We start from the raw sequence: 72,089 nt of genomic DNA on the forward strand, positions 1-72,089 counted from the left end.
TGAACTCAAATTATTTAATGGAGGGGGATACGAACATACTTCAGACAAAAAGTTTGAATATTTATGTGTTTGTGTTTAGCTACGAAAACACTAAAATCCGGTCTGGCCTTTGCTTTACTTTGTGATTAGAGCTGTACATGGCTGTTGAAAAATTAGTTTTTTATGGCATAAACTATAAAGATGATTACCTAATTAAATATTCTAATTTAATGAATAGTTTGACAGTTAATTGTGGTTAATGTATGGATCTTATTGTCAATTGATTTGATCCAGCCATTTGGATTTTGATCCGACGCTGTAATCAAGCTATGCTACTGCTACTGCTGCTGCTGATACCTAATAGCGAGTTTCGTCTCCTTGAAAACGGCGAAATTGACACATTATTATGATTGGGCCCAATGCGTATCCCCACAGGTGCAGTGCGGTAATTTGTCTTTATTATTATAATTAAGTAAAGTTATATCATAATAATATATTAACTGTTGTTCACGGATTATCGAATGTAACGATTTGGTAAAAATTATATGCATATACCTTGTATACAAATATAAGTTTTGGTATTAGGTATCGCTAATTGTGGGCAGCAATAGACCTGATATACACATTGAATTGACACTTGCCGCTCAGGTTGTCGGGCTGCTTATTCTTTGTATGTCTCCTTTAAAAATTAATCGCATCGCCTCGCCACGTCACAGTGTAAATGTTATGCCAGAAGCCCAGAACCAACCTTAAGAAAGTTGATCATAGCAGGCCATGATAGATTTGCTAATAAACATATTCCCTTTCCTTGCGAGTGTACAGTGGTATTAAACCTTTTATATTAAACAACAACCAAAGAGTCCATTTAACATTTTTGTTCTAATATTTTAGTTCGCCATCCAAGTAAAATGTGTTCCTCATTTCTGTCGAAACAACGTACGGTTTTGGCAGAAGTTACATAATTCTTTGTTATATCTTTTCTTTTACATAATATTGTGTGTGCTATGTGTATCGAGGTTCTTGTGTCGGTCTGGGTGTCTCGCGTAGCCCGGGAGCCGCGTCCCCGCGGGAGGCATTACCAGCGCCAGATCGATGCCTTAACTCAACAACCTTACGGCACTACTGAGCATTGTTCTCTTCACCTTTAAACTATATGTGCCTTTTAGCCAACTGAGCCAGGGTTACGTAGTATTTATTTATCTGTGGGAAATGTATGTGGTTATTATTTGGCACGCTTAAGAGCCAAGGCAGAACCTTCATCTTTTAAACAAAGACCAATTCGTTAGATTAAACTAAGTTGAGTAACACTAAATGGCATGTTAATAACGTGTTACTAAAAACAAAAATGCTAATTTGTTATAGTAATAAAACTGTAAGGAATCGCGTAGCACCTGCGTAGAGCCTGCGTAGCACTGATACGCCATTTTTCAGTTGGCATGTTTTTCTTTTCTTTTTTTAATTTGTAAATAGCACATTGTTGATTGTTTGATAAATGATATATTTTTTTATATACCATTAAGCATTATATTGTATTGATTAAAACGATGTTTTTATTTATATAGCTTTCTGCTATTTAATGTTCGAGATGCCTAATAATAAATGTTACCTCTTCTAAGCAAAGGGGTGTATGATCCGTGATGGACTATGCTGCCTGCATTTATAAATGCAACGCGCTAGTTGGCCGTAGGTCGGCAGTTTAGGCCATGATTTATGGGCGCATTTGATTAAAATTTCAAAACTCCTCTCTCGCTAGTGGGTGAGTTAGGACGGCCATTGCCAGCCTCGACCGCGAAGCGCCGACCGCGGCTGGTCACTGATAAAACGCTGATATTAGCGGCGGTCGCAGGCCGCAGCGCGGCGAACCGGTGCGAGGCGGTATATCACGCGTTAGGGTTGATTCACACAAAATCGCTACCAGCAATATGCCTGCCAGAGTATGAACGCTACGCAGTCAGTATCTAGATAACGGCAACTGTGTCGCTTTTTTGGGTTCCGTAGCCAAATGGCAAAAAACGGAACCCTTATAGATTCGTCATGTCTGTCTGTCTGTCTGTCCGTCCGTATGTCACAGCCATTTTCCTCCGAAACTATAAGAGCTATACTATTGAAAATTGGTAAGTAGATGTAGTCTTCATGCGGTTTACACATTAAGATTTTGATACAAAAATGGAAAAAATATTAAAAATTTTAGAGGTCCCCATAGGTACAACTGAAACAAAGAAAAAATTTTTCATCTAACCTATACGTGTAAGGTATCTATAGATAGGTCTTCAAAAATCATATTGAGGTTTCTAATGTCATTTTTTTCTAACTTGGATAGTTTGCGAGAGAGACTCTTCCAAAGTGGTAAAATGTGTGTCCCCCCCCCCCCCCCCCCCCTCTAACTTCTAAAGTACGGGCATGATAAGTCTAAAAATAATATATGATGTACATTACTATAAAAACTACCAACGAAAATTGGTTTGAACGAGATCTAGTATTTTTTTTTATACGTCGTAAATGGTAAACCTTAAATTAATTTTCATTAAATCAACTGAAATATAAAAATAAATCAAAAACCTTTTAATTTCATTAAAATAAACCTTATTACTGCTGCGGAACCCTTCATGGGCGAGTCCAACTCGCACTTGGCCGCTTTTTTTTTAATATTCCAAACTATCAAAAAAAGCTCATTTATTTTGTATCCTTGTAATTTATATTTGAATGAGACCTAGCAGATGGACTATTTGGTTGGATCAGTTTTCGAGGTCCACGCTCTCAGATCCGATCGTTGGCTTTTCGATCCTTGCCAGTGTGCACGGGCCTTAAGGCCGGCGCGGTTGACGCGCTCGTTAATATTTCCACCCAAGCCTCTTAATTCATTGATGAACCCGATTTACGTCCGCGGGGAAGGATTTAGGCTCACCTGTACAACACGCTCAGTCACAATAAATCCTACAGTGCGTTGTAATCCTATTGTACATTTTAGCGCCCACCTTAATTTCTTTACTTAAATAAAACGTTCTCCTATGGGACGAATTACTTTAAGTAGCTATAGATGACGCCCGCATCTCCGTTGCGCCAAAATTCATTTATTGCACGGGGACCGAACATTTTATCGGGATTATAAAGTGTTATGCCCTTTTCTGGGACTCAATTATCTCCAAACCAAATTTCAACAAAATCGGTTTAGCGGTTTGGGCATGCAGAGGTAACAGACATACTGACACACAAATTTATAATATTAACGTATGGATATGGATTTGAAAAATAAAGTCTTAAAAAAGTGCCAGTACTGACGTACCTAAGTACTTAAAAGTTTAAAATACTTAAAATCAGTTTGCTTAAATATTATATTCCGTTTAGAAGGTATGCGATGCCACAGAGTGTCTGTGTGTGTGTCTGTGACATAATTTCTCTTCGAATAAGAAAATAAAGTCAAAGTTCTGAAAATGTCGGTAACAAGGCAGAAATAAATAAGGTTATTGTCAATTTAGGTAGGGTATGTTATTCGAATATTCGAATACTCGTTTTATTCGAATATTCGACGATTTTATTATTCGAATATTCGACAAATTATTTTTCGAATAATTCGAATAGTAAAAATATTTTTTATTTTTGTTTAAAATGCTATCAAACATAAAATTAACATCGAATAAGTACTTATATATAAATACTTATATATATATAAACTTATATATAAATATGTTTTTGGTCTAACTAATGAGTATACGTCCATTCATCGTCGCCGCTGACCATGTTTTAGACGTTACTTTACGTAAAGACATGCAAATGACGATATAAACTCCTTTCAGTCATGAATTTCAGTATCGTCAGTAATGGTCAATCAACAATCTGTATCCATTGACTCCTTTCAAGCTTTCTCAATTTTCTTGTATATTGTGATAACTATATATCGCGGACTTTCCCCACCTATACCTATCAATCCCCAAGTGGCACCCGGCTGTCGCATAACAATTGAAAGTCTATTTCAAATTCAAATTCATTTATTTTTGTGTCTGCGATTCCCACGATCGAGGTATTACGCCAGAATACTATATAATAGGGTGTATATAAAACAAACTTGTTTTTTTAAGATGGTGATAGACGTACCTAAGTGCAATATTGAGAGTTTGAAAATATGTAGTTAAAATACAAAAGATCATTTTTTATACGCCCTTCTGGCTTGAAGCTCACGATATATGATGATATCTATAATTCGACAAGTTGATAAAAATTTGCTTTTCAATAGCTTTACCGCAACAGTCATCGACTGATAATTGAGACAGTTAGTAGGTACAGTATCAAAAAATGTCGATGGCTCCTTAATATCATGTTATTGGCGTTATCAAACTTCAAGTTACTAAATATTGTTTCACCCTCCCCAGCTTCGTTGTAATTTTTTTCTTTGTTGTGGTGTTTGTTTTCTAGTGGCCCTTTTTTATAACTTTGAGCCACATTGACACAGGTGAAGCCGACTAGGTGAACTAGGTGAACGTGGATCGAAAATATCAAATTATTATTATTATAGATATCATAACGTCGAATATCATACTATTATTTAATCTCAACTGCTGCCTAACAAGACTAAGCATAATCAGATGAGAAAAGTAAAAGGTGCTACGATAAAAACGGTTTACACTTTACAGCCTTTCTTTTATTTCCCAGCTGTAACCTTAAAATATACATTTTTAAAGTGTTTAACAATAAAAATTAACTATGTTATTTACAAAGATTTATGTTGATAAAAGTAAAAATAAGAATTGCTTACTTCATAGTATTAACAAAATAGGTTGTACATGGATGTACGAAGCTTTTTGTTACATTTATTCAGAGTTTTCAGCATTTTTCATAATTTTTGAATTATTCGAATAATATTCGAATTATTCGAAAACTTTTGTAAAATATTCGAATTATTCGAATAGTAAATTTGTCGAATAATAACATTCCCTAAATTTAGGTAAAAAATTGATAATATTTTTTAAAAATAAACTATAATATCATAATAATTATTATTATTGAATTATTATACATGTTTGTGGAATCGGGCAAACTTAAAAAAAAAGTGAAGCCGACCAAAAGAAGTCTACGGGATGCCTTGGTAGACCAAGTGAACTTGAATTATTTTAGTACTTAGGTAATTAAGTAACTATTTCAGCTAGAATCGGTCCTTTCATGAGACTGATCCTCATATTGTTGGTAATAAAGATTATAGCTGGTTCTGTCAGGGATAAAATAATTCTAAGCGGACTAAATAGTCTTTGAGTCTTACTGCTAAAGCAGCATATCAAATGGTGTTAGTGATCAAAAAGTAAATTTCAAATACATAACTACCTAAAATATCGGGACTTAAATGCAAGTAGTAGACTGAAAGTTCAAGAAGTAAACTGAAAATCTCTATCGCCAGGGGCGAGAACGAGGGGTGTTATAAGTTTAAGGTGTATTGTATGTCTGTCTTTTTGTGTTTGTCTGTCCGTGGCATCGTAACATTTAAAGGGATAGACCAATTTTGATAGGTGTGTATACAATGTGTAACAAAAATAAGTGATAATACTTTAGGGTGTGTACGTGTTCCTTGTATAGAGTTCACTGTGAAAGTAGCAGCGCTGAAAGACGATTTTTTTTCACTTTTGTATGGGCAAGGGCCCGAGCTTCACGAGTTTCCCCATACAAAAGTGAAAAAAATGTTGGTCTTTCAGCGCTGCTACTTGCACAGTGAACTCTCTACAAGGAACACGTACACACCCTAAAGTATTATCATTTATTTTTGTTACACCTTGTATATGTATAATAGTGATTACTTTATTCACTTTGTTTGTTGTCTCAGGTGCTGAAAATTATAAGTAAAATTACAGAATATTATTGTAGTCATCTACAAACCTATCTTATGATGACAGTTATTAATATCTGAGGTCGTAAGTCTCGTCTAGGAAAAAACACGACGTAGTACCTATGTGTTACTAAAACATTTTAGAATGATTTCATTTAACATAGCTCCATAATAAGTTACTTGTTTGATAACACCGCTTAGTTACTAGAAGGTACGTTATAAGACTTACGTTTCAACGATCTCGGTTTGGCTTGTTTTCTCCTAGACATGATCATTCATATTCCGGTACTACAACCTCTTCACTTGCACACACTTGAAAGTTTTCAATGTCGCGGCCGGAGAAAGTTTATTATCTCGGTACGTCACACAGCCGGGCGACTCACCCCTCGCTCGAGCACTGGCGCCCAACAAGTGGCCATAACATTTGCAGCCCGCCGCGCAAACTCACAAGATGCTCATTTCAATTCCTGCATTTTTCTAAGTAGTCTCCTAGTAGCGTTAGCCTTTTTTGCAGTTGGTGATTTGGTTTTGAACCTGTGAAAAAGAGGCAACGGCAAGCGGTAACTTCCGCACGAGGATAGGAGTATTTGTGATAACATTTTGTGGACAATTATAAGATTGGAAGCAACATTGGAAGTTACAAAACCCCTAAAGTAATTAAACCATAACTTTCCAGGCTATTTCGGCAAGAATAATAATTCATAATTCGGTAACCGGTTACGACTTACCTCCTATTTTCCCCCATTTGATACAGCAGAATGAATGAGTTACGCTTCAAATCTACTCTTTTCCTTGTAAGTTGTAGACCAAAAAATGGAGCTAAGGGCGTTTGTGCACTACACGGAATTTTATCAACCGGCGCGGCGCGGCATCTCGATTTCCTACCTTATTTATATGGCAAACGTGAAAGTTATGAACGCCGGACGGTAAAATTCCGTGTAGTGCACAAATGCCCTTAGGGATTGCAGCCAACCTAGTGAAGCTAGGTAGAGCCTACAAAAATTTAATTACATCGAGCCTTGTATAGTTAAATTAAATAAAACTATATTAAATTAATTAAAAGACGGTGTCCGGTGAATCCTCAATATAATATTTTATGTAGCAGTAGGCATCATCAGCATTATGACATCAGCAGCACACACAGCAGCTTATTACATCGACAACAATAAATAAAATACAAAAAAATATTGCAGAGTGCATTTTCCGATTTTCCGACAGTTACAACTCCATCTGTATTGGAAATTGTAAAACTCGCAGCAATTCACATGGCAGTTGACAGATTTACGATGGATCTACGTCTTGTGGTTGACAGCTGTCAGCCTGTCAATAATCAGGTGACTGTGACAGATCTATCAGCAGGTTTCTGTGTTTTGTGTAAAACTTTATTATTTTTCCTGTAAATGTAATAAAATCTATAGAAGATAATGTGAAATTGAAACAAACAAGAGATCAAAATAATGTTGTGAATAGTTGGAAGATACAATTTTTTTTAAAATGGCAGAAAATCTACCTTTCGAGGTGAGATACAAAATATTTTGTTACGCTTCCGTATCGATTTTCTTTGTTTGCATAAAAATTATCTTTTTATTAGTTCACGTGATCGATTACTACCAAAAAATATCTTCATTACTGACAATTCTTGATGTTTATGCTACAGTACAATTACATATTTGGAGATAAACAATGATTACATTATCAGCGACTTTGCCTCTTATTATTCAAATTTTAAATGGCTAGGCCCTTATAGTAACTTACCTTGCCTGCTACCGGTTAAATGCTAAGGACTTCCTACTATCATAATTTTCTTAGCCTTCAAAAGTCATTTCAAGTTTATGTTTTAACTTTTAATACATTCCATTATAATGTCTCTTAGCCGACCATTATAGGCAGTATTCTTTAACACCTCCATCGTGGGTATCACAGACAATAGATTTTCAAATGTTATGCGGCAGCCGGCTGCCGCTTGGGGATTGATGGCTTAAATATTAATAATTTGTTGTACCGGGCCCAAAATAAATAACATCAGTTTTGCTTCTACTATTGTTAGTAAAACTTTTCATTACATAATATATTATTATGTAGATATTAACTATTGGATGGATTTTCTCATATTTTTATCTTATTAGATAACATCTTATATTGATTGTAATTTTTCTTTTAAAATTTATATGATTTTTATAAAGCTTATCATTATGAACAGGTGAATAATTACCACTTTATATTTCAATTTAAACTTCCTTTATGCATAGTATAGTACAGCAATTTACTTTGTTACTGAAGTTATGATTAGAAAACAATTATTTACAGGTGCTTGTATACATTTTTAAATATCTGCCAAGAGCTGACAGGAAGGCTGCGGGGGAAACATGTCGGACCTGGAACATGGTCGCCAATGACCACTGCTACGTAAAAGGCAAGCTGGCCGTGATCAATAAAATAGAATTATGCGATAACACAACATCACTTGAAATATTTGAAAACTCATCTATGACAATCAACAATTACATGTTTTGTGATGTTGAAATATCCAGCAAAGTGAACAGCTTCTGGAAGAAAATGGGTGCGCATGTTAAATGTCTCAGCTTGAGAAACTGCGACATACACGAAAAAGAGTTCATGTACCTTCTAGACAAGTGTGAAAATCTAGAGGTCCTCCATATTCAAGGGTGCAAGGAACTGTTCATGTCTGGATGTCTGTTGGAAGGTAAAACTGATGGGCTGCAACCTAACAGCTTATGCAACTTGAGATGCCTAAGTTTATCAGAGAATCAATATCTCACCGATGCGCTCTTTAACAGATTCGTTAAAGCTGCACCAGCTTTGGAGGATCTGAATTTATCAGGCAGTTCTGTCCAATTTCATTATGGTCTCGTAAGGAGATTTTACCCGCCGGGGACGGATATATTTGAAAAACCGTCGGAAAGCGTGTTGACGTTCTACTTCATACTACAATTTATAATATCGAGGGCCAGTAGCATAAGAAGTCTCCAATTCAGTAATACTCTTCTCGATGGTTCCGCGGTATCCTCTATAGCGCAAATTGAAGGTTTGCAGCTGCGGTATTTACTCGTGTCGAGCTGCGACCAGTTGACCAATCTGGGAATAAGATCACTAGTGAACCATCAAAAACTTTTAAAGGAACTCGATATCAGTCTCTGCACTAGAGTCACCGATCAATCCCTAGTACTCATAGCGGATAATCTAATTAATTTAGAGAATCTTAACATTCAGAGGTGCAGAGCCGTAACCGATCTCGGCATCATCGAGCTCGCTAAACTAAAACGTCTAAAGAAGCTGAACATTTCGCAAATGGAAAATATAACGAGGTTGGGGTTCGAAAAGGGTATTTGCAAGGAAGTGAACACCCTCATACAGGATCTCGACATAAGCGCTCTAAACTTGGACGAGAGAGCTATTATTATCATATCCGAAAAATTGCCGGAGCTGCGAAATTTAAACATGAGCTACTGCTTCAACGGCGTAACGGACACCTCCATTCAGATGATCTTCAAGAACCAGATATGGATGCGCAAGCTGCGGATCAATCACTGCGACAAAGTTACCGACGCTGGCTTGACAGGAATGGGCAAGGTGGATGGAGACAATAACAATCCCACCTCGTCGGAGTACGTCGAACCCAACGGTCCACAAAAAATACATCTCGGCTCCCGGGCCGAGGAAGAAATAGTGAGGGACGCCAAGCGAAAGCTGGACGTGATGAGGATGTGCGAAAATTTATCCATGGATTCCTACAGTGGCTACTCGTTAGCTCGAATGAAAGGTCTCAAAACTTTGGACATTGGTGGATGCAATAAAATAACTGACGTCAGCTTAACGTACGCGTTTAATCATACGGAGCTGACTTCTTTGAATCTAAGCACATGTCAACAGATTACCGTCGAAGGCTTGAAACATTTGGTCAAGAACTGTCCGAGTATTGAATATTTGATGCTAGTCGACTGCTTTAACTTGAAAGACGAAGGTTTTATTGAAATCGTCAAGGGCTTGAAAAGATTGACCAACTTGGAAGTTAGGGTATGTATTGCGTCATAATTTAAAAATAGACTCTTATTAGTTAAAAAAAATACAAAGTGCAGGAGTACAATGTTTTGTCTTTGTCTGATACATTGAAACGTTGCTTGACAAACAAGGACAAAACTTTATAAAGCTCATAGTACTAGTGATCACATTAAGTGCATGAGTCACACACATTTTTTATTGAAATGGTTCTATATTTTAGTACACAAGTTCTATGTAACTATAAACTAGTTACTTTTACCTACTCTCTATTAAAAATATATTCAATAACAAATAATTAATCAATGCATACATTATGCCAAATGAAACAGCAAAAGCTTTGAATCAATCATATCACTTCTCAATTCCAGGGTTGCAACCAACTCACAGACCAAGCGGTGGAGGCTATCAAAACCTACTGCAAGAAGATCAAAGTTCTGGACCTGCAGGGCTGTCGCAACATCTCCGCGGAGGCCGCCTGTTGTATCGGTAACATACCCACCCTTCACACGGTGCTCATGTCGAAACCGGGGCCCTACATCACGGACGGAGTGAAAAACAGAACCCCAGCGCCCTCCTTTTTTCCATCGTTCTTTAGGAGGTTTCGCTGGCATTAGATAGTATACTGCGTTTCGGTTCATTGTGAAGCAAAATTTAAACTCTGAAGGAGTATTATAGTCACACAGGCTGTAAATTGCTTAACGTATTACATAGTTAATACTTAATAGGATTTATATATCCATGGGCGTACCCAGGTTCTGGGCCAGGGGGGGGCAAATTGTCCAGGTTCTGGTGCCAGGGGGGGGGGGGGCAAATCACCCAGGTTCTGGGCCAGGGGGGGGCAAATCAGATTTTTCATAAGCTAGGTGTTTATAAAGAATAAAAAATTAATAATTTTTAGTTGTAAAAATATTGTATTGCAAACAAATAGCAAAAATTCGTTCTTAATTTTTTATTTTTATAGATAAAAGTACTAGATAATATACTTAGTAGGGACGTCAACATGATCCAGGGGGGGGCAGCTGCCCCCCCCTGCCCCCCCCCCCTCGGTACGCCCATGTATATATCATCAATGCGGTTTAGCGCCAGAGTATTTTCTATAAGATAGTCATTCTATAATGTTTCTAAGCCCAAAAGCACATAATATTTACTAGTATCATAAAATAAATTTATTTAACTAAGTATCAATGAAATTATATTTAAAAAATAAAATAAAAATTATATTTAAGTATAAATAACAACCACATATTATGTTGGATAGAGACATTTCTATATACTTACGTTTTTATGAATTTGATGAAATAAAAATGTTTGGAATTTATGGTATGTGCCTAAGATATCATTTAAGTTAGATTTAAGTACTATTTTGGTAAAATTTTACACGTTATAATATATTGATTTATATCAATAATTAATAATAATATTATGAATCAATATTATTATATTGATCCATAATAATATTATTAATTAATATTAATATATTGTAAGAATACAACATATTAATATTAAGTATATTATGAATATGTCGCAGCCAACTGGTTTAAATAGCCGTTCAATCAAACAGCTAGCCCTTTGACTGAACAACGCCATTTAATCTCAAGGCTAGCTTTTGAATTGAATATCTCAGTCGCTCGAAACGTTCAACACTACAGCTGCTTCAAAAGCAGCCGCTTGATTGAATAAGTTCAGCGCTCACCACCGCGCGGCGCTAGGTGCGTTTTGTTTACAATATGGCGTCAACTAGCCGGTGTTTTGTGATTGTAATAAGATTTTTTTTTTAATTAAATAAGGGGGCAAACGAGCAAATGGGTCACTTGATGGTAAGCAACTACCGTCGCCCATGGACACTCGCAACATCAGAAGAGCAGCAGGTGCGTTGCCGGCCTTTTAAGAGGGAATACGCTCTTTTCTTGAAGGTTTTCAGGTCGTATAGGTCCGGAAATACTGCTGGTGACAGTTCGTTCCAGAGTTTTACAGTGCGCGGCAGAAAGTTACGCGAAAAACGCACTGTGGAAGACTGCCACTCATCAAGGTGATGAGGATAGTATGTTTTTCGCGTGGGACGATGGCGAAAAGTTGCAGGTGGTATGATTCCGAACAATTCCTCAGAGCACTCCCCGTGATACAACCGATAGAGGATACAGAGTGAAGCTACATCTCGGCGTAATTCCAAGGGGTCCAAGCTGTTTGAAACACTATGGCAGTCAACAATTCGAGCGGCCCTTCGTTGGATACGATCCAGAGGGAGCAGTTGGTATTTTGGCGCCCCTGCCCAGAGGTGAGAACAATATTCCATATGAGGCCGAACCTGCGCCTTGTAGAGTTGTAGGCGTTGGCCCGGACTGAAGTACTGTCTCGCTCTGTTAAGAACACCAAGCTTGAAGAAGCTTGAAGAGGCTAATTTGGTCTTACCCTCTAGATGATATCGGAACTGGACTTCGCTCGATATGTTGACGCCAAGTATCTCAATGCTAGGGGAGATCATTAAAGATGTGCCCTGACTTTTTAGTGGTGAACGCGCAGACTTGTGTCTTGGCGGGGTTGAATTGGACCAAGTTACGTCTACCCCATTCAGAGACTTTCTCCAATGAATTCTCCACCTTAGACACAAGTTCGTTTCGACTCTCAGTGACATTCTGCCGAGAAATATTGGGGGAGCCGTGATATACAGCATCACCTGTACTATCATCCGCATAGCAATGAATGCCGTTGGTCTGTAACATGTCATTGATATGCAGTATGAATAGAGTAGGCGATAGCACACAGCCCTGAGGGACACCAGCATCTACAGACTGAGTTTCCGAGCATTCGCCGTCAACTACGACCTTTATGCTTCTGTCTGCTAAGAAACTAATGACCCACTTACATAATTTCTCGGGCAGCCCATATGATGGAAGCTTCCAAGGCCTTCGCAATGTCCAAACTAACAGCCAATGCCTCTCCCTTCGACTCAATTGCCTGAGCCCAACGATGAGTCAGGTACGCCAAGAGATCACCAGCCGAGCGACTCTTACGGAACCCGTATTGTTTGTCGCTTAGTAATTTTATTTTATTTATTTATTTAACTCAGGCATCTTGGCCCATATTATAAATATCTTATAGACTCTGGAGCACACTTTTTCAACACAATAGGCGGGATTCCGTCAGGCCCACTCGACTTTCGGATATCAAGGGAACGGAGGGCTTTTCGCACTGAGCGCTGATGAAACCGAATATCCGACATGATGCTCGTGCATCGCGGTATGGTCGGCGGTTTCTGCCCCCCGTCATCCAGGGTCGAGTTTGACGCAAAGAGCTTGCCCAAAAGATCGGCTTTGTCTTTTGCGTCCTGGGCCAACGATCCATTTCCTATTTTTCGTATATATACGTTACAAGTACCGACCGGTACACAGAAAACCGGCGTGAAACATCGCTTGCGCTGTACGTGTTTCGCCGAGTGAGTGAGTTTACCGGAGGCCCAATCCCCTACCCTATTCCCTTCCCTACCCTCCCCTATTCCCTTCCCTTCCCATCCCTACCCTCCCCTATTACCCTGTTCCCTCTTAAAAGCCACTCCACCTGCAGCTCTTCTGATGCTGCGAGTGTCCATGGGCGACGGAAGTTGCTTTCCATCATGTGACCCGTTTGCTCGTTTGCCCCCTTATTTCATAAAAAAAAAAACTAATGGTCAGCTTAGTTAATTTGCCATTTAACCAGTTAGCTAAGCGTCGTCTAGCTGTAGTTTTGAACGTTGCAGTCCACAAGTCGGCTAAACGACGTATCTAGCCGTGTGATTGAATGGCGTTGTTCAGTCATTGAACGGCTATTTTAACCAGTGGGCTGCAACAAATACATCATAATTTCTGAATTTCTGACACATTATCTTTGGAAGCAGTAAATACAATTAACTTCATTTAAACATATTACTTACTCTGTACTCATCACAATAATTTACTATGACAAGTTTTTAGGACTCAATTGAAACACCTAGCCCATGGTCCTAGATCCTAGACCAATTTGTTTATACAAAGTCTACTAATTCGACTAGTTACTTGTTTATCATTTAATGTAATAACTATTACAGATATAGATAAATAGTAATAGAGGTAATAAATACGGTACTTACCTATTAATTTAACATAATATTTTATTTGAGTCAAAAGTCATCAAAAAGGCTATTTCCATATTTATGAAATGAGTAGGAACAAATGAAGTGGCTTCGATGTTACCATATTAAGAGAGTTTATAAATGTGTGTTGTTATTTGTGAATAGGTAAACCGTTCAATGTACAGAAATAAGATCAACTATTTAATCGTGAAAGTTCTAATAAAAGATTTTAAGACCTTTTAGTATTTAAGATCCCCTATAAATGAGCCAATAGTATATTTGCTGGAGATTACGGCTCACTTTAATAAAAATGTAAGTGTTGCTATGTCACAAAATGTAGTACTAAGATTAACTATATTATGTTCAAAACGCTGCCGTAAGAATTATTTATTTTGAAAAGCATTGGTATTACGTCTTATGAAGTTTATAGTATATTCAATTTTTTACTGCATTTATAATATTATCCATTACCTACCAGATTTAGTACAATTAGGGTGGGTTGCACCAACTTACTTTAACTATAACTGTAACTTTAACTACAATGCGAAATGTCAAATCTTTGGTTAAAGTCAATAATGGACGCCATATTTGACTATAACCTTGAGCTCGACAAGGCTTGAAATAACGTGGCGAAAAAAGTAACTAAGACTGGGTTGCACCAACTAACTTTCGGAAAAATTGACAGATGTCGTATGAGAATATGGGGTGTTTGGACGCCATATTTAACTTTAACTATAACCACGCCTCTGGTGCAACCCAACCTAACGCTGTCATCATACAAAAACGCCATTTTTGACAGTTTTCCTTTACCAGCAGCGTCCCCGCCCACGTTCATTTAAAGCCTTGTCGGACCAGCTGTCATCTGTCAAATTCTGTAGTTAAAGTTAAGGTTAAAGTTAGCCTTAACTATAACTATAACCACGCCTCTGGTGCAACCCACCCTTATTAGATATAATATGTTTAACTTACATTGTATTACAATAATTTTTAACTCATGTTACTAGCTGTGATATCATTTATTTATTGTCAGTATATTGTATTAATTTATTGTGACTTAATAATTAACTAATAGCTACTCGATGTGATAGAATCCATAAAGTGTTAAGCATATAATACGTGTCTCATTTCTTTACAATATTGTAAGTATAGGATGTGGGATTGTGGAGTTTTAAAGCGTATCTTATATCTTTAAACGTGCAATATATATATATGTATATATGTATATATATAGCAATGTATATATGTATATATATAGCAATGTATATAAGTATATATGTAATTGGAATCTCGGAATCGGCTCCATCGATTTTCATGAAATTTAGTATATAGGGGGTTTCGGGGGCGATAAAACGATCTAGCTAGGAATCATTTCTAGAAAATGTCATTTTCATCGGATACCGAGCAAAGCTCGGTCAAACAGCTAGTAAGTACTTAAATAGAATTTAAATTTTAAAATTCGATCTTACTTGTATAGCCTGTCAAGAAAGTGAAGAAATTAAAAAGTGGCATTGTGGTGTTCCCTTTCAAATCAATCTAAGAAAAAAGGGATGACACTACGATGTTACCACTTTTTAATTTCTTCACTTTCTTGACAGACTATACTAATTGTGCTTTACCATTTATGCACCTATTCCGCAAGACTAATAGGGCCAAGTAAAATTAACTTATAAACTCATATACTTATATATTATTTTTTCTATAAAATAAGAGGGCAAACGAGCAAACGGGTCACTTGATGAAAACAGCTACCGTCGCCCAAGGACACTCGCAACATTAGAAAAGCTGCAGGTGCGTTGCCGGTCTTTTAAGATGGAATACGCTCTCTTCTTGAAGGTTTAGGAAGGAATACATACATACAGAGTCTTATTCTTTTATTAGGGTTCCGTAGTCAACAAGGAACCCTTATAGTTTCGGTCTGTCCGTCCGTCCGTCTGTCTGTCGGTTTTGCTCAAGAGACTATAGGACCTACAAAGCTATAATTTGGCATAAATACACAATATATTAAGCGGATACACCAGAGGCTAGGGAAATGAAAAAAAAGTACGTGTAATATCTATAGCTGTCTCCCTTACCTCAAGCCTATACCGCAGAAAACGATAGAGACAACTGCAGAAAATCAACGATTCGTTGTCCCCTGATTCCTTCTCTAAAACTTAACCGATTTAAGTACTTTTTTCACTAAAGAATAAAGAAAGGCTTGAGCTGTGTTCCTTTGCTTTTTTTGTATAATCTAGCCAAATCTGTTTTCTGGACGTTTGAACACAGCGGCAAATCTGGCCATTTTTTTGGGGTTTTTGAACGTTCATAATATCTTATTTAATAATTAAATTATGAAAAAAAATAAAACATAGGGACATTGTATTAGTGGCCGTAGATATTCAGGAAAAAATTATAACTTTACTAGCATTATCCAGGGAGGAAACAGCCGACAGCGTTTGTGTGGAAAAAAGGGCGGTGTGGACTCCTCAATGATGCCATCAAAATGGTATATAAAATCTTAAAAAAATATTTTTATGATACCTCCCCGACACATCAAGCGGGGGTGATTTTTTTTCCGCGCCCACCCCATCCCCATCCCCAACCCCATCGTGTGGGGCATCGTTAGATAGATTTTTAAAAATTTTATGATTTATGAGTACTTATTCGTAGATCATTTTCAAATTATTTAGAGATCCATTTGTGAAAAATTAAGTTTTATAGTGGAAAAATCGTTCCATTCCGTTTGAGTCGTGTCCCTTCTACCAGCTAAAAGGTTGTTTCTGGAAATGTAAAAAAATTCACGGGAGTAGGAAATATGCTGTAGTTTTGAACCTCACCATATGTCACCAAGGGGAGGGCGTCAAAAATGCCCCAAAAAAACATCACGTCATAATTAATGGACAACCCCTAACTTCATGTGTAGGATAAATAAAACAAATTCGCTTTTTTTCTTTTTTAATGTTTCTTTTAAAAATAACTTTCAATTATGAATCATATACACAATATAATCTAACTTATGTCTTACAAACTTTGTTCATATCATCTAACATTAATATTACTTACTGTACAATGGTACGAAGATGATTTATAAAAAAAACAAATGGCAAATAGACAATGTTAATAATAGCAATAATATATCTAAATGAATACTACTGCTATTAAGACAGATACAAACTGTTTTGTAGTAATGTATCCTTAAAAAATATTGAGATAGAGGGCTGAGTTAAAACATTTTTCACCAGTAAATGTAGCAAAGTTTAATACAGCACTAATTAATATTATTATTTGTCCAAAATAGCGAATTTAGTAGCAAATGAAATATAGTTTCAACTGGCAACACTAGTGGTAGCTGCAGCTTAAGTAGGACTTAAGCAATTTTGGTTTAAAATGATATTTTTATATTCAAACAAATATTAATACTCAATTTATATATTAGTAAAATACACTTCATTATGTTTACAAAAGATCAGTTAAGATAACATAATATTATCGTACCTAACATATAATAATTTTAGTTTACAAAACAATATATACATTTAAATATTGTCTCTCCCAAAAAATTACGAACGCCAACAACGAATGTAAAATATAGCCGTAACTTTTTGCCATTTTCTGACGTAATTTCCAATAAATAATTTAGATACAGAGGTGGCACAATCAGGACACATGACTACATTTATTCGTAGACTACATACAATAAAAGTAGTGAAAGGTTATTTTTGGTATATTTTGATCAGCCACATCGGCGACATCGTAAAATTAATTATTTGTCATTTCAGATCATAGATGGCGTTGAAATACAGATTATTTTTATTTGTCGTTTGTTACTTGTTACAATTGGTAATTATTTTTTAACAATGTACCAGATACAATTTAAAAGGATTTTTTGTATAAATTCTATTGACAATTTTTCGTCCCACAAACGAGGCAAATGTTGCATTTTCTTTTATTCTACTGTTTTTATCACACTTTGGGAATAAAAGACGTTACAATATCTTTCACAAAGTTATTCAAGACAGAATCAATAATAACATTAAGCACCAAAGCTAAAATCATGTATTTAACGACATATTATTTTATTAACTAGCAAAAAAATTGCTAATGATCATTGATCATGACAAAAATTTTACATCTACTTAGATACTTTTAAGATAGCTCTACAAATAAAAGAAAATATAGATTTTACAATCAAAATATAAAACATTTGTATTGTAATTACATATTTGTAATGGCATCTCCAATTTGTTGGCAACATTGTCAAAAATATCTTGTCTAATGTTGCAAATGGTAAATGTCATGATATTTACATTATAATTTAACAGTTAATAAACTCTATCAAAAACAACATTAATAACTAATCATAAAAATCAACCATGCATATGGTTTATAAAGTATTGATAATTTAGGTTCGAATTAAACACGTTCTCTTAATCAGTGTCATCGTAAGTTATTTTTGTTGCATTTGAATCATGGTTTACTTTTTAATAACAGTAGTTTATGCAATCTACAACCAAAAGAGATAAATACAATATTACACAATATGTTTGCTATTGCTGATAAAATTAAAATTACATGTTTTGATGATATAATGACATCACAGTTTGAGGGAAAAGCAATTGTTTGAGAAAATTAAATAATGAAAATAATGTTTTATTAAAAAAGGGATACAATCTAAATAGTGTAGTAATATGACCTTTGGGATGCTTGAATTAAAAAAATATTTATCGTTGAAGGCACACGGCAATGTTGCAGAATCCCGAAGAATTGTATATTCTACTCCTATAGTAATAATACATTATTATTCGCTTACAATGTATAGTTGTGATGTTCTCGTTATATAATACCTAAATGCTGTCATTTAAAATACACACATTTTATACTAAAGTTACCTATATACAACTGGCTAAAACTAATCATAGTGGGATACTAAAACGCAACAAGCTGTGTTAAAGTATGGATTCTGAACTACGAAGTTATGTGTCAATTTCATAAACGCATGATAAAATTCATCAACAATTTGTTTTCTCTCTCATTCTTCTTATGAATATTGAGAAGCAGTGATATTTAGAAGGTATTAATTAGCATGCGTTGGTGAAATTGGCTCTGAGGCTATTTTGAATACATCACATCATGTAGCATCGTCCGCGCGTCGAGTGTACTATTTCAACAACAAAGTTAGTAGAATGCGAATTAGATCTGTTAGAATAGTAAACTCGTTAATATGAAAGCTACATTCCAGGGGGTAGTTTCATAAATAATTTTGAATCAGTCTATTCGTTTCCTCCGGCGCTTCGGTTCCTCTCACGGCCTCAGGGGGTGATACGAGGGGGAGGCGACATGAACCTGGGGGGTGTTGAGGGTGGAGCCGCTCGGCAGCGGTGACAGACACTCCTGCGAGTCCTCCTCCAGTTGAGTCATGTTTATATCCTCAAAGTCTGGAATATTCCCTGAATACGAGATTAACTGATTCCCTTCGGCTGAAAGGCACCCAAAAAAGAAATATTAGTCATATGATAGCCATTAGAATGTTTTAGTATGACAACATTCAACAATTCATCTAAAGCCTACGCTACAACACCGAAAAAACTATTCAACATAATTAGGTAAATCTAGCATATTATTATATTTATCATGCATAATAACTATGCAATATGTTAAACCAACACAGATGATAAAAGATCTTAATAATAATTTTAAAATTACTTAATCGACATAATCGCGCACTAATGTTACAATATACTTATAGCTGTGTTTATACATAAATTAACTCAAAATATCTAATTGATTAAAATTTATTGCGAAATAATAAAATTAACGAGCTACCATAATTATAACCTCTTTTATTTTATAAATTATATTAAAGGTATATTATTTACTCTGAATGTGTCATATTATATTTCAGCATAATTATGTAATTTACAAAAATATACAATAATAGTTAAAACTGCGTGGAATCTGTAGTGGCGACACTTCATACGAAATCAAAAGGTAAAAAAGTCTAGGTAAATAATATCAAAACTAATAAAACAAATAAACTTTATCATGTTGCCACTAATGTTACTTAACTTAGGGTCAAGAAGGACACAATTTTTTGAAGTTCTCGACAGGTGGCGCATATTGTCTATGATTCATCTTTGGTCACCATGTACCACATTTTTGCCCCAAGGCAAAATGAAGTAACAAGTTTCAAGACTCAAGAAATCATGTTCCTCGCCCTTTCACCGGTTTACGAAAATAAAAGCTCGATACTACAACGTGCAACAACGCTACTAATACTCAAGAAACTCTACCATCGTCCTCAACAAATGTGTTCTGGTCTCGAGTGTCGTCACCGCTTACATCGGATATCCCACCCTTCTTCCTCGCTTTAATTAACAATAAATCACGTTTTATTCATACTCGTCCGTGTACCCTACGCTTTATGCCTAATTTTAGTCTACCCACACTTACCCTTAAAATTATCATTAAAGTCGTATCGAACCCTCAAGTTGCGTTCGATCGATCAAAATCAAATTCAAACTTGGAATAATTTGCAAATTTAACAGCCAACATTATAATTTTAAATTTTAAAATTATTCGAAATTTAAAATTCATCCTCGTACGACTGAATGCAGCTTCAGTGTTACAATATTATTATCTAATAATTCTAATGCATTAAATCAATTAAAAATTACGTCTTATAGCTAGAAAATCGTATCTGATACGACCATAATGAACCCAAAATAATCCGCCATTTTTACGTTGCGGATGCGTTGATGGATGAAAAATCTTGGGCGTTGGAAGTAGCTACAAGCTACTTGGTTGTCGATGTATCGCTGCTACCAATCAGCCAATCAAAATCAATCATCGGTATCTGTTTTGTTGTATCTACAATTAATATAAACGTGAAAACAAAAACTGTAGTAGGCCTTACCACTATTGAGTATTTGATTGTTGTGTATAAATAAATAATAAAATATGTAAGTATCACAATTTGGTGTAAGTTTATAACTTAAAAAATGTTACTCAATATTAATAGTTATCAGTTATCAACTTATCACATTCAAATATTGTTACTAACGAATATTTTTTTATTTAAATAAATAGGTATAGTATAATAAAATAAGGAAACTATGGAATGTTATAAAAAAAAATTAAAAAAATAAAGATTGGCTGTTATTCGGATATTTTATGTTAAATAATAATTGATAAAAATATTTGAGTAAGTTTTAAAATGAATGGCTATCAAACTGTGAGTATTGTGTAACATATCAAATACTCAATAACGGGCGCACAAAATTAGTAGCCTCTTAACTTTGTCGAAGGAAGAAGTACAACTTTATACTTTTGAAATCCATAGACAAAAGTAAAGTTAGTAGAAAAGTCATATCGTCGTTTCCTATACCAGAATTGTACCTTACGAATACAACTAACAAGCAGTAATTATATGCAAGCCTAGCCTAATAGTAAAGAAGATAATTAAGGTGTGAAATTACCATTGTTAGGCGTTTTCGTCCTTTCTTCCGTAGGATTGTATGAGAGGCCATAGAAAGGATCGTCCGATCCGAATAGCTGTAAAATAAAAAGTAATCATAAGTACTAGATCAAAACTACCAGATAGTAAAGTACAAGTTTGAACAATTAAAGGACACTTAGCCAATATTCGAGGACAAAAAAATGATGTACTGTTACTACAAATAATACATTGTCTATGATGATGATAAAATCTAGCTGCATTGTATAAGTTGTAGTTCCAAATATGTTTTTAATAGAACTTTTTGTCCTCAATCATACTGACTAGGCAAGATTATTAGAAAACTCCTTTTGGTTACGTCGTAGACAGTAGCAAAAGGTCTAGAGAACACTGGGCATAACAAAAATACCTGAAACAGATTTATAATTTAGTATAAAGTTGCAGTACAGTCAAAACCATTTGACCCCGACGTCCGTTTTGACTGCAGCGTAACTGTGAAAGTGTGTGTTACCTTAAAAAACTCCCTGGTTTGCATCCAGTCTTCATTTTTACTCTGCTATATTGTAGGAGTTCCAAAAAAGAAAAGAGAACACCTTTTAGTTATTGATTACATTTTTACACAGCAGAGATTTGCCAGCAGTGTCACCAACATTAGAATTTGTTTTGTTGTTCCTGCGGTAAGAATCTTCTCATCTTTTAATTCAAATGAGGTCAACTTAATCAATACTTAATAACTTAAAAAAGTAATAGAACTAGCAAATAATATACTACTTAGGTATGTGCCTACAACTACCTATTTAATATCTTTGGTTAGTCCATACTAATATTATAAATGCGAAAGTGTGTCTGTCTGTCTCTCTGTTACCTCTTCACGCTTAAACCACTTAACCGATTTTGCTGAAATTTGGCATGGAGATACCTTGAGTCCTGGGAGAGGACACAGGGTATAGTTATTATCCCGTGTATATACGATTATATAAATATATATTATAGAATGTACGATTCCGGCGCGATAAACAAATTTTGGCGCAACGGAGTTGCGAGCGTCCTCTAGTCCAAAAATAAATTAAAATTTTGACCGAAAATGTTGTATTTTTGCTGCCCAGTGTTTTAAGACCGATATTCAAGAAAATAACAAATCTTTATTGATACAGTGTGTTATTTTTTGTCCCGTCAATTAATTAACAGGAAAGGACAAGGGCAGAATGTGATATAAAATGATAATATCGAGTATTTTTGACTGTTGCTAACGAATTTTACCAATATTTTATACTGCATTAGGTTTTTAATTTATTCGAGGTTACTCAAAAATAAATGGATGCTATTGTAAAACAAGCTCATCAATCAGAAAAGACCATAAGAGTTAAATAACCTACTTTTAGTTACTTAGTAAAAACAATAATAATTCGAAAAATAAACGAATAAATAAATGCTCCGACATCCGATATATAAATAAATAAAATGACCATTCTAAAGCAGGTATAAAGACGTGTGACGTATAGAGCAAATCAAGATAATGTTTGTTATGAGCGGACCAGTTTGTTACGTAGTCACACAAATGGAAAGAACCTACGGCGCTAACACGCGAGCGTCTACACGTTGGCTGCAACGTGACTCGCGCGCCAGTGCCGCCAACCTAGCCACTCTATCCGCGTCTGTGTGAGTGACCTATACGTATACAGACATCTCGATATAGACACACGAATATAAGCGCGAAATTATCAATGCACTCGGCGCATTCGACAACAAGAATAAATTTAAATCCGAACAGATTGTATGCGAGTCCTATTCGACCTCTTTAGAATCACAATAATGAGAAGAAAAAAATATCAACAAAAATTATTATAAGTACCATTTTTGTAACTGGAAATTAATATTTATTACTCATATTATAATATTATATTAAATTTTGATTGAGCTGAAAATTAAAGTTAAGTCTTATGCCAATACAGTAGCAGTAATAGAAATAGTATTTTAATAAATAACAAGCAACTTACCACTTACAATGTACTATTTACGAATGTTATGAAAGGAATTAACTAAGGATTATTTAAACTCTCTTTATAACACAAAGGCACATTATGTTATACTAAAATAATATTAAAAGAAATGTACTCACTCCTAGTAATGTGTTTGTATCCAATGAGTATGAGTCACTCCGTAGCAACTCTCTTAAAGAATCCAAGTCTGTCTGCATTGTGTCTAGATGATCATCAATGTCATTCCTACAAAAAGAAAATATGTAGATTAAAATCATCAACATTATCTTAAAGCATATTTTATTATATATACATACATAATATTACATATCAGAATAATACTTTATTTTAATACATACAACCACAATCCTATTTTGTTACACAAGTTATAGTGTATACCTAATAAAATAAACAACATTTGAAATGCATGTTAGTTTAAGGTCATCATAATATCTTCTAAAGAAGCATAAGCATTTAATTGAGAAATTGAACTTAGATGATGTTGAACAATGTAGAACGGCAGCAGTGATAAGTTTTTTTGCTGTTGTATACTAATAATAGTCTTTACAATTATTCTTAATACATATTATGATACTTTAAATAGGTATAATAAGGATATACAACTATCCCCACTTTTTACATACGTCTTGTTGTTTGAATTAAGTCCATAGAGGGAAGCAAAATCATCCCGTTTTTGATTCATTGTATCTCTCCTATACCTGAGTACCAAAATAGCATGTAAAAATTATGATGCAAAAAATATTTGCATAATGATGAAATTAACATGTTATTGTTTCTCTAATTATGATAAAATATGATATAAATACAAAAATAATTATCATAAAATATATTATGATGATACACATGATATTTTCATCAATAAAATTTAATTATTTTTGAAAATAATAAAAATTATTTAATACTTACATAGTCTGCAACCGGTTCACATTTTGGTTATTGTTTACCGTCGCTAGAGTCATGTTGTTCCAGTCAAAATCATCTTGCAATTCAGTTTTAATGTCAGCTAGGTTAACATTGCACACATTCTTATTATCTTTTGATTTCTTTGATTTCTTTACAGGTTTTACAGCTTCAGCTGGATTCTCCAGTTTAATATTGATTCCACCCAACATTTGGTCTTTAGATGTGGATGTAATTTGTTCACCTCCAAGTAAATTTTCCTGTAGTAAATTGATATCTTCTGTAGTGGTGCCGGCATCGCTAACAGAATCATCGCTTGCAAAGATTTCCGCGGGCAATCCAAAATCGGCAGGCTTAATTGTATTATAATTATTAACATTCTGAAAGCTACTAGCATTTGTTGTGGTTTTCTTGACGTAGGGCTTTGTTTTTGGTTTGGATGTTCCTGGCGATGCAGTTACAGTTTTTTCCATTGTCGTTTGTCGGGCGAGTGGAGATGTAGGTGACACCATGGTAGGTGATGGGGATGTTACTACCGGTTGAGAATCGGACGTCCTTAATAAGCCATTGGAAGGAGCAAGTGTGAATGTCAATCTTGTACCATCTAGAGACATTCAATTAAATTTATAGTGTGTGTCATATTTCATATTATATTAATAGTATTTAAGAGATTTTTTTTAAATAAATTTTACAAATTACATATTCAAAGCTACTTGTTAAGACTGGGCTGCCAAAAAATAAAAATATCATAGCACGCTACGCTAATATCATAGCTACCCTATCCTCCAATCGTAATATAATGATTTCCACTAGGCAAGGAAGCTCCACAAAAGATCAGGTAAATAAAATAAATCTAATATATTTTAAAAAATGTAATGTAGAGAATAAGCACAAAACTATACTATTGACTACAAATGTCATACTGCTTATCATAATTTGATTGAAATTATTGTAAACAAGAGAAAAACTCTAAATAAAATAATTAATATTATTAAAATAGGACATACCTGTATCTATGTCTTCTCCGTCCTCGAGTGTAACATGGTACTGTAAGGAGCTGGGATCAGATGAGTTTTGCAAATTAGGAGAATTCGCATCTATATTGATGGTCACAAATTGTGCTGGATCCATCGACTCTTGAGAATTCTCATTATGCAAGAGGTCATCATGTGCCAGCTCATGTATAGTTGGCCCGTCCTCCTGTTATAAAAAAATGTTTCATAGTGTTTTACTTTCATGCTATTGTTTAATATTATCTTGAATAATTTTAATGAATACTGAATTTAATATTTCAATGTGGAACATTAAATTTACATACCATATTGTCCTCAGTTAGTTCTTCTAAAGCATCCTTGTCAAACTTCATGTTTTTTATTTTACCCGGGTAGCTATCCCCGGAGTTGTGTGCTGCATTATTTATCATAAGTTGATATGGTCTCTTCACACCAACATTGTTACTACTAGCATTAGATGCCCTGGCCGGTTGGACGAGCGACATAAGGAATTGTATGAGCTAAAATAAAATAAAATAATTAAAACATAAATTTCTACTGGTAATGGCAACGGTGATTTTTATTAGTGTTATTAAAATTGCCATAATCTTATCAGTAATACTAGTTTTCAATTTAAACAAATATTAAACTTTGCAGTAAATACATTTCTAGTAAGGTTTATTAATTTGAGCAATTTCCTCAAAATATTAAAATTTTAATACATACATTGTTTACAATCTGCTGCTGTTTGATATGTTTTTGGCGTAAAATCGCCACTTCCCTCCATAGGGCTTCATTCTCTTGTTTCATGGCACTAAACTTAGCATCTAAGCTCTCTTGTTTGCCTTTCATTTGTTTGACATCAGCTAATACTTTATTCATTAGCTCAGGTTTTAATAAAATCTTTTCTCCGCTTTCATTACTTGCTACAATTGACTTTGGATTGGCAATTTTTCTTTTTATATGCTCCAACAAATATGCGTGACCTCTCATAAAACATGGATGTGAGAACTCTATATCATCCTTGTCATATCGTAGACCTCCGTTTTCGACTGATGTTATTTTGTGAAAGCCATACATATTTAATTGCCGTATGAAACTTGCCATATTGTTGTGTTTATAGTAAAGAGGTAGCAATTCTCTTGCAAAGTCAGCCTGGTTCTTTATAACAAAAGTTTTGCCTCCCTAAAATTGTACAAAATACACATTAATTATCTGATGGTGTGTTTAAATATGGATGTTTCAACTGTTGCATAACAAGTTGCTGATCTTTCACCAAGCATTTCAAACTTACTAAGAATAAAATATAAAGTAAATGATCAACAAAATGAAACACATAACAGAAGCTGGATTAATGCTAGTACTTATTTTCTACATCTTGATGATACATAAAATATTGTGTAGGCACTTGATGAATTCAGAATTCTAGTTAGGTAGTACATATTATATCATCCAAAATTTATAATAATTTAGTAAGAACGTTCTTTTCAGTTGTACGGAAACTTGAAAATCGTAGTAAACCTTCCGTGTCAACATATTATTTCTATTAATTATTAGTATCGGTCATATATGTTTATATATTTGTATCAAATTGTATACTAGAATTTATGAAGCATGGACTAAAACGTGACTGAAACTATTTATTTATATGCGACTTGGGCGATGAACTGTCATCTGGGTATTGTTTTTTAGGTTGTTACCTAACAGATCGCTATCTAATCTATTACCTCGTAGCGAAATAAGATAGAAAAGTCCAAAATCTATAATGATATACAAAAATCTAAACAATAACACGAAAATTACGAACTTACAGGGCTCCATGATATCAGGTGGTTCGTCTCTGTATCGTTTACTAACTTCCACAGTTTTCCCAGAAACGCTGGGACACTTGCTGCAATTTCTATCACAGAACGCATTATAAAGGAATATTTTTGTGAATTTTATTTAAGGCAACTAATCGTTAACTTCATGAAATATTTTGTTGAAACACAATCTATCAACGAATCGCCATTTAATTACAAATACATTCTCATTTCACATTGGCGAAACACATTTACACAATTGATTGACACACATGCATAAAATTTGATACGCATACAAGGATGGAGCACAGAGTATAAATGGAATATATATTTTTTAAAGTACTACCAGACCAAAATAATTATTGCTTTAGGCAACATTTGGAACGAAGTTCCTTATCGCACGTTAGCGTAAATGTGAAGGCTAGGCAGAACGATATTTGGCCTTGATTTGACCTCGACACTTTGTTATTAATACCTGCATGTTAGGGGCAGAGGGCGCTGATAGTAAGTATTCCTGTGCGTCAACTAGATGGCGTTTTTTAAAAGAAACAGCGACGCGTTGTTTCTTGTTAGTATTCCTGAGCGTTAATAGATGGAGTTTTTTAAATATTTTTTGAGTCTATGTATATAGGTTTTTTAGGGTTCCGTACCCAAAGGGTAAAAACGGGACCCTATTACTGAGACTTTGATGTCTGTCCGTCTGTCTCCAGGCTGTAACCATGGGCGTATATAAGGGGGTTGTCCTGGAGGTCCGGAACCCCCCCCCCCCCCCCCCCCATTACTATCCATCTTACATGTCCAATTTCGACAATAATATAATATGTACCTCGTCGATTAAAATCGGTGAGGTACATGTATAAGAAAAATATTTTTGATATCCTCAACACCATTGAGGTACTATATACTGGAGAGCATAGACTTAATATAGCATTATAGGTTTATGCTGGAGAGAGCCTTATATCGGTGTATAAGCGTCAACAGCGTGTAATGTTATGTCCTACTTACTAGGACATAACAAAGGAGTCGGTCGGCATATTTCATGTAATAAAAGTGTTATTATAGGTTTTTAGTGAACATTTAATGCTAGATATTGTTGAGTTTTGTGGTTCCGCTAAATAATAAACCATAAGAATGGCCATAGAATGCCTCAAACACGTGGATATAAACCCCCCCTCCCCCTTACAGTTACAGCCACGGGCGTATTATATATGTCGTAGAGAAATCATCCTACGACATATATAATACGCCCGTGGCTGTAACTCAAGAACGGTAATAGCTTGAGAGTTTAAATGTTCACTAAAAACCTTTATTAACACTTTTATTACATGAAATATTATGCAGACCGACTCCTTTGTTATGTCCTAGTAAGTAGGACATAACATTACACGCTTTTGACGCTTATACACCGATATTTAAACAAGTTATTTCATTTCTTACCTACTGAGGCTGGCCTCACACAGCCGGAATTCCATAATTTCGGAAATTCATATTATTATTAATTCAGAAAGACTGGAATACCATACAATATCAGTACGCTCCACACACATTCTGATTTTTTCAGATTATGAATTTCATAGATCGATCTGTAAGAATATGAATTTGCGATTATGAAATTCCGGCTATGTGAGGCCAGCCTTACTCTGAATTCATAATCTGAATTTATATTATTAATTCAGAAAGACCGGAATACCATACAATATCGGTATACTCCACACACATTCTGATTTTTTCAGATTATGAATTTCTCAGATCGATCTGTAAGAATGATACTGACGATACCGACGACGATAAAGGATGAACCCAGTATTTGCGTTTGTATTTCTTGTTTTTATTATATAGAGCCAAAAGCAATTCTATTAGTATTAATTCTTCTTCCATAAAGACGTTTATATGTGCGGAGAATCACGAGACTACTGATCAATCTGAATTTTTAAGATATGTGTAAGGCAAGGTGCCGAAATTCAGATTATGAATTTCCGATTATTAATTCAGAGAGACTTTCCGGCTATGTGCGGCCAGCCTAATACTTTTGTATCAAGTGTCCACTCTACGGCTATTTATGTTACTCTCTACGCACAAGAAACTTTGCAGTTCGACGTTTAAAAATAGACCTGTCTCTTTTATGTAAATGGCATTTCGTATCTTTTGTTTCACTTATCTGTCAAATTTGTCAATGCATGCAATTTAAAATTTTGTTCGGCCGCACATTGTCCAAAATTTCTGATACGAAACATTTGAACGTCGGCCGGACCGCCACACCGCACACTATCCGAAATTTCTTTCCGGCGAGTTCGAGCTCACTCGGCTCAGTACAAAATGTAAGAGAGAGCGCGATCCAATTTTCTGATCAGAAACATTTGAACTGCCATCCGATCGACGTCATCTGACACATAATGTCAGACGCCCGCCGGAACGCCGGCATCTGACAATTCATACGTCAGACACAAAATATATGAGCAGAGTGCATTCGATTTCCGGCGAGCATCTGAAATTATGTGTCAGATGACGTCGATCGGATGAGTACTCTGGTGTTTCGTCCCAAGGTTTTTAGGCCCAGTGGGCCCAATGACCAGATATTAATTTTTAACATTTTTTCATCTGGCGATTGGTCCCACTTTTATGATCCATTGTTTTCTGGCAAGAAATTTTGAAGTAGGGTTGGCACAAAAATAATCAGTTATAACCATAATATTGTTTTGTAAATTTAAAAAATATCTAAGATATTATAAGTCATCCAATACGAGTTTTCATTTTACTATAGTTTGTGCGGTTTAAGATGATATGGGTGACAGCTTTCATATTCCTTGCGACGGGTTTTTTTTTACAAGAAAACAAAAAAAAAATCAAAATGTAATAAATTATATTACATCTATGAATAAAAACTAAAAGTTGCTAAATGCTAACTGTGAACTGTGAAATAGGAGTATAAAATTATTGTTACGAAAACATTTGAAAAGTCAGATGCATGAAACGGAACTTATGTCTATAGAGATTGACTCTGTTGAATCGAAATCAAATCGATAAAAAAGGGCGGCCATCTTAAATCGCCGGCACCACTGAAAATATGTCAATACGAAATCGATAATTTCGATTGCAATTCCTATTGAGGTACTATCTGACTGGAGAGAGCGTAAGAGTTAATTTTATTTATTGAAAATTTTAACATCGAAATAATTATTAATGGAATATACTACATAAAATACATATTTTATCTATACCTTTAAAAAGATTATAGAACTTTATACGTGGAAGAGCCATGCTTCGGCACGAATGGGTTGGCTCGACCGGAGAAATACCACGTTTTCCCCTATTCCCTTCCCATCCCTACTCTCCCCTATTCCCTCTTAAAAGGCCGGCAACGCACCTGTAGCTCTTCTGATGCTGCGAGTGTTCATGGGCGACGGAAGTTGCTTTCCATCAGGTGACCCGTTTGCTCGTTCGCCCCCTTATCTCATTAAAAAAAAACTGATTATCTGACACGCTCGAGCTGCTCCCTCTTCCCATCCCCAACTATAATGGAGGTCAGTGATCCTAAACCCTAATACAAAATATTGTACTGAAAATAAAATATCATGTTCTCAGTATGATCAGTATCTCGCGCTTCAGACGGATTGCTCATTACTGAGAAACATGCGAGTGTGGACTGTGGAGTCAATACATTATGTTCTCGCCTGTCCTCACGCTCTCGCGTTCCTTTGTCTCGCAACAAAAAAACCGACAAGAGCCGGAAAACATGAGAAGAATACGCGAGTCGCTTCCACATTCACATTTCTCACATTCTCCCGAGATTGTGAAGCAGGCATTAAAAACGCCACAAAATGTATTCACTCATAGCAACATTATTTTAATATCGTCTGTTGTATTTTTTTGTTAAAAATAAATGACAGATTTGAGATTTGACAATGACAATCCCCGCCTCCGTCAAAAATATAAACCTATACGACAGTTTAAATTAAGTCTATGGTCAAAAACCAAAATCAAACGTCATCAATCATTGTTACAGTGTTGTAAAAGTTACCGATTTATCGGTAGATCTCCCGATTTTTGCAAACAAATACCGATAAAACGATTTTAGGGTATAATCTCCCGATTTACTCAATCTTAGAACATTAAACTTAATTTATATTCATTTTGTAGTTTGTAACACCAAATTTAACATTTTTATTATTATTATTAATTTATTCCCAAAGTTAGGGTTATTCCCCAAGGGGCAAGGCATTAGATTGGCCTTTCAATAAACAAGCAAATTTAGGCTGTAATTCATTTACAATTAGGCTCACTAAAGTTGAATATTATTGTAGGGGAATATATTTTTTATATACGTCGATATGAATGCGACAGGTTTCAAATTTTCAATTTTCATTTTTCAATTTTTCATTTTCTAATCATTCGTCCGATACGCAACTTCCCATATTGTATTAACGCAAATCAAATGTCTAGTTAAGACTCAGACAGTGATTTTCCAACCACTAGTAGTGGTACGTTCGAAACAAAAAGAAAAAGACTACAAAAATATAAAAAAAGAGTGGGAAACACCCCCGGAGTTTGCTTACAGGCAAGCAGTAATATTAAAGATGCAAACTACGCCTATTGTCTAAGCTGCAAGAAGGAGGCTAATGATTAATAACTTTAACACGTGTTATAATTTGATTTATTTAGGCAGCAATCTCCCTATTTCTCCTGATTTTTAGTTGGTAGCAATCTCCCTATTTCTCACGATTTTTAGTTGGTAGCAACACCGATTTCATAAATGTCATTTCTGCAAAGTGCAAACACTGCATCGTCATTCGTCACTTGTCAGTGTCAGCACTCGTCACTCGTCAGTTTGCTGTTTGTCGTCAAATCCAGTTAATTATCACTTTTCCGAGTAGGTAAGTAAAATTGGAAAACCTATTTGTTTAAATTGTATGAATAATTTATTGAGTTAATATTCTGGTTACGGTAAACCTGACTTGCAAGTATTTCAAGTTACTGCTTTAAGTTTCTATCATTACCTTTTAATTCACAGCGCAATTTAATTCAAGCAGCGGCTTTTACTTTAAACATAACTTGCTGCTTTTGACCTTTGCCTTCACGATATAGGTACCTAATTCCAGTTAGTATAACTTCAGTATTATCAACAGGGCTTGCCGAAAAGCAGCAACAAACAGTTGCTCAGATAAAGATTTATATTTTACCGGAAAATGGAGGTAAATCAATTTGATATTAATTCACTTTAATGTGATAGTCTCACAAACTATACTTTTTTATATATTATTGTTTTAGATTGAAATTTTAAGTGTTTCGGGATCCAAGCCAATTGGTAAAATAAAAGTGAGTGAAGATGCCAACATAAGAAATGTGAAAGATAAAATTCACCAAAATCTCAAAAAATCCCTGTACCCGGATAGACAATCTATCAAGGTCGAGGCAAAAGGAAGATCCCAAAAGGATGAAACTACTTTAAAATCTCTAAATATTACTGATGGTGCAAAATTGTATTTACAAGATCTTGGTCCCCAAATATCTTGGAGAAATGTTTTTCTGGCTGAGTATGCTGGTCCTCTTTTTGTTTATCTTTGGGTTTACCAAAGGCCCTGGCTGCTGTTTGGAGAGGTTACATCTCCTCCAAGCAGTGTAGCAACGTAAGTAAAAAAAAACATTATTTTTTGTAATGTGGAATGTGATGTGTCAAAAAATGAAGTGATGATAGCCTTAATAATAATAGATAGAATTTAGAAATAATAAATTTAGAATGTTATTAATTTTATTTACAGATTGGCAACAATTTGCTGGTCAGCCCATTACGCAAAAAGATTACTGGAGACACTATTCGTTCATCGTTTCTCCCATGGCACTATGCCCTTGAGGAATTTATTTAAGAACTGTTCTTACTATTGGCTGTTCACCCTTTACATTGCATATCACATCAACCACCCACTCTATACAGCTCCAAGTAATACCTATGTTGTTGTAGGTCTTGCAGGCTTCATTGTAAGTATATTGTGATTAAAAATTATTTTTGTTAATTGTATTTACAACAAGCTGTCAGCCACCAAACATTATCAGCATCTGCTAAAGAACAAATTTTTCTACAAGTACATAAAGTATTTATACTATGAATTTCAGGTCTGCGAGCTGGGCAACTTGAGTATTCACCTGCTCTTCAAAAACCTCCGTCCTCCAGGCACCAAAGTGAGACGCATTCCAAAGCCCGACAGCAATCCATTCACAAAATTATTCAACCTTGTGTCCTGCCCCAACTATACATACGAAGTTGGTTCATGGATATTCTTCACAATTATGACGAAATGTGCACCAGGTTAGTAAACACTTTCTATTGGATTTTTGTTGAATTAAAAGTATGATTTAATTCATGAAGCCCTAAGCGGCCTCATCCGGCCGCGATAACAATAGATAAGCTATTGTGCCTCGTTATTCCACGATTGATGGGTTAAAATGTACTTTATACATACATAACTTAGAGATGCCATAAACTAATTGTCACTTATGAAGTGATTGTGAAACAGACACAAAAGGTATTGAAGGTTAAGTATATTTAACTTGCTATGATATAATCGTATATGTTGTTTTAAGTGCTTAATCAAACAGAAACCCCATACATGAAATTAAACTTGCAACAAACAAACTTACAATTAATTATTATGAGAAAGTCATATTCCTATAATTATTTTATTCAACTATTCAATAATCTAAAACCATTGTTGTTATTGTCTACAATACCATTATGGTATTTACTGATGACTATTATTTATTTATTTATTTAAAAAACTTGCACATAAAAGTACAAAGGGTGGCCTAATGCCTAATGGCATTATCTGCCAGTCAACCTTTGGGCGATACAAGAACAAAATTGTGTAGGTGCCAGTCAAGTAACAAAAAAAAGAAAAACTATTCTTATCATAATAATTTATTTTTATTCCAATAAGTACAATAATATATAAATTATAATCCAATACTTTTCCTGTTATTTAATTAAACTATTTTAATTAAATAACAGGAAATTAAATATGGTTTCCTGTCAATATAGAAAGCAAGGTCCCTTTATAATTATTATTGTCCATTTCAGTACCGAATTTAAGGTTATCAAAATGTTGTTGAACCTGTTTATTAATAAGTTGTCTGTTAATAAACTAGTTATCATAAAATTGTTGTGGAAACAAGTTAGTTAATTACATATTTTTTATGAAGGGTCCACTGCAAAATAATGATAAACGTCTAAAAAAATTAAAATCTTAACGGTTAATGCCGAATGGTCACTTGAAATAATATCTTTAAAATGTATTTACAAAATTAGCAATATCGCTTATAGTTCCGTGATAAATATGTTTTTATATTTCGGTTACACGGCTAAAACGCTCAATGTCACAGGCATTTCCTTTAAAATAATCTTTACCGTTTCGTTTCGTTTATACTGCTCTAAATTTAAAAACTCAATTATCTTAAAACTAACAACTTAAAGGACATTCATCACAATTGCAGTGGACCCTTCATATGGTATACCAGTTACCACATTTTAGTTATAATTATTTGTGATACCACAAGGCTTTTTAATTAATTAGTACTCTTTAATTTGGCATTATTATTATTTTAGGAACTACTCACTGTTGATTTAACAAACTTGTGTAACTAATAGAATTAGTTTGGCCTTTCAAGCATGTTGATGTATACATGAATAATAATTAAGAATTAATTATACATGCCAAACCTTAGACTTTGTGCTCTATTTCTCGCTTCACTTCATTTCTAACAAAAAGTTAACATACACAAAAAGATCAACCACCAATAGATCTTTCATTTTAATGTATTATAATCTAGTAGGTAAATATTGTAATTTTCTTCGTCATTTTATTTTATTGGGTGAGTTTTAGTAACAATGTAAAATTCAAACTTGTATCACACAAGCAACCTTTAAATCCTAACCAAGAACATTATTTATAGGACGATAGTTCGAAAATGCCTTATTCAATAAAAATGAACAGTACACAGATAAAAAAAAAGTGTAAGAGTTCCCTGTACAAAATGTCATACATCCTAGTTGAGAGTGGATTTCCAACACTGTTTATATCGAAACATATTTCACAAAACCCAATCAAAATATCCAAATCCAATCTTAAAGTCTACAAACATTTGCCATATATTATTGTATATTTATAGGTACTCGTGTACCAATAAAGTCACAATATGGCTCTAGATAACCATGCAAATGTGAAATGTATATTTAACTATACTACATACACATTTGTTTTTTTCAGCTGGTCTGTTCACACTGGCTGGGTTGTACCAGATGGCGGTTTGGGCGCTCGGCAAACACCGCAACTACAAGAAGGAGTTCCCTGACTACCCCAAAGGACGTAAAGCTATTTTGCCATTCATTTTATAAGCTGATTGAAATTGAATTTTCTAGAATTACTCTTAACTTTCTTGCTCTGACTGATGGAAAGATTTACACTGTTACAGACATAGTAATTATACATACAAAGTTTGGCACACGCCTGATATGTTGGAAAAGCCTTTTCGTTAGAAAGTGCTTTTGTGGTAGTTATTATAAAACATTGAAAAACATAATGTATGTAGTATACAGTGTAGTATTTTTATTAGTAAGAAGGTTAATGTTAAAGTGCCGGCGATCATTCGCTTGCCAAATTGAACTTTAGTCATAACTAATAAGATTTTTTATTATTTATCGGAATTATGTAATACTAGGTGCAGGCTTTAATTTAAATTATAGTTGCAATGTTTTCGGCAAATTTTTATTTAGGCTGTTTACACAAACGCCGCCGCCATAGCGGTGCCGCTCCATTACTCATCCTTGTGTTTCTATTTGCCCTTACATACGGCGCCGCCGCGGAGGCGATTCTTTACCGCGGCGGCTGAAAACGCTGCCGCTGCGGCGCTGTGTGTAAACACGCTTATTGTTGTAATATTTAGCTAGTAGAACGCTAAACATTATATTAATGAGTGAAGTTATTCTAATACATCCTTACATAAGTAATGTAAAGAAATGTCTGAAAAGCATTTAATTAAGAATTTTTTATAATAAAAGACGATATTTGCAGCAAACAGTTGCTTTAATGCCCTATGGCCTATCTATAGTATAATGACAAACATTTAAGATCAAAGAGGAACCTATGTATATATTATATTACATACACAGATAATATATTAAGTTTCTTCATTGAGTAGTTCGCGATTTTCAGTCGTAGAACGCAGTTTGTCCAAAAGTCGTTCATTTTCATTTCTCAGAGATGCAATGACTTCTTCTTTTTCCTGAGAAATGTGTGATTAACTTTAGACCATAACATGGATCGTATTATGATTTTTTAATACTAATATTAGACCTGAATAATAATGTATTTGGCAATGAGTTTCTAAAATACTAGAGTAGCAATGTCTTACAAAAGATTCTCAGAAATGCGTAACCATTTTTTTGTTCAAAAGACAATGTCAAGTCATATATTCTTTATGTCATTATGTATGTGAGATATGCCTGCAGGCATCTTCGAAGTGGCAACGCGTTGCTACCGTAAACTTCCAATCTAGTTACGTTAGTAACGTAGAATATCATTGGTATTTGGTAAACAAGTGCAAATGTAGCAATTGCAGGCACAGTAGCTGCCTACTGTCACTTCAGCTGCTCGCACTGCGACCTGTGTAACCTATCTTTAAGGGTCAATTCAGATCGCAACGCGACGCGTAAATATATATTTATATTTATATATAAATATTATAATTATTTTAATAATTATAATATTTATATATATTATATATATAATTTCAAAATTTGTATGGATTTGACAGATTTGCCAGACGTCACACGCAATTGAAATTTGTCAATTCAGAAATGCATCTACGCGTCATGTTGCGGTCTGAATTGACCCTTAGTCGGAGACTGTCTATCTCTAGATGTGTATACTTTGACCCTCTGTCTATACACGTCGTCGAGTCTGTCGCGGTCCTCTGTGGCGTGTCTTAGTATATCGCGCGCGGCGGCCGGCGGCGCGGCGTGCAGCCCGAGCAGCGACTCCATCTCCCCGCACCTCGCCCGCGTCGCCGCCAGCTCATGTCGGAGACTGTTTATCTCCTCTAGCAGGGTACAGTTTTCCTATGGACATATTAGATGTAGCAATATCACGAAATGTATGCTTTAGTACAGATGCAGATAGCTGTCAAATCGTTTTTCCCACTACTCCAGTTTGTATCGACTGCTAGTCTCTTTAGCAGCGTCAAATATTGAATGTAACCAATAGCACAAAAAATGCTTTTGTACAGATAAGCTATTGGAAAATGTCATATTAGTTTCACTGCTACAAGCAGGTTATTTCATGTATGCTTGTAGGAGGGAAATTTTTATGGATACTTTGTCCAAAAAAGAATGAACAAAGTATGCAATATCACATAAATTATAATAATTGTAATATTGAAACTCATTTGACAGTTTTCTCATAGCTCTGTATGAAAACGTAGATTTTTTTTACCCCGACCCGGTCACTGAACACGTAGTAACTCGGTCTTTGATCTATCATATTCTACGTGTTCGATAACCAATGTTCCTAAAAATATATAACGTTTCAACATTTAGCATGGTAATGTTAAATGTTGAAACGCTCAATTGCATAATATTATACTAACATCCATTATCCTCACGACATCCCCCTTAGCTCCTCCCTGCGACTTGGCCAGCTGCGTCTTGAGACCGGCTATCTGCCGCTCCAAGTGGTCTCTCTGGCGGTTAAACTCTCCCATTGCCTCCTCTTCTCCTTTGCGAACTTGGAGAAATTCGTCATCTTCCACATACTTGTGGAATAAATCCTGCGAGAACGGGGGATACATTTTTTCAGTATGCTTGTATTTAGGTACGTTGCGAAACTTGAAAATAGCCAAGTATTTTAAGCGATGCTAGTCAATGACAGAGAGACAAATTCTACCCACTACGCGATCGCACTTTACCGTTTGTAAGTTCGAATATAATATTAACTTCAAGGGTGATATGAATAAGCTGTCAAAGAGCAAAATAAAGATTTTGTCGTAAATAAATAATTATGCTGTGAAACCTCCAATATTTTGTGACATTAGCTTTACTACAGCTCGACAAGGCTTTAAATGAACGTGGCGAGAAAAGGAACTAACGCTTTTATCATACAAAAACGTCATTTTGACAGTTCTCCTTTACCAGCAGCGCCCCGTCCACGTTCATTTAAAGCTTTGGAGCACTTTATTGATAAATAATAGGCAATATCTTCCTTTTATTTATGCATGGCCATACTAACCTTAATACGGACTTTTAACTTCGTTGGATCTTGAATTGTGGCGGTCATGTTATGGAGGTCGATTTTGATCTTCTTCAGTGTATTTTTGAAGGTCACGTTTTTGTTTAACTCATGTATGAAGTCCCGTTTTGCAGACAGCACTTTCTCATTCAGCTGGCCGATTTTGAGTTCTACAGAAAAAAGTTTTTATAGCCAGAAAGCCCGGAGGAATGGAAACAAGAGGAAAACTAAGTTCATAATATTATGTACTACGTATAAGAATTCAGAATGTAAAAAAATAACTCAGATATTAATAGAAGAAAATAATATTTGATGACGTCATAAGGAGTTGATATAACTTGTAAACTACATGTGTTCTACATGTGGGGCAAGTAAAAGAAGTGAGGCGGACGTACAACGCAAGTTGTACTGGCACACGCACAATCCTACATCGCGCTATTGAAGTTTCTGAGATCGGCAAGGCTTAATCTTGCTCGATCGGAAGATTACAGAAGTATTTAAAAGAAAAGTGGGAAAATTAGGTAAGTACCTATTATTCTCAGTTATAGTTTGCAGTAGACAAGTTTAGTCTTTTCGCGTTAAGAAGACGTTACATCACGCGTGCAAAAGGGTATTAATAATGTATTAATTTGACACTAGGATGAGTCTGTAGTCGATGTGGATGCAAAACACCAGGGTTAATTCATTATTTGGCTACATGCACAATGATTTTAAATGACGTTGCGCGTTTGCATAAGGGGCGAGGGCATCCTTGAAGTATTGTATAATGTATTTTTACTGCCATCTTAACGCGAATAGTAACTAAAAAACTAGCAGCTAAGCGAATACGAACATAAAGATGGCTTGTGTAGAACAATACTAAATACTCAGGTAACCTCGGTACTTGTATAATCTTTGTTCAAATGTACGCAAACTCTGACCTCATATTACGTAGAGTATTGACTGTAAAAATAATTTTTTCAACACTTGACTCTCAAGGAACCTTCTGAGTTTCTTGCTTGTACGAAAAAAAAACACAAAATAATATAATTAAAGGTACCTTTACAATGTATGCATTTGTTTGTCCTTCTCAGCATCCTGTACTTACCTTATGGTTACATGTTGGAACGGATATTTTTTTACAAAAATACATTGAAACTAACTATATCCAAATAACTACAGTCATAAAACATCAAAACAAGTACGACCAAAATAAAAATCCAAAAAATAATAAAGGTTTGTGTGTGTTAAATGTTTTCATGTTTACTCAACTACATTAGTTTGTTGCATAATAAAACGGAAATCTACACATGGCGGTGCAATAATTATCACACTTACAATCATACAAAGCTACTAGGAACTAACGAATAAGTGTGAAATACTTGCATCTAAAAGGACTTATTACAAAAAAAAATTACAACTGATTATAAAAATTGCAATTTACCACGAAATGCCTTTTGCTTTAGGAGAGTTTCTAAAGACACCTCCAGTTCAAGAGTGCGGTTCTTTCTAACGATTATTTCACGTTCTAACGGCACGATCTGTTGCGATATTATAAAACAGCTGTAACTTTTTTGATTAAACAGATACTGGCAACTACAGGTTGTTTCTAGAGGTTTCATTAAATAGCCCCAGAGTTAGAGCAGATTCTGAGGCAAGCTGATTTTTTTAGGTTAAAATAATAATATGTACTGGTAGCCCCAATTATCACCACTCACAAGCTATAAACACTATAGAGAGGGTTTGTTTCAGTAGAATAGTTAATAATCTATTCTTTCTCATTTCTACTGTGATCATGCTAAGCTCGCAAGTCCAAAGAAGTAATAAACAAGTTAGCTTCTTACACTGATCTCCATTATCCAAGTATGCTGGACTTATGATACCAACTGTTTTTGTGCCTATTTGAAGCGGAATCAGCGCCCCCAATGCGGGGGAAGAGAACTAAACCTGACGTAACTTGCAAATGGCCGCTCAATCGTTATTGGTTGTCATCACTAGTATTAGTTCCAAGTACTCTCACTACTGCTACTGCTATCAGCGCCAATATGGCGACTTTCAAACGTCATTTTTACGTCAGATTTAGTTCTCTTCCGCTTCAAATAGGCACAAAAAATAGCTGTAAGTCCAGCGTACTTGTAAAATGGAGGTCAGTGGCTTCTTAGCATCTGCCCCAACTTTGTCAGTAGCTCTTTATCTAAAAGCGTAGCTATTTTGATACCTAGCTCATGTTTTATTTTCAGAAGTTTCGCCTCCTCGTTTTCCATATCATCAATTTGTACCTTCAACTCCTGAATTTCTAGTTGCTTGGGTTCGATCTACACATATTTATAGAGGACTCATAAGACTATTGTGTTCTGGTCAACTTTTACTTTTAATTTTTTTATTCGACTAGTTGACGCCCGCAATTCCGTAACGCCAAAATTCGTTTATCGCGAGGAACCGTACATTTTTCATCTAGGATGAAAGTATCCTTTGTCCTTTGCCGGGATTCAAAGTATCTCGGATCTCCATACGCGGTTTGGGCGTGAAGAGGTAACAGACAGACAAACAGATCAGTATGGATAGTAAGGAGCTTTTTACCTGATTCTTTAATTCCGTGATCTTGAAATTCAAAACGAATTTGTATTTTTCCAACTCTTGCTTTCTGCGTTTCAACTCGTATATTCTTTTTTCTTTGTCTTGTATAGTGCCATCTCTTTCCGCTATTTCTTTCTTTAGATCAGTTACATCTTTTTCGAGGGAAGATATAACTTTTTGAAATTGTTTATGTTCCGCTAAAAATACAAAAAGTTAAGTGTAACTTCACAGAAACATAAATAATGTTTAATGAGAAAAAAGTAACCTTTAGAACATTAAAAACAGTCATTTATTTATGACATGACAGTGGAAATTGGGATTGGATTTATTCTGTTTAGTATATTTTAACTATGTAAGTGTAAATAAAAAAAAGTTTTTTTTAAAATCAGACCTTTCAATTGTGATACTTGATGTTTGAAGTCATCAATTTCCTTATGCGCTGATATTAGTTTCTTTTTCATGAGGCCCGTTTCTCCTTTCAATCGCACGTTGGCGTCTTTTTCTTCTTTCAGTTGTATTTCGTACGCGGTTCTTATTTCTATGATCTCTCTATCTGCATCCTCTTCAATCGATGCTTTTATAGTTTCGTGTTCCTTTTTTTCTAGGTCCGCTTGTTCTTGTAGCTAAATTAAATTTCCACTATTAAATTGAATTGTTTTTTTTTGTAATTTTTTATGATTAGTATTAATCTTAGGACTCACCTCTTGCAGCAAAACATCTTTTTCTTCTAATTTAGCTTCGAACGTACGATTAACTTCTCTCAAAGCGTTACGCTTACTTTCAGCAAGCTCTTCAAGTCTTTCTTCGTATTCTTGTCTCATACGAGCCGTCTTGTCTTCCAAGGACTAAAATTGTATGATAGTAATAATTACTCTATCCTCAAAAGTATATTGTAATAATAACTCTAATATAAAGTATTTACCTGATACCTGTCGTATTCATTTATCAATTTAACATTGAAATCTGCTTCCAAAGCTTGTAATGTTCTTTCGTGACCAGTCCGTAGCTTTACTATGTCTTGTTGTATCATACCAATTTCGTGCGTGTGTTCATTTTCCATTTGCTACAATATATAAGAGAGATATTTAAATGTTCCATCAAAAACACTTAACTTGTTATTACTTATTTTAACCTCATTCTTAGCCTTGAGTTCTTCAATAGCTACACAATACCCTTCGTGTACTTCTTTCAATTTCTCCGCGTGTAACGCTTCTGATTGTCGAAGTTGATACGTGTGTTCTGTTTCCAATTCACTCATCCTTGTGCTCAGTAACTAAAACGTAGGATTTTAAGTTAAAAATACTTTATATTATATGCTTTCTATTTGTATTTATATTTTACTTTATGTTTACTTTCTTTTGCCGTGAATAGACTCGAGATTTAAGTATAATAAATTCAACAAAAGAACTTACATTTATGTTATTAATTTTATCTTGCAAATCCTTTTTGCTTATGAGTATTTCTTTGGAATACGCGAAATCTTTATCTAATGCTATAGCTCTACCATCAGCGTTAGTTAGTCTCCATATACAAATCGACGAATCCTCTGCAACCGATACTAGGGTCTGGTCATCATACGCCAGGGCAATTGCAGTTACTTTCTTATTGTGCATGTGGAATTCGTTGAATATAGCTTTATCTAGTAAAGGTAGTTGTACACCAGTAACTCCCCCTTCGCCCCCAGTAACGAATAGCATTATATCAGATCTTGATAGAACTATTGTATCTAGCCCACACCCAATCAAACTCAAATTTCTTCGGATTATATTAGCGCCAATTTCTTTTAGTTCACCATCCGTTCCAACAGCATAAGTTGTTTTTCCGATACTGAAATGTGAGAATAATGCTAGTAATTTATCAGGACGTGTTAAAAATAATCACATCATGCTATTTGTGTAGTCATAATTATTATGGTTGTATAAAGTGAATGAACTGTCACCAGCAGTATTACCGGACCGATACGACCTGCAAACCTTCAAGAAAAGAGCGTATACCCTCTTAAAAGGCCGGCAACGCACCTGCAGCTCTTCTGATGTTGCGAGTGTCCATGGGCGACGGTAGTTGCTTACCATCAGGTGACCCGTTTGCTCGTTTGCCCCCTTATTTAATAAAAAAAAAGTTATAGTATGCTAACGAATACTAACTCATATTTATTGCATCCTTACGAGCGTCTTTGCGGGTCACAGTATTGTATTACGTAACCAAATTCAACACGTTGTTCATTTATCACAAGTAATATAACTAGACGTATAGCACGCTTGACAGGAAAATTGATGCTAAAATCTACCTGTTTACTGCACAGGCGTTGAATTGGTTGGTCTTGAGTATTATTTCGCCAACTCTCTGTCCTGTTGATGTACTCCATTCATAGACTGCTCCTTCCGTACCACAAGATACGAGAGTCAAATCACAGGAGGACCAAGCGAGGCAAGTTATCTTGGAACAATGAAACAAAGTAGGATAGAGGAATGACATTGCAGTGCAACTTTCTGAGTCACTCAGAGGGTGACATGCTACAGGTGACGACAACTGCATAATATGGTCACATTAAAAGATCAGTTAAACAATTTTTGTTCTTGTCTGATGAGTTCTAGATTTCCTTGACAGACAAGGACAAAACATCATCTAACATTTTTTTTTGCATTAAGTATAGTTTGGTACAACTAATATATATTCTGTGGTAGGTATAGATATCTTATAAATAGATACGGAATACGCATATTATAAAATGACAGCCACGAAAATATGTTTACATAGGTATACAAGGTGTAACAAAACTAAGTGATAATACTTTAGGGTGTGTAAGTGTTCCTTGTAGAGAGTTCACTGTGAAAGTAGCAGCGCTGAAAGACCAAATTTTTTTTTTACTTTTGTATGGGGAAACGCTATGGCGCGCTTCATCATACAAAAGTGAAAAAAATTTGGTCTTTCAGCGCTGCTACTTTCACAGTGAACTCTTTACAAGGAACACGTACAGTCGTACACATCCTAAAGTATTATCACTTAGTTTTGTTACACCCTGTATACAGTATTACATACTCGTCCTCTTATAAAATGATTAAGTATATCTACTGTGATCAATCTATGCAGTCTTATCGTTACGTGTGTACTAAAACTTATTTTTGCTCCACTTACCCTTCCATTATGCCCTTTAAGATTGTAGATATTCTGGAAGGACACGGACGAGAAGACTTGTATGACCTGACCGTTGACAGCCGCGAACATGTGCCCGTTGGTACTAAACTGAGCCCTCTTACAGTTCCGTATAGGGAACTCCCTCATCACTTCGAAGTCGTCGATCAGTACCACCATGTAACGCAACTTGTCAGAAAACCCGACTATCGCGAAGAGTCCTGTAACATAATATTTAGCACTAGATGAAGCCCGCAACGCTGTTGGGCGAAAATTCCTTTGTCGCGCAGGAACCGTACACTTTTCAGGTCCGGTATATCCCTTGACCCTTCATGGGAATCAAAGTGTCTCCATACCAAAGTTCAGCAAAATCGATTCAGCGTATGGATTCAGGCGTGAAGAGGCGTAACAGACATGTCACTATCGCATTTATAATAATTAGCATGGAAGAATGGACAAAAATGTATGACTAACTCAAACTTTCTTCATAATCGAAGTTTTTAGTGAAAATTTGTAAGATTTGACTTTATGTTGCCAGGAAATTCTTTTGCGCAGAGATTCGCTTATCTGACGGGAATAAACTCAAAGTATCTCCATAACTGTACGAACACAATCGATTTAGTGGTGTTTACGAGATAACATGCAGTCAAACACGCACTTTCGACTTTACAGATCTGTGATAAATCGAAATCCTTTATTACAAGGATTTCGAGTAGAAATTTCTCGATTAATTTCCACTAAGCGGGGTTCATATCCCCAAATAGGCCCATTTGTTAGATTGGGCGTAAACGTAACGCGTAGGATAATTTACTTGGCGATTGCCGATAAGATTGCTTTATAGACGATGACTCTTTTCCTAAACCACTTATCGATTGCGAACGCGATTGGAACAATTTCAGTGATTAAACTGAACTGAACTAAAACTTATGATACCGACAAACTTAGGCCTGCTTGCGCTGGTTTGTTAAAAACATCATGCCTTTTCAGTGATTAATAAGAGTAATGAATAGGATAACATGACATTTATTTTAAAGGTGCCTTTCAAATCCATGCCGTAAGCGACCGCGACCAACAAAGCTAAATAAAATGCCACTTTATGACCTATAGGTTTCTATTTGCTCTACGCAACTACAAAGCAGCACCGGCATTGGTCCTTAGACAATGAAACCTATAGTTACTAGCCTAGAATTGGCACTTTTTTTTTTGCGGCAAGGATCGGACAACCATCTTAAATTTTTCTTGGTGGCCTAAATTGTTGGGGGCAATTCTGAATATCTGAAGCTTTTGGTCACTTACCAGTTGGATGTAGAGACACACAGTGTATTTCCTCCTGATAAAGCTTGATCAGCTCTACTTCATCAGTCACATAGTTCCATATCCTGATGCTCTTGTCTTCCTCTCCCGACGTCATGAATATTGACTTCCACGCGCACAGCGATAGAGAGTTGATCTTACCGTAATGCATAGCTGGACCGAGTTCTATGAAGGGTATTTCAGGGTTCTGAAAATATTGTTTTTGTGTGTTAGAATACAAAGCTCCTACGAGGGCTGCTATTTATGTATCCGGAACTGGCCACTTACAAGAACAATATTTAAAAAGTAATGACAACATTTGAAAATAGAACTCTTTGGTTGAAGAATACATTTTGTTTCATGTGACTGTCAATTATTTTTCCATTGTGGCGTCATTTTGAAAATTGCGTGTCTTCATTTGCCATGGATTTAACGCGTGAACATTTTCGTGCAATGATTTACTACGATTTTCGGCGTGGGCTAAATCAACAACAGTGCTTTATTCAACTCACCGCAACTTTTGGAGATGAAGCACCATCAAAAACCACTGTTTATCACTGGTACAGTGAGTTTTATCGTGGGCGGTCTATGCTCACGGATGAAAATAAAGAAGGTCGCCCAAAAACAGCTGTTGTCCCACAAAATATAGATGCTGTGCGGGAACTAATAATGCGTGATCGTCATGTTACATATCGCGAGAAAGAGGCGTCCTTAGGCATAAGTATGACGAGCATACATAAGATATTACACGAACATTTGGCTGTAAAAAAAATATGTTCGCGTTGGATTCCGCACAACTTGACAATCGATCAAAAACGGGCTCGTGTCGATTGGTGCAAAAAAATGATAAAAAAATACAACCGTGGTACGTCAAAAGCCGTTTATAATATCTACACAGGTGATGAATCTTGGATCTATGCATATGACCCCGAAACTAAACAACAGTCAACGGTGTGGGTGTTCCGAGATGAGCCGAAACCAACAAAAGTTACTCGTGCAAAAAGTACTTTGAAGCAAATGGTCGAGTGTTTTTTTGGAATTAATGGACATGTGGCTACAGTGACATTAGAGAATCGTAAAACGGTTAATTTTGAATGGTATACGACCATTTGTTTACCAGAAGTCTTTGAAGAAATAAGAAAGGACAACCGACAACGCAGAATCATATTACATCACGACAATGCTAGCTGTCACACCTCAGCTGAAACAACTCAGTTTTTGGAGGGTCAAAAGATCGAATTGACTGGTCATCCGCCGTACAGCCCTGATTTGGCACCTAACGATTTCTTTTTATTTCCATACGCGAAGAACAAATTACGTGGTCAACGTTTTTCGAGCCGCGAAGAGGCTGTTGATGCGTTCAAAATGCACGTTTTGGAGATACCTCAATCAGAATGGAAAAAGTGCTATGAAAATTGGTTCCAGCGTATGCAAAAGTGTGTCGATCATCGCGGCGAATATTTTGAAAAGCAATAAAACCATATTAAATGATATATGTTTGTTTCTTTTTTTAATTCCGGATAAATAAATAGCAGCCCTTGTAGATAGGAATTATTTAGTCGACTGCTGACTAATTTTGTCAAAATTCTACGGAACCATTGTAATTTTTAAGGCAGAAGTAGCCTAAGTTTTAATCTAGATTCTAAAGCCTTAACTATTTCCATGACTATTAAATTTTATTATACCCTATTTTATCTCTACTTCTTTGTAGAAGAATAAAGATCTCCTCTATGTATTCATGCATTCTTTCAAAATTATAAATTATGCTTGAAATATGTGAAGGATTCATTGATACCTGTAGTATGTGCTGACCGAATAATTTTACGTAGTAAAGCTGTTTTCTCATCGTGGTAATGAGCAACGTTTCCTGACTGGGATCCACCGCTATATGGCGGACTGTATCCAAGGGTGACCACACTGGGTACTCCCGGGTATGTCTGAAAATTAAAGGCCTTTATGATAGTTGTTTATAATATGCGTAGAACAAATTAAAGGGTAAATGTTTGTAAGCGTGCATGTTTCTTAATTCTTAAACCAATTGAGATTTTGATCACAGTTTAAGCTGTGAATTACCCCATAGGCTAATTTTTGTCCGAAAAAAGCACAGTGTTTCCGTGGGATGCTGTTCTAAGTTCTAACTTAGTTTTCTCGCCCAGGTGCTATAGGCACAAGCTAGCAAGTATTTGATTCCTACTTGTAAGATTTTCTTGAAATCCTATAAAGATTTCTCTTCCTCCAATGATGCGGTGATTCCTTCTCGAACATATGGACGAAGCCGGGACCACAGGCATATGCAAACCCTGAAAATAGAAAAATTAAGTGATTTTTTAATGTATTTTTATCAGTCTGTTTGTTCGTCCGTCCGTCCGTCTATGATGCTTTGAATCCCGGGAAAGGACATTGGATAGTTTTAATTCCGAAAAATGTACGGTTTCTGCGCTGTTGAATAAGTTCTGCTTTTTTGTTTGTTTGTTTGTTTGTTTGCTCTGCGAGAAGTACTGAAAAGCATCTTGTAGTAAGATAAGTAAAGAACTAACCTTTAGGAAAACTGACCAAACTTGTAACAGGGTGTGCTTCTGCACTGTCGACAGTATCGCTACTTGAGCCCGCGTCCAGTTGTTTCGTAGCTACGCTCGTTTTATCTGGTTCTTCAACCCTTGGAATAAAAAATATTAAAAAAATATCAGCCTCCTTGCCCTTCCTATCCAAAAAGTCAATTTTCTTCTCACTTATTTCATAACGAATCCCAAATCAACTTTAGCACGTCTCTCGGGCTCTGTGATCATATCACACAAGGGGTCCGTGGTTGGATATCGTTTACAGGAGTTACAAAAATGATCGTATTGTGTTGCTTTAAGATTTCGTAGACTACTTACTCGATTTCTGTCTTCTTCAATGACATGTCTATGACTTCCATGGCTTTAAATATGCAATTTTGTCGCAGCTCGCCATTCTCCACCATCATGATCACTCCCTTGCTCGTTCCAAACAAAATCCTGTCAGGAGTCAACCACATACAAGAAGTGACGATTGTCTGAAAAATTAGTGTACATTTTTTTTATGAAATAAGGGGACAAACGAGCAAACGGGTCACCTGATGGAAAGCAACTTCCGTCGCCCATAGACACTCGCAGCATCAGAAGAGCTGCAGGTGCGTTGCCGGCCTTTTAAGCTCAATAGGGTAATAGGAGAGGGTAGGGACGGGAAGGGAAGGGAATAGGGGAGGGTAGGATAGGGAATAGGGTTGGAGATTGGGCCTCCGGTAAACGCACTCACTCGGCGAAACACAGCACAAACGCTGATTCACGCCGGTTTTCTGTGAGAACGTGGTATTTCTCCGGTCGAGCCGGCCCATTCGTGCCGAAGCATTGCTCTCCCACGTCTAGATAGCAATAATTCACGATAGGGATGAATATTTAGCAATCTATAATATATAAATACTTAGTTAAAATATTAATGGGAAGCCTGGGACTGTTTGTGCCGGAATTCGAAAGTTGCAAGAAAATTAGGAGCAGTGAAAAATCTGATTTAACACAACACAGATATAAATGTAATAAAGATGTGAAAAGCAATTCGATACTCGATGTGTTCGATTGTTAGCTACATTGTATTAATGCAAAGTTCATTTTGAAATGCTCTTTTTCAGGCAACTTCAAATTGTTGACGCGAATAATTTTCAAAGCAAGGTTATTCTTAAGAGGATACACCAGGGGCTAGAGAAATGAAAAATAAGTACGTGTAATATCTATAGCTGTCTCCCTTACCTCAAGCCTATACCGCAGAACGCGATAGAGACAAAGACTGCAGAAAATCAACGATTCGTTGTCCCCTGAGTCCTTCTCCAAAACTTAACCGATTTAAGTACTTTTTGTTATTAAAGATTAAAGAAAGGCTTGAGCTGTGTTCCTATGTTTTGCTTTTTTTGTATAATGTATCTAAATCTGTCTAAATGAAAAAAAAAAGCGGAAAATCTGGTAATTTTTTGGGTTTTTGAACGTTTATATCTTATTTAATAATTAAATTATGAAAAAAAAGAAAACATAGGCACATTGCATTAGTGGCCGTAGGTATTCAGGAAAAAAATTATAACTCTACAAGCATTATCCAGGGAGGAAACAGGGGATAACGTTTGTATGGAAAAAAGAGCGGTGTGGACTCCTCTTAAACTTAAATTAATTAATGTAGCTTAAAAAAACTTACATTTTCCGCCTTACACCAGCCCCACTGCCGCCATACGGTTTCGGCGACGTTCATAATGCGAAACGTGTACGGACCGGACACCACTATTAGCGTCGCATCCGTCGGGTTGCATTGTACCTGAGCAGATCAAAACTAGAAGATTATTGAGAACTAGACTTAGCCACAATAGGATTCAAAATAATAGAGAAACTGACAGGTTTTAGTTACAAGAAGACATAATATTTCCTTTCTGCTCGTAAATCTGTCGCTTAGTCTAGTTATTAATAAATAGATATCAGCTCTATGGCGGCTCAATGCTGCTGGCATTTTAGATTCTTAAATTTATTAACTATGTGGCGGTACCCACAATTCACCTAACATTCCTGCATCGCGCTATCGAAGTTTTCTGAGCGCGTCGGTATGTATACGACAGCTGAAATGTATCACGTGGGCTTCGGCCTGACCGAGCATACCACCTAGCTCGTTCGGAAGGTCTTCCTTTGGCCACCACGCACATATCCCACAACTACATGGCGTAATTTGGAAAATCGATTCATGGATTTACATAGATTTAGGAATCAAAATTTAATTTGTTAGGTCGTGTTGTAACACTAGTAACTGACAATGAATGTGTGAACGCAGCCTTACAGTTGTCATGAACGTGCAATAGAATCACATCATGCAATATTATAGATTATCATCAATTAAATTGCTTGACCTTTGTTCGTATTTCAACGAACAAAGTTCAAGCTATTTCATATTATAGAGCTGAATAATATTGTATAGGAAGGTCACAGGGTTAAAACTTAAGGATGTGTGTGTGTCCCTTGTATAGAGTTTACTATGAAAGTAGCAGCGGCAAATTCATGACACTGGAGCGTTTTTCATACAAAAATATTGTTATAATATACTTAAGTCAAAACTCAGAAGTAACATGCAAACAAGCGCTGTTTCTTTCACATTCGACGCGTGCCGTCATCAAGTGCCGTTCGTCTGTAAGCGCTCTAAAGTATTAATAATATCATTTTGTTTTGCTGCACCTGCACTTATAGAATAACTTACGCTATCAACGGTTCCTTGTCCGCTAGGATTCTGAGCTTTGGCGTGGCTCTCCACCTTTCCTTTATCCCAGTTGTAGTAGTACAAGTACCAGTCTGGCTCGCCAGTGACTGCCACTAGGTACTTGGAATCGTGTGTGAACTGCAGACAGGCGAACTCCCGAGCCGTAGAATTCTCGAAGGGCACTGTAAGGATCTTCCTCCTCTTATTTATGTTTAAGTCGTAGATTGTGATTATGGGCTTCTGCCCTTCGTCGGCTATTTCGTTTAGAGCCAGCCATCGCCTGAAATTAAACTCATTATACCTACTGTCAAAGTTTCACATAGAATTTATAATGAAACTGGGGACCGTCACGGAAACCAGTGTGAGGAGATATTACATTATTTAGTAGAAAAGTCCTGGAAGAAGTTATCATTCAGAGATCGTTCAAGTTTCGTGTTGCACAAGTGCAGTATAGTATTGCACAAGTGCACAATTCTTTATAGGCCGGTAGGATGGAGACATTATTCACGGATTACGACTGACGCCAAAGCCACTTGATACGGGGGAAAGGATCCGGCAAAATGCTGACATTTTAAATCCGTTATGTTCAATTTTTCCTGCTCAAATGGCCTACGTGATAAAACATGCATTGCTCAGATGATTGACGAATTACCTGTTTGGAGCCAGCACCAGAGATTTTATTGGTTTGTGTTTGTCTTGAAGTTTGATAAACTTTTGTTTCTTTTGTAGATGGTTATGTATGACGATGACGCCGCCGGCCGGGTACAAAACCTCGGAGTCGGAGAGATAATGGGCATTGTATCTGAAAGTAAACACATGAGTAATCGCTTACGAGTTCAAACCGTTAGCATTACGCTTAGAGATGCTCGTGGGCTTACTGTATATCTGTTCGTAGGCCAAAAAAGCATCGCGCTACAAGATTTGGTGGTGAATTTACAGCCATTTCCCGAGATATTTTGTATGTATACGAATGGTTATTGAGTAAACAAAGCTTTAAGGAAGTCAATTAACATACAGCAATCAAAGAGAATATAATCACTACAGTTGTCTTGGCAACTGACAAAACGTTTTCTGGGTCATGGCGGCTAAGACATTGTTCAAACAGCCCAGCACACCGCTTTCATAAAGGATATATATGAATAAATATACTTCTGAAATTATTAAGGGCGCAAAATGCAAGGAAAACAATGAAATGAATGGCTTAGAGAAACCAAGGCCATAGAATAAATAAATATGGTCATTTACTTATAAAAAATCCACACTGTGTAAGGCGTAAGCAGACGTTTTAGGTACGTGTTTTGAACTTATCCGATAGTTTAGATTTTAGAAACTTTTACTTTACTTTAGAAAAGTAGTATGACATATTACAAAACATACCTAGTACTTCTGTAACGTCTTTACACAGTGTGAAACTTTTCATAAGTACGAGATAGCAAAGTTGTTGTTCCCATCATGGGATCATTCAATCAAATTTTGTTTTTAATTTTTATCTCACCTTCAAGAAAGACTATTGTGAGATATACTCATATGTATAATCTGCCCCCCCCCCCCCCCCCCCCCATATAGAATCCTGGCTACGCCCATGGCTCCCATAGTTTTTATTATTCGTAGTTCCCAAGCAATTTCTTTACAGAACGCCCTTGAAATAATTTGGTTTATTAGCCCACAAAGGAGAATGTCTGGGTCATAAATGAAATGCGCATCGTCACTTGCCATTTATCTCTAGCCCACCTGATTGGTTCTCAATGTCGTGTGGAGGAGCGCATCCTCTTTGCAATTTCCTAAGTAACTTGCAACTTCCTTCATACGACACGACGCAGTTCTTGCTCTGGAAATGCTCTAATTGGACAAAGTGTGTCTGTTTTAAGTGGGTCAGTTACCTGGCCAATTTCGAAGTTTCCTAACCGTGGATTAGAAGTAGAGCAGGTATATAGTTTAGTCTTTACGTAGCCAACATTTAGATTTTTCTAACCTTTGGTAGAAATATGATTAAGAGTTTGTGCTTTTCATTATATTAATATGCCCAGCTTAGGGTTTTTGACAGGATTACTCCCTTTTATTGGCTAATTATCTGCAACAACGCTAGATATTGAAAAGATAAACTATCAAAAAAAAACTTGAGAAACTAAGGAAAAGTTATAAAGAAAAAAAGTTACTCCTAGATTACTTGAGATTCAACTACATTAGCTTTTTTTGTCATTAGATAATAGATTATATTTCTTCTATCCGTGTACCAGTTTTTATCGGAGAGAAGTGTGTTTGTTATCTGGGGAATAGGTATCATTAAGATATTTTAAATTTACTAACATAACTTGCGTTTTATCAATACTGTCGATTAGGTTATTAAATAGCACGATGTACAGTTAACATTTAATTAGAACAATGGAAAATCATTTGACATAGATTCATAGATAATTAGCGTTAAACTCTGCGATCTAGATTTCAAATGAAAACACTGAACTATGTACTTAGTCTCATTTCTGTGTAGGCAGTATAGTTGGTATACAATATTATATATGCCATAGTACTTGGTATTATTCGTAGCTCTTCATTCCTACTAGTGGCTACCTATACAGTGGCAAATAGATTCAGATTCTGGAGGTATATATTCCAATTTTGTATCTTATTACAAAATACTAAGCCAAGAACTGCGCTGCTTATATTACAGCGTCATTAGATAAATTATTGTAGCTCTAATTATTATGATTTTTTCATTAACTGTGCCTTCTTATGTTGTTTGTAGCTGCACCATAAATGTTACAAATTATTCATATTAAATATGTATGTTAATACCTTACCAACTACGTAAAAACCGGCCAAGTGCGTGTCGGGCCACGCGCAATATAGAGTTCCGTAGTACCGCTAGTTTTTTTTTTGTATGGTCAATAAATGTAAGTACATATTTTATAACGAGTTGTACACTACTAACAACATCATCTCAGTTACTTTCAAAGGAATTTGAACGAAAAGTTCCTCTATACTTCGCTGAATATATTTTTTTAGTTGATCGACTATTACTAAATAACTTATGAAGTCTTCTTAAAGCCGTGATAGTTTTCCTTTTAAATTCAGCATATTTCCTACTCCCGTGAATTTTTTTCACATTTCCAGAAGCAACCGTTTAGCTGGTAGAAGGGGGGACACTGGACTCTAACGATTTATTCCACTTTAAAACTTAATATTTCACAAACGGATCCGTAAATCAGAAAATGATCTATGAATACTCAAATATTTTTAATAAACCCATCCAACGACACACCACACGATGGGGTGGGCGCGAAAAAAAAATTTCATCCCCGCTTGATGTGTAGGGAAAGTACCATAAAAAAAATTTCAAATTTGATGTGCCATTTTATTGGCATCATTAATATGTGCATTCATGCCAAATTGCAGCTTTGTAGGTCCTATAGTCTCTGAGCAAATCCGCGGATAGACAGACAGACGGACAGACAGACGGACGGACAGATCGAAAATATAAGGGACTGGTGACTACGGAACCCAAAAAAAGGTATAAGTGTGCTGTTTTATAAGACAGTAGCCCCTGCCCTCTACAGGGCACAGGTTCTGGTAATATACGGTATTTCTAACTAACTCTACAAATTACACTATTGCAGTGCTTACCAACATTGGTTAAGCATTTTTACTCATCCATATTATGATCCATTAACCGATTAGTCTGCTCGATGAATTGGCGATATTGAACGTCAATTGATGGCATGCATACAGATTATTGCGTCAATCATTAAAAATTTCCATTCCAATTTTAAAGGCATTAAAATAAATAAATCTTGGGTATTTGATCATCTCGTTTTCCGCATTGGAAGAACGCAAGTTTTTTTTTTCTTTTAGGTGTAGAATCAGAGCAAATATCTAAGAATCGACGATTATAAGGATCGAAGATCTCTTAGATCTGGATAAAATCTAATTCGTGTTGAAGCAAAGTTCTAAGTTCTAATCTAGTTCTTAAGAGCCTTATATTTGAGTTACAGCTGGTTAGCAAATCTACTGACATAGTATCAAACATTTAAATGCTAAAAAATATTCACTTATAATACCAAAAGAGCTTCAAAATTATCGGGTATTTCCCGATAGGTTAGTTGCAAACAAATGAAGGAGTCAAAAACTTGACGACTTTATTTGTTTGTAGGGAACCTTGAGGGAAATGCCAGATAATTTTGAAGCTCGTGTGGTATTCGGGGGATTATTTTTCCGTCCCAAATGTCGGCCAATAGAATTAGAATTTGTTTTTTATATATAGCAACTACCAAAGAAAATTTTCAAAAAATTATCAGTATAATACCATGTAGGTTTTACCACGTGACGTCGAATGGTGCAATTCTATTGGTCGATATTTGGGTCGGAAAAATAATCTCAAAAACACTTAATTTGTCGTATACTCTGTTGTATACTCTACTTATATTAAGATTGAGCTGACAATAGATGTTGAACGAATTCTCGCCTGATACACTGACGAGTGTCGACAGAGAGGGGTCAATGCTCTACATTAAAGTGCATTTGTGAATTGTTTCGATCGATATAATAGAATAACTAAGGAGTTATTCTAGAAACTAACACGCTGATAACGCAGCTTAGACAATAATTGTACTTGTAGAATGTAGACTCTAAAATAGGTCTGGATTTAAAGGTATACTAGATGTCCAGCGCGGCTTCGCCCGCGTAAATTAGGAATTTCACAGAAACCGTACATTTTCGAATAAAAATAGCTATAAATACTCCTTTCACGTGGTCTACTCTATATAAGTGCCAAATATTGCCATGAAAATTGCTCCAGTAGTTCGTGAGATAAACCCTTTCTAATATTTCCCCGTCTTTCCCACATTTCCCTGAGTTTCTTTGGTCGTATTAGTCTTAGCGTGATAATATAATATTATGTAGCCTTACTCGATAAATGAGATATCTAACACTGAAATAAGTTTTAAAATCGAACCTGTAGTTCCTGAGATTAGCGCATTCAGGCAAACATACTCTTCAGGCTTATAATATTAAGTATAGATTTTTTTAAATTATCGCTTGACAAACTCGAGCCTCGATCTAAAAGACTATGAAAAGGCTCATAATCATGGGATAATGCATGGTATAATATTATGGTAGTGATGATGATGATGATGAATGTAATTTGCATAGTAGCATATGCTTTCCGTTCTTAAAACAACGCTGAAACTCCCAAACTTGTATCTATAAAGAATCAGGAGTTCTCCCAGCACCTTCCGAACCACGGTATACCAGGTATACCTCGGTGCAAAATCTTACATGTTTGTAGCATATGCTTAGTATACTTCTCACGAAACCGAAATCACCACGTGTTTCCCCATAAATTTTGAGGAGTTCCCTCGATTACTTATGGATCCTTCATCAGATCACCACTTTTGTGAATATAATAATACCAAATTGGGATGATTTTCAAAATTTTTCTTTTGGTAAGTAGGGTACATACCAAAAGAAAAATTTTTAAAAAACGGTTAACAAACGGCGGAGTAATCGTTGAACATAAGAAAACGAACATAACACCTCCTCCATTTTGAAAGTCGGTTAAAATTATAGCCTATGTGTTATTCTGATGTATAAGCTATATTATTGTAAAGTTTCATTCAAATCCGTTCAGTAGTTTTTCCGTGAAAGAGTAACAAACATCCGTACATCCACACATCCACACATCCATACATCCAAACAAACTTTCGCCTTTATAATATTAGTAGGATCTGATACTAGGTATAGCCTAAGTACGCGACAGGGTCCCGCTGTCCGCAGGAGTAAGGAGCCGCACGTTTCCTGTGATAAAAAGTATCTAGCCTACAGTCTTTTTCTGTCTCTGTACTCAGTATTCTGTATACCTACCGCGGACCGCCGTACTCAGAGATAATTATGATTAACCTTCAATTTAATGAAGAGTTTTACAGATGATGTACTATGGGGCTTATATGAAAATTTCGAATTACTTAATGGGGATTGTCCATTTTTTTTTAATTTTGCTCATTACAAAAACATTTCGAGGAATAAGGTCAGTGATCGTTTTTCTGTATATAAACGAAAAAAATACCCATTAGTTACTTATATTTTTGAACAAATATGTTTAACCTTAGTTTGACCTTCAATGCGTTAAATTAGCAATAAATTCGACCAACATTACGTTTCGAAGTTTTGATAAGCTTCTCGTATCAGTTTTCACATAATCAGAACTTGCATTTGACGAACCAGCTATTTTAAATAAGATTGAAAGGAAATTTAAAACATACTGCAGAGGTCGATTCGCCGCCGATGATGACGTCAGAGCGAAACTTTAAAAATTTATTGAGAAAAAACTAGCCAATGAATTTCAAAATTATTTAATTTATATTCTTAAAATATCCTATTTTAACGAAAAAAAAATATAAAAAGTAGGTACATGTGATTTTTTTTGGACAATGCCCATTACATTTAATTAATTAATGTTCCACTCTGATTGCGTTACTTAACTACTTGTCAATGCCAAAATTTATAAAAATCGATTCGGTAGTTTTGTAGTTAATAAATTCACACAAAGAAACCTTTCCTTATGAAATTAGTATCTCTAAGAGTCTATATGGATTATGGAACATGTGTAAGTATGCCCTTTTTCATAAATAACTTTATAACCTAGTAGGTGTAGTGTATTGAACATTGTATTCAAACGACTAACGAGGCCATGCTCGTGTTTACGGTTGGTGTAATTAATTCTGTTTCACCTTGATAAGCTATGACATCTATAAACACGCGTAAAATTTGTTTTCAGTTTAAACAGTGATTGTATCAGCGTTGGATCAATGATAGGCGCGCCTGTGGGTAGACAGTAGCATCCAGTAGGGCAGACAGTAGCACAATAATCGGTGACTACCCAATTCGAACAGAAATTATGGTTTTGACTTTTGATATTATACAGTGTGTAACAAAAATAAGAGATAATACTTTAGGGTGCGTACATGTTCCTTGTAGAGAGTTAACTGTGAAAGTAGCAGCGAAAAAAAAAGCCTTTTAGCGCTGCTACTTTCACAGTGAACTCTCTACAAGGAACACGTACACACCCTAAAGTATTATCACTTATTTTTGTTACACCCTGTAGATGGCTGAAAATGCGAGAAAATAGTGTATCCCACCTGTAAAATATGGAAAATTTTACACAAAAATGTATTGATAATAAGATCCTGGATAAGATCCCAAAACGGTTAATGATGAAAAATGTTGACGCAATTGAGATGCGGGCAACATCTCAACCATATTCCATAACAATAGGAACTACGGTTCCTCGCCAACTAGAGTTAAATAGCTCTACCTGCTGGTAGAGGTATTTAACTCTAGTTTAACCCCCAAAGAAGTACAGATTAGGTAGGCCAACCGGCAACCACCCTCGCCCTACGCCGCGTTGCCGTAGAAGAATACGCCCGCCAAACCACCGCTTGTAATACTGATTGTAGTTATACTGCGGGACTGATTCGGTAGTTTACGACTTCGTGGGTCGAAACTACATCATGACGTCAACCACGAGTCCACGACACGCACCTTCTAAATATTTTAGTTTACATACCACTTATGCCTAAAAAGTCAATGTCAACGAAGACTAAAATACTACTTGAGTGACTTGACCTTCGAAATAACTACCACCAATTTGATATGAGTTTTAGAGACATTTAACTACAGCTCTATTATGATTTATGAGGCAAAGATAATTGTCTCTACATATTTATTATATTGTACTAGACGTTCCAGGCGGCCTCGTTCGCATAAATGAGAAATTTAACGTAAGCCGTACATTTTTCCGCAAAAAATAGCCTATGTTCCTTTACGTCATGGTCTGCTCTACATATGTGTCAAATAACTTAAAAATTCATCCAGTAGTTCGCGAGATAAGCGTCTTCTAATAATTTTCCCGGTTTTTTCCAACATTTTCCTATGTTTCTTCGCTTCTATTAGTCTTAAAGTGATAATTTATAGTCTATAGCCTTCCTCGATAAATTAGCCATCTAACAACGAAATAATTTTTCTAATCGGACGAGTGGTTCCTGAGATTAGCGCGTTCAAACAAACAAACTTTTCCACTTTATAATATTAGCATAGATAGAGCTGTTTTTTGGCATACGTATTGTTTTTTATAACATCAAATTCAAAACAAGACTAGGTAACAATGTATCCTTATTCCTTTACATGCTTAGAACATATTTCAATATGAACTACCTTTGTAATATATACGAAGCTCGTTGAGGCATTACAGCATATTAAACCTAACTGTAAGTCATTACTTGCTCACGAGTACAGTTTTATGTTACTGCGATTATCACCCATACTTATACTGCTGTTATCTTTCCCGAGGTTATTAAATTACCTGTTAAATTTAATTGTTCACTATTTTAGAACTAGGTTTTAAATTAAACTCTGATTTAAGATTGACAATTAGTAAAATTACTATTGTTTGTGTAGATAATGAATTCTAGATTGTAAAAGTAAAAATAAGTAAATATTTGATTTAAAACCTTGCTGAATTAGAATATAACAATCATTGTTGAAATTGATCGTAATAATTATCAATAGCCTACACTTGAAAAAATGAAAAATGAAAATGAAAAAAAGGTTTATTCAATAAACAGATACAGCTATCATACATTTTAGAAACTTATTGCTAGATAGGCATTATTACCCACTTGCTATCAAAAAATTCGTCTATCATGCATTTATTATTCAGTAGTTGAGCGATTACGTAAGCAATAGTTAGCGAGTCTCCTAAATAAAATATTAGATGTCGTAATATTTTCTGTAGTTTACACCGCCTGAGGTAACGTGACTATAGAGTTGAAGCCGCTATGCAGTATGACGTCAGCATTAAATACCTCCACTTACGTATTAACAATTTAGTAATCTGTGCCTCTACCTTTACATGTCTACTTGCTAAAACATTAGGAACTACGTTTCGATTAAATATTTCTGAAGAAGTATTTGTAATAATGTAAATCTGAGAAATATTCGATCGAAGGAACTACGTGCTATAACGTGCTATAGTCACGGCTCTGTAAAATGTAACTCTATAAAACTATTTATTAGTTAAATAACTACTTCCGTGTTTAAATCTTAGAAGTACAATGTTACTATATTACATAATAAAGCGTTTACATCCTAAACGTCTTTGTTTTCATCAATAAAATGTATTAATGACTAATATGCTTTTGTTGGTCGTTCTCAAATGCACCGCGCGTTTCGCTGTTTTGATATCGGGTTTATTGTTAGTCTGTAGTTCGCTTTCGACCGCGACGGAGCGCCGCATCGCCCGCCAATTATCTCGACGATATAGTGTTATCAGTGATAATTTAGTGTGATAAGAGATAAGTCGCGAAGTGGTCGTACCTGTGTATTATGTAAAGTGGATTTTCTGCAATGGCGGCCACGGCTGGTCCCCGAAAGACCATCTCGGTGCACGACTACCCCGAGCACCTCAATCCCTTTCGAGATGAGGACAACCATAATAAGATAAGGTTCTGGACGATCGGTCGGAAGCTCAACCGGTCCAACAGCATAAATTTCAGCGGCATCAAAGACTTGAGAAACTCCTGGTGAGTAGAAAATAGAAAATATGTAGAGCACACAGTTTGGCAGTAACTGTACACTTATCGTGCACTTAACTTTTTATTTTCCCTTATCTCTAGTTGTTAAGGTCTGGTAGTTTTATTTGATTAAGTATTTTGTAACCTTAGCATACAAGTTATTGCAAATCACATTGTTAGTCATCAAAGTCAGCGTCGTGGACTTTAACATAACATCGGTTTAGGTACAGATAATGAGATCATAAAGTGGAAAATGTAAACCATATTTTTCCCAAGCAGAAATAAATGGAAATAACACCCTTTATAGCTATGGTCTCCTAAAGATTACAAGATTATTTACAGATTCTATGCCCCTTGTAGACGAAATTCAGTATCATCAGCGACCGTTCTGTGTTTCTTCTATAATTCTGACGTCTTATCTTATCTAAGTGTAATTATTTCAATCAATCAGTAATGTTGATAATTTTTTGATGCATTAATTGAGTAAGATAGAGCAGTAAATATTAATAGGGTTACCACAAAAGGCAACGCAATAAGTACTTTTTAATTAAATTCAAGTACTTATGCAATGAAATCTCATCTCAATTAAGGGAAAGCTGTTCTTCTTCCCTTTTTATTTGGGATAAGTAAGGATATATTGTGGTAGGGCTAGTCATGTGGCGCTTATATAGAAAATTAAGTAACATTGATAAAATACAATTTGAAATTGTTGCTGTAAGAAACCGGTTAGTATCTTCCTTATGACTCATTAATGATTAATAATATTATTGTATTTTCGTGCAAGCAAAAAGTTATAAGTAGGAAGATAGAGTTTCGAAGCTAGATGAATATAATACAAGGTTCTATGTAAGTACGAGTATATAAAATATCAAGTGAACGACTGGGCATTTACTATTTCACCGGAAAAGTAACACCGGCAGCGGGTCTAGGCCAGCTGATTTCTATTTTCCAGTCAATTGTTTGTTCCAGTTACATTTTATAATTTTGCAATCAACGATTATATTCCATTTACTTTTAACCGACTTCAAAAAAGGAGTTGTTGTACTAGGTGTTCAACTTAGGGAATACTGCATGTTTTGTCAAAATCGGTTCAGTAGTTTTTGAGATAGGGAACTTAAATTCTTAAGTACGTACAATTTTAAAGTCGGTTTTATCTTTTTAAAATATCTACTATTATTTTCCATATACTGATAGATAGATAGATAGGATGATACTGATGAGAGGATGATCTCGATCGAAGGCTACCGCCAAACTCTACATTGCGCCTGGAGCTGGACAGACATCTAACATTTTTATTCCTCGTTAACTTTTTAATTAGCCTGATATCACATCTTTAAGCTCAAAAAAGTCGCTAGGATTTTGGAATAGGTTCCGAGGTGGAGGAAATGGCGATGTTGGTATTTGTTTCCGATGTTAAAAAAACAGCATTATGCAAGCTAGGTTTCTATAATTCCTTAAGAAATTATCTATGCCAATATAGTTTTTCTTTGTAACTTTCTGATTTTTTTAACCACTTATCCTACATCTGCAACTTCATTATCAAATCTACATGTACCTGATAATAAAAATTTCGTTTCTCGTGGCGTTAAGAGGATTCCACACCGCCATTTTTCCCATACAAACGCTGTCCCCTGTTTCCTCCCTGGATAATGCTAGTAGAGTTATAATTTTTTTCCTGAATATCTACGGCCACTAATACAATGTCCCTATGTTTTCCTTTTTTTCATAATTTAATTATTAAATAAGATATGAACGTTCAAAAACCCAAAAAAATGGCCAGATTTTCCACTGTGTTCAAACGTCCAGAAAACAGATTTGGATAGATTATACAAAAAAAGCAAAACATAGGAACACAGCTCAAGCCTTTTTTTAATCTTTAATGAAAAAAGTACTTAAATCGGTTAAGTTTTGGAGAAGGAATCAGGGGACAACGAATCGTTGATTTTCTGGATTTTCTGCAGTTGTCTCTATCGCGTTCTGCGGTATAGGCTTGAGGTAAGGGAGACAGCTATAGATATTACACGTACTTTTTTTTCATTTCTCTAGCTGCTGTGGTATCCTTTTAAGGGAAAACTATAGCTATATAGTAAGGGTCTTTAAATATTCATGTTATAATTATTATTATGCGATTTCCTTTCGCTTGATTACATTCTCACTACGTAGGCAAGCCGCGAAACTAAAGCATTTATATTTGTACCTACTTCTTGAACGAACTATATTACATACCTAAGAGTACCTACATAATATTATTGTATCTACCTACTTCTTAAAAGTACCGCACTCAGGATCGAACATTAATTATTACTTAAGTTATAATTAAATGAAGGTTTTGACCTGTTTTTACATACGCCCGATACATTATCTGTCAAAATCTTCATTAATCTGTACCTAATCATCATTAAATGTGATTGTCTCTGAGTGCGGACGAATGTATGAACTTTGAAATTGAAAATATAAAACCTACACAAGAATCAGTGGCTGAAGAAAGTAGGGAAGTATAATTTTAAATGTACCAAATATCTTTTACCTCCTGCTAAGCTATAATAAAAAATATATCGTTAGGTATTCATAACAGCGCGACTGCGCAATCTATTTTGGGAATAAGACTAAATGAAGTCACTGCTGATTTAGCATCACTCCATACCATCTGCGAGATGGGCAGTTCAGTTCTGTATTGTTACTCATTACAACATAATAATTTTATGGGAAACGTTTGTACTCCTGTTAAATCTGAGGCCTTACGGCCTGTTTCACCACTTTCTGATAAAGTGCCGAATAGGCTATTCACAACTTTTTTGACAGATTCTCCATACTTCATCTGTCAAGTTAAGTGGTGGATAACCTATTCGGCACTTATCAAAAAGTGGTGAAACAGGCCCTTAGAATGCCACTACCTTTACAAAATATTGAACGCAAATTTAGATACGCATAAGATCAAGAAAACAGGATCCGTAGCTGTAGATAGAGAAGGATAGTCTTACCAACTTCAATAGAATCTATTAAGGATAATATTTTCAAGAGCACATATACAGAGTGTAACAAAAATAAGTGATAATACTTTAGGGTGTGTACGTGTTCCTTGTAGTGAGTTCACTGTGAAAGTAGCAGCGCTGAAAGACCAACATTTTTTTTCACGTTTGTACGGGAAAACTCCTGACACTCAGGCCCTTGCCCATACAAAAGTGAAAAAAAAATTTGGTCTATCAGCGCTGCTACTTTCACAGTGAACTCTCTGCGAGGAACACGTACACACCCTAAAGTATTATCACTTATTTTTGTTACACCCTGTAAAGTGGTTACAGGTATTATATACCTTATGAATTATTCTGCACATGCTAAAACTGTCAGTCAGTCGTTATTTATAAAGTTGATGTCACTTGTTAAATAAACATCGCACCTATCAGTTATGCATTACGCGGTTAACCTTATCTCGTGGTTGTCGGGAAAACAGTTAAATGCAGGTTTATTGCCAGTTGGCATTTAACACAGAGAATACTAAATCCAAACTAATATTATAATAATTGCGAAAGTGTGTCTGTCTGTATTTCTGTTTGTTATTTCTTCACGCCTAAACCGCTGAACCAACTTTGCTGAATTTGGTATGGATGATACATTAAGCCCCGGGAAAAGACATAAGATACTTTTTTTGCCACAAAAATGTACGACTCTCGCGCGATACACGAAAATTGTCGCAGCAGAGTTGCGGGCATCATCTAGTTAAGTACTGATAAATGGTCAGTGCCATACAAAAATTCTTACCTTCCGGCACAGAATATATATTAGTAGTAACAACTTCCGGGTAAGTCCTTTTCCCAATCAAGGTTACTTGTTTACTTCTAACCAGCAAATTTACAGTTCAGTTTAGTTAGATTTAATATTAAGTATATTAACATTCTTAGGTTTTAGATTATTTAGTTAGATCTATTCAAGATATTTATTACCTATTATTTCTTATCTTGTTTATTTCCCTTATGAGCCAATACAAACGATTAACACACACTTGTCTTCAACCCAGATCGGAAAATGAAAGTCGATCGTAGCACCAATTTCATTGTTATCTACTCCATTTAGTACGTGATCAAAGACAAATTGGATTTGATACAACAAATTATTATATATACCTACACGAGCATTGAAAAACATCTAAACATGATAGTACGGGATTTTTAGAGTTCAGTAGTCAACCAAGTTTTGTTGATTACAGAACCCTATAACGGAACCCTAACGAGCTGATTTTTTGTATATTGAAATATTAATCTATACTAATATTATAATTCTGCAGAGTTTGTTAGTTTGTTTGTTTGTTTGTTTGAACGCGCTAATCTCAGGAACTACTGGTCCGATTTGAAAAATTCTTTCAGTGTTAGATAGCCCATTTATCGAGGAAGGCTATAGGCTATATTTTATCACGCTAAGACTAATAGAAACGAAGAAATAGAGGAAAATGTGGAGAAAACGGGGAGAAATTATTTGAAAGGGCTTATTTGAACGCGCTAATCTCAGGAACTACTGGTCCGATTTGAAAAATTCTTTCAGTGTTAGATAGCCCATTGATCGAGGAAGGCTATAGGCTATATTTTAATACGCTAAGACTAATGGGAGCGAATAAATACAGAAATATGTGAAAAAAATGGGGGAAATTATTTGAAAGGGCTTATTTGAACGCGCTAATCTCAGGAACTACTGGTCCGATTTGAAGAATTCTTTCAGTGTTAGATAGCCCATTGATCGAGGAAGGTTATAAGGCTATATTTTATCACGCTAAGACTAATAAGAGCGAAGAAATAAAGGAAAGTGTGGAAAAAACGGGGAAAATTATTTGAAAGGGCTTATTTGAACGCGCTAATCTCAGGAACTACTGGTCCGATTTGAAAAATTCTTTCAGTGTTAGATAGCCTATTTATCGAGGTTATATTTTATTAATCTACGACTAATAGGAGCGAAGAAATAGAGGAAAATGTTAAAAAAAACGGGGGAAATTATATGAAATTGCTTATTATCTTAAGATTCTTAAGAACTACTGGAGCAATTTTTATGTTATTTGGCAAACATGAAGAATAGACCACGTTAAGGGACATAGGCTATTTTTTGCGGAAAAATGTACGGTCGCGTGAAATTCCTAAATTACGCAAGCGAAGGCGCGCGGAACATCTATATATAATAAAATCGTAGGAAAGTCAATGCTGTACATTGAATATTTTTGTACAATAAATAATACTTGGGACGTGATCTACTATACAAACGCGGACGAAGTCGCGAGCAACAGCTAGTAGTCATATAATTTAAGAGTAGATAACATTGTCCTACAAATAAAACAGTCCATAATATATTTATAGGACCATCAAGTCAAAGTATGAAATCCTTTCTATCTCTGTTAGCTACCACCTTCGAGATTTTTCGCAAATAAAAATGTTGTTCGTCTTATCAAAATGAAGCTACTCACAAAAAATTAGCTTGATAGTAAAATTATTCTAGGGCTCCCGTAGGTACTATGATTTTACGAATAACTTTGAGGTATTTTTCACTACCGAAAATATATTCGCCATTTTCGCCCCCCGCATTGATGTTTTATTTAAGTTGTGAATAATCCTCCAAAACGCCAATTTTCAAGTAAAAACCGCAAGAAAACGTTTATTCGTTTAACTTTTTGAGTTTCGCAAGAGAGCGAGAGTTTAGAAAAAAAATTATAGTACTAGATGATGCCCGCAACTCCTTTGCACCAAAATTTGTTTATCGCGCGGGAACCGTATATTTTTTTGGGATAAAAAGTATAATATATGCCCTTTCCCGGGACTCAAAGTATCTCGACCATAACAAATTACAGCAAAATCGGTTGAGCGGTTTGGGCGTGAAGAGATAACAGACCGACACACAGATAGACAGACACACTTTCGCTGTTGGCATTTATAATATTAGTAAGTATTGATTTTTATTGCTGACTATGGAATTTGGAAGCCCGGTTGGTACATTCCACGATGTCAATACCCTGACGTTCATTGAAGCGTGGAGGCAGAGCACAGGTAGAGTCGTCTTGATTATTGCCAATTCGAGAATTTTTACTAAAAAACTCACATCTTAGTCACAGTATAGCAATATTATGTCATATTGCTATACTGTGTCTTAGTCGTGCGCTAACATCATTTTAATACATTTATTTTCTTACTTACATGGACATTAATGCCTCTAGCCAGGTAAGAAGTAAGTAGTTTTATTATTGGGACATTTTATTACCTAAGTGCTGATAAACGATAGTGCAATACCTAGTAAGTGGACGAGAGAAAAATTCCCGATAACCACGATCCTACCAAAACATTAAATGTAAAAAGGAGCCAAGCAAAATATTGGATAGCCATGCAATATATCTATCGTAAAAAGTTTTCAGATCACATTCAAGCCAAGCCTTCAACTTATTTTGTAATTTAAATCAACATTCAGTGAATTTATCAATAGTTTTCTTTATTTTATAATTATTATAGTGGCTCTGCAATGAGCACAAGAAAAACAAATGTAAAACTTTATATTTGGGGTAGTTCATACTCACACAAACGGCAAGCGTAGTGTGTAACGACGAATGTGGACGATGGTACCCAATAAATCCAATCAGTCGCTGATTATTTCTCTAGTGCTAAGCTAAGTACAGAAAAGTTTTAACGTGAACTGAAAAGAAAAGAAACCTTAAAAAAAGAAATGAAATCCCACCAAAACATTAAATGTAAAAAGGAGCCAAGCAAAACATTGCATAGCCATGCAATATACCTATCGTAAAAAGTTTTCAGATCACATTCAAGCCAAGCCTTCAACTTATTTTCTCTATCTCTAGGTATATATTCTAGGTCGTAAAATTAATGGGCATTGTCAAAAGAAAATCACATGTACTTTTTATACTTTTTTTTCGTTAAAATAGGGTATTTTAAGAATATAAATTAAATAATTTTGAAATTCATTGGCTAGTTTTTTCTCAATAAATTTTTAAAGTTTCGCTCTGACGTCATCATCGGCGGCCAATAGACTTTTGTTTTAAATTTCCTTTCAATCTTATTTTAATGGCTGGTTCGTCAAATGTAAGTTCTCATTATGTAAAAGCTGATACGAGAAGCTTACCAAAAGTTCGAAACGTAACGTTGGTCGAATTTATTGCTAATTTAACGCCATTGAAGGTCAAACTAAGGTTAAACATATTTGTTCAAAAATATAAGTAACTAATGGGTATTTTTTTCGTTTATATACAGAAAAACGATCACTGACCTTATTCCTCGGAATGTTTTTGTAATGAGCAAAATTAAAAAAAAATGGATAATCCCCATTGATAATAACAGGTAGGTACTTCTACAAAGTACAAATTCTATGACGATAGCTCAACAACTTTTGAACTTTCAGGAGGTTATTCGCGCACCGATGTTACTTTCGATTGAGTAATTACGACCTATCCCGGATTTTTTTAAACCATAATAATTATACTCCGCAAACAAGCGATACCGCGATAAAAAGGGAGTGCTACACCATCTATCGAGCGGCTAATCGATTGTACATCGTAATTCGCAGTTCTGATTTCATTTATATTTTAATCGAATTTAATTATCATAGTTTCATTGTTAACTTTGTTAACACTATTTTTCCTTTTGTACGTAAAATAATTATTATGAAGTCGAAACTCATTTTTAATGTTCAAAGCCACAAACATAAAAATCTTTTCTTTTATTTAATAAAGTTATATTATATTTTTCAGTTTTTAGGTTTTCTCGTTTTCATCCTTGCCCAAAGGATGAAAACGGGAGTCTATTCCTAATGAGTCTAGACTTCGCTGTCTGTCTGTCGTCCGTCCGTGTGTCACGAGGCTAGATCTCGAGAACCGCAATAGCTAGATATTTAAATTTTTTACAAATTATGTACTTTTGTTGTCGCTATAAAAGCTAATAGTCCAACTAAAATAAAATAAATTATTAATGGGGGGTCTCATACAACAAACACGTTTCTTTGCCCTTTTTTGCTCTATATCCATAATGGTAAAAGTAAGGTTTTTGAAAATTTCAGAAAATACTTAATTGTATTTCAACTTTAATAATAAGTAATAAAAAGTACATAAACTTGTGATTTAAGGGGGGCTCCCATACAAATTTACGGTACGTACCCTATGTACGCCACTCCGACTCGCACTTGACCAGTTTCATAATTTTTTCCTTTCATTGTGGATAACGACCTACCTCGTTGCCAAATTTCAAGGTTCTAAGTCTGCTAGAAGTACCTTAGAATTTTGATGATCTGTCAGTCAGTGAGTGACAAAATGTAGTAACTTTGATCATCCGTAACTATTAAACTATTTATCGAAATGTTATGTAATTTGGAGGTTAAGCTAGTTTTAATACTTGCTCCTAGTCACCGAAATTCTAAATCCCTATCCCTTTGTTAACATCGAAGATAAAGGGGGTGTGAAAAGCCGCGAACCGCTTCGAGAAAAGTATGCTACGGCCGGGCCTTTGCTAAAAAGCTTGGCTGGATGGCGTGCTCCCAGATGTTTTACTTGATAATGTAAATAATTTTCTTGTTATGAGTACTTCAATAAATTGTTCAAGTTTTTTACTCAGAAGTATTAGAACGGCTACCTTGCTTTTATTTCTGCTCTACATTTTACTACCGAGAATTTAATTGAGTATTAATTTTAATTTTTAAGTACTTACATATATGTATCGTAATGAATTTAATCATCATTGGTTACGGCCAGTTATCTAAAGCTGGGAAAATCAAATGTGTTACGTAGTATATGACATTCTCTTAAATCTCTTTGATCAAATGTGTAGCAGAATATCACCATTTTCGAATTGGTCACGACTCACGGGCGATTCGAAATTTGAAAATCGGATACGGTCGCTCATGTAGGCTACCAGGTATTGAAATGAAAGATTTAAGAGTAGCGGATTGTATGTGGCAATTTTACAAATAGGTAAGTACTCTAAGTACTGTGAAGTAGAATTTAATTTATCTTCTCAGGCATCTCGCAAATTAATAGGTTAGCAATGTACTTTGTAAAACCTAGTCGTGCAACGGTGCAATACATTCAATTAAGTAATAAAATAATGATCTTTAAAATTAAATACTCATAAGTATATTATATTAATACATACAGCCAAATTAGTTTTGTATTCAATATATTCATGTAGAATCGTGGACGAAATGAAAATAATGTAGTTGGCAAGTTACCAATATTTTTTACACAGTCATACCTGATACCGACACATTACTGTTATTCTTATTACGATGAACTTTCTCAAAATATATTTAAAAATTAATCGGATTAAACGTGAATATGGCAATATTAAAAGTTGTTTACGGTTTGTATGTTTTAAATACGAAATAATATTTCATACGCACTTATATTTCAATGAAGAATTCATTATTTCGTATCGAGACGAAGGTGCATTAGGTCCTGTTCTACAATTTGTTTTGTTTTTGTGGAACATATTATATTATTTTAAATTAGGTACTTTATATTTAATACTTTGTAGGAATACATTGTACAAGTAAAAACAATTTTACATTAAGTAATAAAAATATTTGTGATGTGATATACAAATAACTTTCTGCTTACTCACTCATTTTGACCTTCAAAATGTAGAGCTGGTATTATTTTACAATTTATTAATGTTTTAATCAACTACGATTAATGTAACTGATGCCTCGCGGAAATAATAATACGCTACTGTCTACTGAATTAATTTATTAGTAGTTATGAGGAACCTGTGTTAAATTAACATCGTCATATCAACAATGCACCTTTATTATTATGACGTTAAAGGTTTCAAAAGGTAGAAGCTGTGAGGAAAACAAACACAGGCTATAAGTAACTAAAAAAAATCTTTAAAGACTAGGTAAATCACCTACCTACTTGATTGAACAAAATATTTTATGTACTTCTAAGTTCTAAGTACAATTAATTAAAAGGTAGAGTTTGATCTTGGATTTTTTGATATTATGTAGGTCAGCTACATTTTTGATGGTTGTCAAAATATTTTGATTAAGTACCCATTAAGATCTTACCCAATTAAGTTTTAATTGAGTGTAAAAGTAAGGTTGCTAAAATTTCGGAAATCAAAAACTTTTTGATTTAGATTCGAATTTCGAAATTAATAATTTAATATTCTAACTGCCGCACTCAGAGTGGAACATTAATTACTTAAATGTAATTAATTCAAAATTTTGACATAAGCCCCATATTTTATCTGTCAAACTCTTCATAAATTGAAGGTTAATCGTAATTAAATGTCTCTGAGTACGGCGGTTAGACATGTTAGTTTACAAATGCATAAGAAGAAATGCATAATCCACAGACCACAATCCATACAATATCTTTTTTTTTTTTATGAAATAAGGGGGCAAACGAGCAAACGGGTTACCTGATGGAAAGCAACTTCCGTCGCCCATGGACACTCGCAGCATCAGAAGAGCTGCATGTGCGTTGCCGGCCTTTTAAAAGGGAATAGGGTAATAGGGGAGGGTAGGGAAGGGAAGGGAATAGGGGAGGGTAGGAAAGGGAATAGGGTAGGGGATTGGGCCTCCGGTAAACTCACTCACTCGGCGAAACACAGCGCAAGCGCTGTTTCACGCCGGTTTTCTGTGAGAAACGAAAAGCACGAATGGGCCGGCTCGACCGGATAAATACCAATTTATCCGGTCGAGCCGGCCCATTCGTGCCGAAGCATGGCTCTCCCACGTATCTGCAGATATTTATAACTTGATACGACTAAACTTTTTCCCCACGAATTTCCTTTTCTTTGTCAAAGATTCTTCGAAAATGGGTTAGTCAGCAATACCTTCACGTATTATAATATAGGTACTTAGGTAGGTAATGACTTGGGTCAAAAGCCGAATCTCTGACCTTGGTTGGCGCTAATTATCGATTGTTACGACTTACGAGTCTTGGAGAATTTCGTGACTGCAAGGAATGTTTCGTAAAATGAAACTAATAAACTGATTTTTACCCGACTACATAAAATAAAATGCGTTAACATTAGTTAAAATATCTGTAGACTCGGCTCGACTACAGATATTTAGATTAGGTATCTAGGTAGTGCCTATCTCCTCTACTTGTTATAGGTACTTACTTATTAAGAGTTCCTTCTGCATTAAGGGATTTTAAGCGAACAAAAGCAATTAAAATTTAAAGCACAGTAATTATTGTGTTTAATTGTTTATTCATATTATTATATCCAAGGTCATAGCTACTTTTTATGTTTAAATGATATCACACGTTTATTGGATAAGTGATTCACTGAAAATGATAAAATTCAGTAGGTTATAAAAGTAGGTCGTTCAAATACCGACTCGTTTAGACCATCAGCGGGTTATTAGCGCTACCCATATATTGTGAAGGTTATGCCCGATTCACTGTCCTAAACGTACTATGACTGGTAAGATATAACGTAGGTGGCGGGCTGGTTATGGCATTAAATAATACTTCGTTTTGATCACCTGCATAAATAGGTAGATGGATGATTATACCCTCGTGAAAAGATCCACCTTCCACTTCACTTTGTAGGAGGTCATATCTAGTACGTTTTGTCGAGGCTTCCCTTCATAGATCGCTTTGGACAAACAGTGTTGTTGGTTTTTTCTTTGCATAAAGCCCGTCACAGACTTAAGCTATAATAGATATATATTAATATATTTATAGCTAGACATATTTTCTATAGTAAATCCACATGCCACAAAAATATATTATATTATAGCTGAGTGTGTGGTCACGCGAAATTAGTATAGAAAATATATATTAATATGCCGAGCTATAAATATATATTATAGCTAAGTCTGTGACGGGCTTTAATGCCTAGCTGAGTACTGACTTTAAAGATCCATACTTACCTTTTTCTGAACTCGCTTTGCATAGAGCACGATAACGGATGTAGCGGTTCAAGAACAAGTCAAATCTCGTTTTATCTACATGACCTAGAGTTGTTTAATGTCACTTGTGCAATTTGTTTACACTTCATAACATACATTATCGTCCCTGAAGGGCAACTGAGCA

The 72,089-nt window shown here is 35.3% G+C and overlaps 5 protein-coding genes across 19 annotated transcripts in view; 3 read left to right on the forward strand and 2 right to left on the reverse strand.

The window, feature by feature from the left end:
* The first annotated feature begins 7,138 nt into the window (after positions 1-7,138).
* Positions 7,139-10,492, forward strand: LOC121730267 (F-box/LRR-repeat protein fbxl-1-like). Its single transcript, XM_042119244.1, has 3 exons — positions 7,139-7,306; positions 8,096-9,823; positions 10,177-10,492. The coding sequence occupies exons 1-3, from the start codon at positions 7,283-7,285 to the stop codon at positions 10,420-10,422; spliced, it is 1,998 nt and encodes a 665-aa protein (XP_041975178.1). The 5' UTR covers positions 7,139-7,282; the 3' UTR covers positions 10,423-10,492.
* Positions 10,493-19,016: 8,524 nt separating this feature from the next.
* Positions 19,017-27,278, reverse strand: LOC121730763 (heat shock factor protein). 12 transcript variants are annotated; one of them, XM_042119932.1, is made up of 11 exons: positions 27,028-27,278; positions 25,943-26,401; positions 25,543-25,737; positions 25,232-25,424; positions 24,231-24,828; positions 23,951-24,022; positions 23,444-23,549; positions 21,836-21,880; positions 21,347-21,422; positions 20,162-20,236; positions 19,017-19,348 (listed from the first exon to the last, which is right to left on the reverse strand). In XM_042119932.1, the coding sequence occupies exons 1-11, from the start codon at positions 27,130-27,132 to the stop codon at positions 19,173-19,175; spliced, it is 2,100 nt and encodes a 699-aa protein (XP_041975866.1). In that variant the 5' UTR covers positions 27,133-27,278; the 3' UTR covers positions 19,017-19,172. The 12 variants fall into 12 exon arrangements, with proteins under 12 accessions (XP_041975866.1, XP_041975867.1, XP_041975865.1 ...); XM_042119933.1 differs by having other exon boundaries at positions 21,836-21,877; positions 23,948-24,022; XM_042119931.1 differs by having other exon boundaries at positions 23,948-24,022.
* Positions 27,279-31,873: 4,595 nt separating this feature from the next.
* On the forward strand, positions 31,874-35,759 carry LOC121730766 (probable very-long-chain enoyl-CoA reductase art-1). Its single transcript, XM_042119944.1, has 6 exons — positions 31,874-31,889; positions 32,142-32,207; positions 32,284-32,642; positions 32,775-32,991; positions 33,127-33,319; positions 35,274-35,759. Exons 2-6 carry the CDS (start codon positions 32,202-32,204, stop codon positions 35,399-35,401), a joined length of 903 nt encoding a protein of 300 aa, XP_041975878.1. The 5' UTR covers positions 31,874-31,889; positions 32,142-32,201; the 3' UTR covers positions 35,402-35,759.
* A 198-nt stretch (positions 35,760-35,957) lies between these two features.
* On the reverse strand, positions 35,958-51,491 carry LOC121730762 (cilia- and flagella-associated protein 57). Of its 4 annotated transcripts, none has more exons than XM_042119927.1 (22): positions 51,389-51,491; positions 51,163-51,312; positions 50,511-50,790; positions 49,470-49,586; positions 48,146-48,303; positions 47,807-47,925; positions 47,464-47,569; positions 47,065-47,206; positions 45,273-45,477; positions 43,980-44,197; positions 43,132-43,280; positions 42,257-42,671; positions 41,977-42,117; positions 41,767-41,907; positions 41,546-41,689; positions 41,236-41,467; positions 40,848-41,041; positions 39,712-39,808; positions 38,289-38,458; positions 37,651-37,830; positions 36,935-37,123; positions 35,958-36,288 (listed from the first exon to the last, which is right to left on the reverse strand). In XM_042119927.1, exons 1-22 carry the CDS (start codon positions 51,451-51,453, stop codon positions 36,184-36,186), a joined length of 3,717 nt encoding a protein of 1,238 aa, XP_041975861.1. In that variant the 5' UTR covers positions 51,454-51,491; the 3' UTR covers positions 35,958-36,183. The 4 variants fall into 4 exon arrangements, with proteins under 4 accessions (XP_041975861.1, XP_041975862.1, XP_041975864.1 ...); XM_042119928.1 differs by lacking the exon at positions 39,712-39,808 and adding an exon at positions 40,486-40,582; XM_042119929.1 differs by lacking the exons at positions 35,958-36,288; positions 36,935-37,123; positions 37,651-37,830; positions 38,289-38,458 and adding an exon at positions 40,486-40,582 and having other exon boundaries at positions 39,735-39,808.
* Positions 51,492-59,685: 8,194 nt separating this feature from the next.
* Positions 59,686-72,089, forward strand: part of LOC121730449 — a 17,336-nt gene continuing 4,932 nt past the window's right edge. Inside the window, exon 1 of the mRNA XM_042119483.1 lies at positions 59,686-60,082. Coding sequence (XP_041975417.1) covers positions 59,907-60,082 — 176 coding nt within the window. The 5' untranslated portion in view covers positions 59,686-59,906. The remainder of the gene's footprint in view (positions 60,083-72,089) is intronic.

The sequence above is a fragment of the Aricia agestis genome, chromosome 9 (genome assembly GCF_905147365.1).
Source record: "Aricia agestis chromosome 9, ilAriAges1.1, whole genome shotgun sequence".
Classification (NCBI taxonomy): domain Eukaryota; kingdom Metazoa; phylum Arthropoda; class Insecta; order Lepidoptera; family Lycaenidae; genus Aricia; species Aricia agestis.

What these genes read in the sequence shown, in the direction of transcription:
- LOC121730763 (XM_042119931.1), bottom strand. Translation starts at nt 27,132, where the DNA reads ATGCGTTCTGTGATAGAAATTGCAGCAAGTGTCCCAGCGTTTCTGGGA. An exon ending in CTTAATTCAAACAACAAGAC is followed by an intron (nt 23,550 to 23,947) that starts GTATGTAAAAAG and finishes TTCTTTTTGTAG; the next exon opens with GAATGACATTGATGATCATC. An exon ending in CACATTTGTTGAGGACGATG is followed by an intron (nt 19,349 to 20,161) that starts GTAGAGTTTCTT and finishes GGTGCCTTTCAG; the next exon opens with CCGAAGGGAATCAGTTAATC.
- LOC121730766 (XM_042119944.1), top strand. An exon ending in TAGGTCTTGCAGGCTTCATT is followed by an intron (nt 32,992 to 33,126) that starts GTAAGTATATTG and finishes TATGAATTTCAG; the next exon opens with GTCTGCGAGCTGGGCAACTT. An exon ending in TATGACGAAATGTGCACCAG is followed by an intron (nt 33,320 to 35,273) that starts GTTAGTAAACAC and finishes TGTTTTTTTCAG; the next exon opens with CTGGTCTGTTCACACTGGCT.
- LOC121730267 (XM_042119244.1), top strand. Translation starts at nt 7,283, where the DNA reads ATGGCAGAAAATCTACCTTTCGAG. An exon ending in CAGAAAATCTACCTTTCGAG is followed by an intron (nt 7,307 to 8,095) that starts GTGAGATACAAA and finishes AATTATTTACAG; the next exon opens with GTGCTTGTATACATTTTTAA. An exon ending in TGACCAACTTGGAAGTTAGG is followed by an intron (nt 9,824 to 10,176) that starts GTATGTATTGCG and finishes TCTCAATTCCAG; the next exon opens with GGTTGCAACCAACTCACAGA.
- LOC121730762 (XM_042119927.1), bottom strand. Translation starts at nt 51,453, where the DNA reads ATGGCTGTAAATTCACCACCAAATCTTGTAGCGCGATGCTTTTTTGGC. An exon ending in TTTGGTCAGTTTTCCTAAAG is followed by an intron (nt 47,570 to 47,806) that starts GTTAGTTCTTTA and finishes TTCTATTTTCAG; the next exon opens with GGTTTGCATATGCCTGTGGT. An exon ending in ATAAAATTAATAACATAAAT is followed by an intron (nt 42,118 to 42,256) that starts GTAAGTTCTTTT and finishes CCTACGTTTTAG; the next exon opens with TTACTGAGCACAAGGATGAG.